This window comes from Plasmodium malariae (assembly GCF_900090045.1).
Source record: "Plasmodium malariae genome assembly, contig: PmUG01_00_23, whole genome shotgun sequence".
Lineage (NCBI taxonomy): Eukaryota > Apicomplexa > Aconoidasida > Haemosporida > Plasmodiidae > Plasmodium > Plasmodium malariae.
The window spans coordinates 1-72,089 of NW_021638295.1; the positions used below are offsets into that span (position 1 = coordinate 1).

General features: G+C 18.6%; 10 protein-coding genes and 3 pseudogenes across 13 annotated transcripts; all 13 read right to left on the bottom strand.

The window, feature by feature from the left end:
• Positions 1 to 6,830: 6,830 nt before the first annotated feature.
• Positions 6,831 to 7,814, bottom strand: PmUG01_00044100 (annotated as a pseudogene). Its single transcript is given in 3 exon segments — positions 6,831 to 7,289; positions 7,304 to 7,438; positions 7,452 to 7,814. Coding segments are annotated over 3 exon segments (957 nt in total).
• A 2,298-nt stretch (positions 7,815 to 10,112) lies between these two features.
• On the bottom strand, positions 10,113 to 10,993 carry PmUG01_00044200 (fam-m protein; the record flags this gene model as incomplete). Its single annotated transcript, XM_029003533.1, has 2 exons — positions 10,113 to 10,769; positions 10,892 to 10,993. 2 exons carry the CDS (start codon positions 10,991 to 10,993, stop codon positions 10,113 to 10,115), a joined length of 759 nt encoding a protein of 252 aa, XP_028858986.1.
• Positions 10,994 to 13,671: 2,678 nt separating this feature from the next.
• On the bottom strand, positions 13,672 to 14,649 carry PmUG01_00044300 (fam-l protein; the record flags this gene model as incomplete). The annotated part of the gene is made up of 2 exons (XM_029003544.1): positions 13,672 to 14,436; positions 14,563 to 14,649. The coding sequence occupies 2 exons, from the start codon at positions 14,647 to 14,649 to the stop codon at positions 13,672 to 13,674; spliced, it is 852 nt and encodes a 283-aa protein (XP_028858987.1).
• A 10,396-nt stretch (positions 14,650 to 25,045) lies between these two features.
• PmUG01_00044400 (fam-l protein) lies at positions 25,046 to 26,033 on the bottom strand (the record flags this gene model as incomplete). Its single annotated transcript, XM_029003555.1, has 2 exons — positions 25,046 to 25,822; positions 25,947 to 26,033. The coding sequence occupies 2 exons, from the start codon at positions 26,031 to 26,033 to the stop codon at positions 25,046 to 25,048; spliced, it is 864 nt and encodes a 287-aa protein (XP_028858988.1).
• A 2,552-nt stretch (positions 26,034 to 28,585) lies between these two features.
• Positions 28,586 to 29,467, bottom strand: PmUG01_00044500 (fam-m protein; the record flags this gene model as incomplete). The annotated part of the gene is made up of 2 exons (XM_029003566.1): positions 28,586 to 29,248; positions 29,381 to 29,467. The coding sequence occupies 2 exons, from the start codon at positions 29,465 to 29,467 to the stop codon at positions 28,586 to 28,588; spliced, it is 750 nt and encodes a 249-aa protein (XP_028858989.1).
• Positions 29,468 to 32,518: 3,051 nt separating this feature from the next.
• PmUG01_00044600 lies at positions 32,519 to 33,340 on the bottom strand (annotated as a pseudogene). The gene is made up of 2 exons: positions 33,280 to 33,340; positions 32,519 to 33,166 (listed from the first exon to the last, which is right to left on the bottom strand). Coding segments are annotated over exons 1-2 (709 nt in total).
• Positions 33,341 to 36,767: 3,427 nt separating this feature from the next.
• PmUG01_00044700 (PIR protein) lies at positions 36,768 to 38,024 on the bottom strand (the record flags this gene model as incomplete). The annotated part of the gene is made up of 3 exons (XM_029003578.1): positions 36,768 to 36,911; positions 37,035 to 37,817; positions 38,013 to 38,024. 3 exons carry the CDS (start codon positions 38,022 to 38,024, stop codon positions 36,768 to 36,770), a joined length of 939 nt encoding a protein of 312 aa, XP_028858990.1.
• A 5,242-nt stretch (positions 38,025 to 43,266) lies between these two features.
• PmUG01_00044800 (Plasmodium exported protein, unknown function) lies at positions 43,267 to 44,115 on the bottom strand (the record flags this gene model as incomplete). The annotated part of the gene is made up of 2 exons (XM_029003589.1): positions 43,267 to 43,908; positions 44,029 to 44,115. 2 exons carry the CDS (start codon positions 44,113 to 44,115, stop codon positions 43,267 to 43,269), a joined length of 729 nt encoding a protein of 242 aa, XP_028858991.1.
• Positions 44,116 to 47,677: 3,562 nt separating this feature from the next.
• PmUG01_00044900 (PIR protein) lies at positions 47,678 to 49,548 on the bottom strand (the record flags this gene model as incomplete). The annotated part of the gene is made up of 3 exons (XM_029003600.1): positions 47,678 to 47,839; positions 47,965 to 49,380; positions 49,525 to 49,548. The coding sequence occupies 3 exons, from the start codon at positions 49,546 to 49,548 to the stop codon at positions 47,678 to 47,680; spliced, it is 1,602 nt and encodes a 533-aa protein (XP_028858992.1).
• Positions 49,549 to 54,735: 5,187 nt separating this feature from the next.
• Positions 54,736 to 55,687, bottom strand: PmUG01_00045000 (fam-l protein; the record flags this gene model as incomplete). The annotated part of the gene is made up of 2 exons (XM_029003611.1): positions 54,736 to 55,470; positions 55,601 to 55,687. 2 exons carry the CDS (start codon positions 55,685 to 55,687, stop codon positions 54,736 to 54,738), a joined length of 822 nt encoding a protein of 273 aa, XP_028858993.1.
• A 1,990-nt stretch (positions 55,688 to 57,677) lies between these two features.
• PmUG01_00045100 (Plasmodium exported protein, unknown function) lies at positions 57,678 to 58,631 on the bottom strand (the record flags this gene model as incomplete). The annotated part of the gene is made up of 2 exons (XM_029003622.1): positions 57,678 to 58,421; positions 58,545 to 58,631. 2 exons carry the CDS (start codon positions 58,629 to 58,631, stop codon positions 57,678 to 57,680), a joined length of 831 nt encoding a protein of 276 aa, XP_028858994.1.
• Positions 58,632 to 61,960: 3,329 nt separating this feature from the next.
• Positions 61,961 to 63,194, bottom strand: PmUG01_00045200 (PIR protein; the record flags this gene model as incomplete). Its single annotated transcript, XM_029003633.1, has 3 exons — positions 61,961 to 62,125; positions 62,262 to 63,038; positions 63,177 to 63,194. The coding sequence occupies 3 exons, from the start codon at positions 63,192 to 63,194 to the stop codon at positions 61,961 to 61,963; spliced, it is 960 nt and encodes a 319-aa protein (XP_028858995.1).
• Positions 63,195 to 68,339: 5,145 nt separating this feature from the next.
• PmUG01_00045300 lies at positions 68,340 to 68,900 on the bottom strand (annotated as a pseudogene). Its single transcript is given in 4 exon segments — positions 68,340 to 68,549; positions 68,564 to 68,617; positions 68,632 to 68,724; positions 68,739 to 68,900. Coding segments are annotated over 4 exon segments (519 nt in total).
• Between the last annotated feature and the right edge of the window lie 3,189 nt (positions 68,901 to 72,089).

Here is a 72,089-nt window from a genome sequence, read left to right on the forward strand (position 1 = left end):
AACTAACTATAGATCATTAAAAGTCCATTACAATGAAAAAAAAATGTTTTTATTATTTAAATATATATTAAGTGTACTTACTCATAAGTAATTTCCACATAACTACCTTCACATATTTATATAGCATGAAGCAGTAAAAAATATAAGGCAAATTTTCTACTATTTTATTTCAACGTATCAGTGAATTAAGCGCATATCTATATAAAAGGACAAATATAAATGCTTTAACTAAAATAAAAGAATTAATTTTTCATTTGTACTAGAATTAATGAATTTTATATTACATATAAAAGTAACTAAAAAAGTTATTGTTTATTCATAAGGTAGTAACATAAGGGTATTATTATTTGCAGTGCTATTTTATTCTTCAAAAAAGTATTAATTAGTATAAATAAAATAAAAATATAAATTATAAAAAATAAAAGATACTTTTAATAGTAATTTAGTAAATACTTTTAATAAAGTTATATATCAAAAACGCAAAATCAAAAGAATTTATTTTAATACAAATTATTTCAATAAACCCTCAACATATATATATATATATAGTAGTATATAACAGAACAATTCTAAATTTTAGTTATGAATGCTTTTAAGAAAAAATAATAAAACAAGTACATTTTTCTTTTTTATAAAAAATATTATTTGACAATCAGAACAAAAACAATATATATGTGAAGAGAACAGGTACATAAACATATATGACTAATATAGTTAATGATTTTTTTTGTCAGTTTCCTAATAATAGCTTAGTTATTTGTACATGCTAAACTTTTAAATACTATTTTATAATAGAAAAAACATAAATAATTGTATAGCATATTATATTATTCACATGATGAAAAAAAAAAGAAAAACTAAAAAAGACATTTTTTTTTATAACACAAAATATAAATGTTACATATGCCGCACACCTACAACATGTATAACTTCTATTTAAGAATAATTTGAAAAATACATTCCAGGAATTATTTTATGTACATAATATTTATATTTTAAAATGTACTATAGAATTTAACTCTCTCATATATTTCCATTACATTTTTTAGTATGCAATACTTCATATAAGTTAATATAATTCATTACGTGTAATATGAATAAAAAAAAATAATTTTAATTTAAGAATTGAATAATTTATATCTTATATATTTTTTTCTTTTGATTGTTAAAAAAAATATATATTTGCAAGATTTATAAAAATTATGATATTAAAAAAAAGAAAAAAATCTAAAAGTATATGAAATGGTAAAAATACTTTTAATAATTATTCAACTAAAAATAAAATTACAGCAAAAACATAATATCTTTAGGAAATACAGTATGATTATATATAACGTAACAAGCAAAAAAAAATTAGAAAATTCATTAATGTATTATTTTTCTTATTAACGTTTCTATTTAGGATATAACTGTTTATATTTGTTATTGATTTATAAGTAAATAATACCAAAATCATGTTTTAATTTACAGCTTATATACAACTTAATCAAATGATTATATATATTATTAATATACCAAAAAAAAAAATAGAAATATTTATATTACAAATTTCTATTAAACAGAGTGAATAAAAATGAATAAGAAAATATAAATATATTAACACTTTAATAAAGAATTGATACTAATACATGTAAAAAAATACTTATCTAAAAAAATAATTAATTAAAAAAAATTTATATAGCCTTTAAAATTTTTAAAGTGTTATATGATGCATATTACCTTACAGCTTACTAAAAAATAAGATAATCACTTTTTATATTATTTTTTCATGTGTATATATATTATATAATTATATATATATATATATATAAACGCATTTAAAATATTCTTGTTCTGGATACTTAAATTATTCTTTCATTTGGATATACTTAATTCTTCTAAAAATTATAAATTCTTTCTTATATAAAAAAGAAAAATATAGCATCTTAATTAACATTTCTATCTGTTTTGAATATTATATAATGAATTACATAAATTTATAACTTCATTTTTGTAGTTATTTCCTAAATATTCATGTAACTAATACAGTTGATAATTTTTAAGACTATTGTTTTTTCCTAAAATCTTTTATGCATGTTTGAACTATTAATAATATTCACGTCAATTTAAATTAAATAGTTATTCATATTTATCAAAATGAATAAACATTCAATATATAATTGTCATTTCTTTTGAAATATATTAATTCCTAAGTGAACTTATACGACATGGAGGATAATTAATAAATAAATATTTTTATTTCCTATATGTATATTTATTAATTCATACATATTTATATTAATACGTTAATATTGTTTAAATTATTGTAGATAATGTGTCAGTTTTAATAGTCATTATCAATATATAGTGTTTGATATAATAGATTAGATTTATTTTAATTTATCTTGTTATTAATATTATAATAATGAGACATATGGCATTTTATTTAATATTTTGTTTAAAAATTAATTTATGTGAGCTATACATATTTTCAGTTAAATTATAATTTTCAAATAATTTCATTAGGTAATATACTTGCCATAACATACATAATATAACTATTATATCTTATCAACAATACTAATTCACTATGATTTATATTGAAGCAAGTCCACACAAACATATATGTATTAAAATTATCAATAAATAAAAACCATTATGAGTTTCATTTATATGTGTTTTATATTACTCTATAATTTTACAAATATTTATTTTTTCTAATAAATTTATTTTTTTCAAAACATATTTAATACTTTCTTACTACAAATTTGTTTCCATGCATATATCTAATGTAATTCTTACCAAAATAAAAAAATTAATGTAAAATTTATTCCTTTTTCTCTCTTCCATATGATTTCATTCATTACATTCAAATTTACATACGTAATTTACTTGTGCATATTTTTTACTATTACATGTGTAAACTTCGTTAGATACTTGTTTATCTATAGTGAAAATTATTAACATATACATCAGCATGTAATTACAGTTCATGTATATGTACACTTATTTACTTATATTATGTTTTCTAACTTACTACGAAGAACTAATAACGTTCGGTTTTTCTTATACCTTTACCCCTTATGTTTTTGTAATTTCTATATTATTATTTTTTGTTTTTTCCATGCTTACGGTGAACCCGTTAATTAATCTCCTTATAAATATTTAATAGAGGTAATCAAATGAACGTTAACAGTTTTGACGCAATAAAAAATGGCTACAGTTAAACTAATTTCCTTTTCAAATTATTAATTTGTACATATCTCTTTCAAATGACTTATAATTTATATATATATTTTTTTTTTCCTTTTTCTTTATTAACATCCATAAGAGAAATTAGTATTTCAACGAACTTTATATATTGTTGTATTTTATTTGCCATTATTTGAATTTTATCATCCGTTACATTCTCTCTTATGTACATTAACTTATTCTATATTTTTCACAACTACAACGGATTAACATACCTTGGTAATGTTAGTAATTTCATTTAAATAAATTTTCCAATATTCAAAGTTTGCATACATATGCATGTGCGCATGTTTTCCCTTTATGCTTTTCAATATAAATGATTTAACACATACAAAGAAAGAGAATATAACAAAATATATATATGCGTGAGAGTCGTACACATAGATAAGCATATAATCGTGAATAATGCTATCCTATTAATGAACATAGTTATTAACTCATTTGTGTCCTCAAATTGTTTAAGTTATTGACATAACATTGTATTCCTGAGATAAATTACTTATTCTTTTTATTTTACTTTAAACGGATTAAATGAGCATTCGTGTCTGTATAAATGCACACTTCCTATGGGTTTCATCATTCATGTCTTGAATGATGGGTGCAATAACATAAAAAAAAATTTTCATATATATGTATGAAGCTAAGCCATGATAAGTCAATGTTGAAATAATCTCATAAGATGAAATGGAAAAACCAGTCTGTAAAGATATATTGTATATCTTTTATTTGTTACTATTATTTTTATGTTCACTCCGTTTAGTTAGTAAAACATGATTACATCATCCCTGTTACTAATATAGTCAAATAATTCTACGTGTTTTCTCAAGTTTAAAAATAAAGATACGTTTTTTGAAATATAAGAAGGTACATTTATTGAAATGTGTAAATGGATATATTACATTAAGTATACATATGTACACGCTCCTACAATTATTTACATATATACATACATGCATGTATGCACATATAAATGCACACGTATAGCAGCATGATTGACACATATAAATATGTTGATATCAGTTGTTTTTAACTCTTATATCTCCATTTCCCAAGAAACTACATAGTTAAAGGCTTATTTTTTTACTTCTTCATTCATACAAAGGAAAGAAAAAATAAATTAGAGAAATATTCTAAACAGATAAATAATTATATTTTTTTGTCTCTTTTACATAAAACAATTACATATATATCCATCTTCCTATTCAGAAAAATTTCTTTTTAATTGCTATAAGATCCTAAAACAGAAAAAAAAAACTATCTTAAAATTTCCAGTTATATAGATACATTTTGTATCAATATTAATCACTTTTTATGTTATTTAATTTTTTTTTATTTTCTCGAAGTCACTTTTGCATGACCTTGTTGGATAATATATTACTTCTTCTGCATTCTCTCCTTTTTCAGCGCAACTCACTTTCTGGATAAATAAGTCATCTGCATACAGATACATGTAACAAATAAAAAGAAAGCCTTTTGTTTATGTCCATAATATTGGTAATTGTAACATGTACACAACTTTAATTCATGAAATTCTTATATTTTTTATTTATTGAAATGTGTGCATTTACACTCTATAAATACTTATAGGTACAATAAAAATTGATATCAAAAGTACATAAAATAAATTATTTTTTATAATTTTAATTATAAATATTATAAGAATTATTGTATTAATTCAGTATTATGTGTTAAAATCATTTATTTTGCTACAACTCTAAATTTCAAATACTACTTTTACTTATTCTTAAAAACTAGTATACGATGTATTTCTATTGGAATTTAATATTATCTTAATTTTCGATTTTAATATTTCAAATATTAATTACAAAAATAGAAAACTAAAAAATAGAGATAAAAAAGAGAATAAACGAAATCAAATAAGAGGGACATGTAAATACGTGAACTAAGGATCTTTCATGGAATATACATACCCACCTAATGTATTTTCGTTACATATATATATATTAATAATTAAAAACAATTAAAAAAAAGGTTAAAACAAATTATATATATTAAAGTTCAATATTATCATAGAAAAATTAAAATCTGAATATTCAGAAAATTCCAAAAAAGTATTTTCATTTTTTTTTGGATTAAGTATTTAACTTTTTTACGGTTTTAATGTTATACATTCTCAAAATATTTAATTAACACTCTCTTAAGTGGCTTCTACTAAAGAAGAATTTTGTTGTCATGTATTTTACTTTAGGAATACAGTAACTATACAAATAAATGAAAAGCTAATAAGCATTAAAAAAAAAAGAATAAATACATGAAAATAAGATTTTTTAATTCTATACAAATTTTATTATCATTATTACTTTTTTATTCATGTAGATATTTTTATAAATATGGATTTTATGCCTTATACAAAAGAGCATTTTCGTAATAATTTTCTCTTTTTTTTTTTAACGATTATAACGTTCTTATTTACATTTGATTATATTTTGTAATTCTATATAATATATGCATTTTTCTTATTAATATTATTGAATAATTTCCTACAAATGAAAAATATAGGACTACATAATTTTAATATAATTTTTTTCAATAATATGACATGATTAATTATTTATAAATTCTTATAAAAAGAAAAAAAAAAGAAATTATATATATAATTCATTCATATATTATTACATTTAATTCATTAGTTCAATTTTTTAGTAATACAATAAATGAAATAAATTTGCAGTATGTTTATTTATAAATTGTTTCTATAGTATATATATATATATATATATACAATTCTGTTACTGCAAAATTAATTAAATACCTCAAATAAACGCAATAATAAAATAATTAATATTATAAACTCTTCATTAAGTTGTAAATATATAAAGAATATATAAGTTTTTAAACTAAAACAAATAATAAAAATTTAAAAAAAATATATTTTAAATATATTTTTATATCTTCAAAGATATATCATCCAAAGTAAAATAAATATACATTAAAAAACTTTTTACAACAATTACGTTCTACAAAATACTTTTCATACACCTATTTTGTAAACGAAATATTAGCTCTTTCCAAGGTTTAAGAAGTATATATATATATACATATAAGAGAAACGACATATATTCACTTTTATTATATACAAAACAAAATAAATTAATTGCTAATACAAAGGTAATTATAATTTTTCTTAATAACATTAAAAAATTACACTTTTAGAATATAACAAAATAAAAAACATAAAACGAGGACTTTTAAATAAAATAGAAATTAAAATATTTCAGCAAAATTATATAAATTCGGTTATTATATATTAAAAGTAACCCATATATGTAGAATATATAATCATTTTTAATGACAATCTATATAAATTCATACTTGTATATAAGAAACCATGAAAATTAATCATTCACATACATTACCTTATAATCGAATTGAAGGATGTTATATATTCAAATTTAAAAAAAAATAAAATCTTTTGTTATATATTTGTAAAAAAAAAAAAGTCGACTTATGTGTATATGCATTTATAAAATATAAGTAATTATATGGAAGTTTAATAAACACTTGAGTAAAGGTATTAGAGTTAGTAAATCATATTAAAGACTTCATTATAGAAAGTAACATTTTTCTTATTATTAATTTTATCTTTTCCTGAATTTAATTTTTTCATATTTTTTAACTTTTTTATGGTAATAAACAACTATAAATATATGAGTGAAATTTAATAATAAGAAAGTTATTAAATATATTAGATAAAACCAAAAAATTGATACTTAGAATTTAACAGTATCATACTAATCAAAATTCTTTCTGTTCTTACAAATTTTTTTAATGGATTTGAATAAAAGATATAATGAGGCTTCATTCAAAATTTTATTTAAACATTACAACCACTGAATCAAAGGGTTTCTCAATAAATCATTATACTTATCAATAAGCTACCAATTACAAGAAAAATCTAATATTATTTAGACTAATAATAAAAAGAACAAAAATATAAGTAAAGCAAAACGCAACCTATATTTTTTACGTATTATTTTATTATAAATCTTTTCAGTAAATATCATGTTTTTTTTAAGAAACTCTATATAATCAAGCTCTTTTAATATTTTTTTTTTATTCGGGAATATTTTTTTGTTTCAAGCATACAAGATTTATTTTTACTATATTCCTTATAGCCTCCTACGCTCATTGTTGAACTGCTATTTTATCGTTATTTTTTTTCTGTAGACTTTTTTTCATTATTAGATATATCTTTTTTTTTTGTGCGATACATAATTTGGTATATCTTCTCTTAAACATCCAAAACTTGAATCCTTATCCTGTTTATATTTTGCTAGTATCCTATATGTTCTTGCATCTAATTATTTATTAGGATTCTAGTTTTCATCCAGAAAGTTCTTAAATATAGACTAAAAAAAATATAGTAAATATTTGTTAATTAAAGAATAAAATATTTATTCTAACAAAGTTTATTAATAAAAACAAAACACTAAAATTGATAATAATCCAAATATTCTCAAATAATGTTATTATACTACATCATTCTTAAAATAGAATGTCCAGGTTAAAAGTATAAAAGAAGAAATTTTAATAAATAAAAGAATCTTAATTTTTCGTTCAATGATATATTTTTTTAATTCTGAAATATATTCTATAAAGACTAAATTAACAGTTATATAATACACATTAATATTAAAGCTCAATATAATTATTTTTATTATTTTTTTTTTTTTTTGTAGAGTATCAATAAAATCTACATAGTTATAATGCTTTTTACAACAGACAACAAGAAAAGTAACTTTTAATATATATTATAAAAATTTTATGTTAATTTTATTTTTAAAAATTTATTTTCATTTTAATAATATAATTTGCTTTGTTTCATAAATATTCAAAATATAAAATTTAATGTGGTAAAGTAGTAAAATAATTTTTTTTATTAATCCTTTTTAAAAATTAATAAAATAAGTTTTCTTAACATCTGTAAATATTTAGTGTTCCTAGAATAGAAAATATATAAGCTACAGAATGTATAGACTATAGAAAGTATGGAATATATATAATACCCTTTTCCATATATAAAGAAAATAATATCAAATTTCAACTATATTTTGCTGTTAATAATTCTAATAATATAAATATTATATTTTGTAAAATTATATAATTTCTAATAAAATGATAATTGTTAAATTAATATAATAATAGTAATGATAAAATTAAAAGGCAAATATTTGTACAAAATTTCATTGTATATCAATTAGAACACTCGCATTATATAAAGGAATACAGTATATTTAGCAATTCAAATTTATTGAATACTACAAAATCTATAAAACAATCTATATTTTTTAGTAATGTTAGTTTTAATTTTTTATTTTTGTATGACCATTTTTGAAATGTATAATATTTAATTAAAATTAATTCACATAAATATTTGTAGCTAAAAGTTTTTTAAATTCTACAAAACTTTTTTTGTAAATAAATATACTAATTTAGAAAAATTATAAAAAAAAAATAGTAACAATAAATAAATTATACGGAAATTTTTTCCTTAAAGGCATTATAAGAATAAACTTGGTGCATTAATTTCTCTCTCAAATTTTTTATTAATAAGAACTCTTATATTTTTTACTTATAAATTTATTATTTTATAAATAATTATGTTTTATAATGTCCTTTTAAATTAACCACTATATAAGCGTAATAATAGAACGATTAAGTTATGCATACTATTATATATAAAAAAATATAATAATACACAAAATTAATAATGGAATACATACACTTAAAACTAAAATTAAAATTACAATAATTAATACTGAATACTCCATGCATATAGAAGAAAAATTAACTCTATACCTAAATCTTTGTTTAGGAATTACATAATAAAAAGTTTTTTCTTTTTACTATTATTTAAAAAATAGCACTATAAACTTGAAAATATAATTAATGTTTAACAAAAACATTAAACATTATTGTAAATGTTCAAAATAATATTATCAATTAATATATTTATAGAAAACCATAAAAAATAGCAAAAATATGTAGTTCATTTATTTATACATTTTCAATATATTATATATATAATTTATTTTTCTAATATAGAAATAACACCGAAGTTAAAAACACCATTAAAATAGAACATGTATTTAACTCTTTGTTTAATTGTAAAAATATATAATCTATTACTTAGCAATTATATATAATAAAGATATATTTTTTGTTACATAATTATAACTTCAATTTTATATAATCCAAATGAAAGTAAAAATATATTAAAAGAGATTTTACAGTAATTATATCTAATAATATAATTCTTTTAAAACATATTATACAGAACAAATAAATGTTTTTCTCTTGGTAAAAAAAATATATATATACATATAAATGCAACAAAATATGTTAACCTTTTTTCATTAAATACAAAAGAAGATACATTTATTTCTAATTTAAGTCTAATAATACATTTTTCTGAAAGTGGGAAAATACACATTTTTGACAAGAACAAATGAAATAATAAAAAATAACATTCCATATAATTCATATATTAATTTTCAAACTACTTGAATGAAACTTTATGAATTATTATTTAATATATATTAATTTTAACGTACAAAAATATTTTTTTTTTAAGTCTATGTAAATTCATAAGTATATATATTAGGCCACAATAGTTAGTCTAAGTAAGGTACACTTTAATATACATATATAAAAATAATATAACATTCAAATTTAAGAAAAAACTAGGAACATATTTTTTTATTGTTGTGTATCAAAAATATCACGTATATGTGAGTGATTTTATAAAACATAAGCAATTGTAACTATTCTTACTAAATGCTTCCTTAAATGTATTACAGATATTTTAAGAATAATATTAAAGACATGCTTAAAAAAAAAAAATATTCTTCATTATTTATTTATTCATTCATCAACTTAATTTTATTATATATTTCTTTATTTTTTAAGATTTTAGGAATTGCTATTATAATTAAAATAGAAAATATAATAATATCTATGCCATATAAAATTGTACAAGTATAGGGATCTAAGCTTTCTGGTATTGTAATAATCGAAGATAAAGCGTTTCTAATATATTCCCCAGCATTTTTTACCACACCATATATATCTCCTATAATGTATCCTACTCCCAACATAAGAAAAATAAGAAATAGTGCAACTCCGTATCTGTAACTTCTAAATTTTATTTTTTTCAAATTTATATAGCAAATCCTTCTTTTTTTATCTAAAAAATTATCATAATCTTTTTTATTTATCCATTTTTTTTCAAAATGGAAATGTTTTCCATCAAATATTGCTTTATTGTAATCTATAACTTCTGTATAGTATTGACTTTTATTTAATAAACTTATATTTGAAAGTTTGCTTTTTCCTTTTTCAACTTTTTCATTCCTATATATATCCTTTTTTTTATTCACTTCATTATTTTGAAAATTTTCTTTCAAGTATAAATCATTTGAATTATCTGGTTTATATTTTGCTAGCGATCGATAATTTCTTTTATCTAATCCTCCATCAACATGACAATTTTTTTCCATAGATTTACGAAATATAAACTAAAAAAAAAAATAAGTGTTTATTATTTAAAAAAATAAATATTATAATGCTAAAAAATAGTATTAATAAAAGATACTATAAATTTAATTAAAGTAAATATAACTAAATTATATAATAATACTGTATCACTATTAAAAAGGCATATCCATGTTAAAAGGAGAAACACAGCAATATTAATAAAAAATTGTAAATTATTTGTTTTTTCAAATATGAAAGTCATCATATTTTAAAATATTAAATAAATAAAAAATTAATAATTATATAAGATACTTCTAATGACCAAGGATACACTATTAAAAAATTTTTTTTTTCTATTTCTTCTCAACTACTTAATAAAATATAACTATAACGAATATTACCACATTTACAATATAAATTAACAATAAAAATAAATTAAATAATTTTTATTATAATTATATTTAAAATTACAGTACTCTTTACTTAAAATTAAATAATTTGATTTTATTCATAAATACTCAAAATGTATCAATTATATATTTAATTCAATGACATAAAATAACATTTTTACTATTTTTTTCAAAAAAAAAAAAAAAAATAGATGAATTCATAATATTTTGAAATATTTAGTTTATATAGAATATAGAACCTATAGAATATAGATAATACATTGTTCTATACACTAGCAAAATATGTAGAAATTATAAGAATATTATTTTTCTAATGACACTAATTGTATAAAGATTATATTTTAGAATAACATTTATTATTCTTAAAAAATACTGAATATTATAAAAATATAATAATAATATATAAAATTAATAATATTTTTCGTTATGTTAATCATAATATATTTTTGTGGTAATCCATAGGTATATCCAGTAATCTCTAGTCTATAATAAATATTAAATATCTAACATATATCCTCCTTTTACGTTTATTAACTAACATATATTTTAAAGGAAAATTATTCCTATTTTATATTTGTACCATAAATTTTAAGAATTAAAATATTTTATTATTTTTTATTTATGCTATAATTTCTAAATTAAAGATATTTATATACATTTAAATGCATTTTTTTCTTTTTATTTTTAATTTATTATACATATTTAGAAGAAATATAATTACAGACGCAAAAAAAAAAAAAAAAAAAAAAATATATTATCACTACAGAATTATTTCATATATCTTTGCATACATATACTATTTAAATGGATTAATATATTTTAATAAATTATATTAATAATTCATATTAAAAAAAAAAAATAATACATGTATATATAGTTTTGCAAAATTTTTTATTATCAATATAATCAATTTCACCACACAGTATGGTCATATATACTAGTGTAATTTTCTACTGGTACCGAGTTTTCTTATACACAAACATAACATTCATGGGTTATTTCATTGACTAAGAAATATCTCTAATGTTTTGTGCAAAGGATAAAATTAATAAAATATATCAACGTTAAAATATTCATTTGAATTTTTATAAAATCAAATTTAATAAGTGAAAATTACTATCAAATTTTTGCATGGGGAATCATATATATTATATTTAATTAAACAATGTAAAAAAAAAAAAAAAAAGAATAACCCTTTAAATATATATTTATAATAGTAATATATCAAATAAATATGTTATTACCTATTTATAAATCATTCATAAGAAAATAATTCCTTCTTTCATTTTTATTTTTGATGAAAAAATACCCAATACTAATTTGAAGAAATTAGAAATTGTCAATATTATCTATAATTTTAGACATTCTTATATTAATATTAACACATTACTAAAAATATTTATAGACATAAAAAAAACAGGAATTATTTGTAAAAAAATACATGAACATTGTTATATGTATGTAAAAAAAAAATATATTTTTCCATTATCCCTTATAATAACTTATGTTTTTACAGACTTATAGATATATTTAAAACTTTCTCTATTATAAAAAGTAAAAAGAAAAGTTTTTATACTTATTATCTGTTGACATATAATTATATTTAATTCATTAATTTATTCTTATAGTAGTGTAAAAAGTAAAATATATATTTTATATTTATTTATAAAATTTCATCATAATGTACATTTAAATAATTTTTTCTATGTCGAATTAACATCAGAATTAAGTATAATAATAAAATAATATATTAATTTTCCTCTTTATTTAATTTCTATTATTTAGAATTCTTAACTTATTAAATTGTTATGTATTGTCCATAATTATATATGATATTAGTTTATTATATTTTTATAATACCACATTTATATAATAAAAGTAATACTAAAAAAAGCCACTTATAAATATTTTTAAAATAAATATACCTTATTATTTACTTCTCATAATTCATATCTTATACAATAATTATTAAGCTCTTTTTTATGTAACAAAATTATATATTTATATATATATATAAATGCAAAGAAATATATTCACTTAAATACAAAAAAGACACATTTAATTATAATGTAAAAACAATAAAATATCTTTCTAATTACGCCCGTAAATAATGATTTTATAATCAAATAAGAGAAAAAGTACAGAGTACCACTTCTTATAGTTGGTATTTAAAGTAATAAAGGACTTCCTTAAAGTTATATGTATTGTCCAATTATATTAATTATAATTCATAAACTTTTTTTTTCATAAAAATCAATTCATATAGAAAAATATATAAAATCATTACTTTTAATTATAATGTAACAATACAGTAATATTCATATATAAAAACACGAAAACATTCAAATTCATAAAAAGTCTTATAGCATATTTTTAGGACTTCTTGTATAATAAAAGGCGTATGTAAGTAAAAGTGTTTACAAAATTTAAGTAATTACGAAATAGCTAGTACGTAGGTTACTAAAAATATTACTAATGATGCTTTATATTAAATATTACATTACTGAAAGAAACATATTCCACATTAAATATTTTACCTTTTCCTAAATTTAATTTCATTATACTTCTTAACTTTCTTATGATAATAAACAATACCTAATGTAATTGTGAAACCTAAGATAAAAAAAGGTATACAATATATTAGATAGTAAAAAAAATTCTCTACGTAAATGTACCCCCTCTGTAATGGATTTGTATTAAATGTAATAAGATTTGACTTAAATAACACTCCTAAAGGTGAATTCCTTAAAGAATCATGTAAAGGTTTATACCAATTATTCCATCCTAAAGACAAATTCAGTATCTTCATCAAGCCCCTAATAAACCAGCAGCCCGCAAATGCATCTAATAAGAATCCTATTAATAACAACAAAAACAGGATTAAAGGTGAAGCCAGTCGTATTGCCAATTTTTTACGTGTTAATTTTTTGTACAACTTATCGCCAATTGTTCTGTTATTTTTAAGAAAATCCATATAATCTAGTTCTTTGAATATTTTATTTTCCAAACGGGAATATTTTTTTGTTTCAAATATACATGATTTATTTTTCGTATCTTTTTTGTTACGTATGAATGTATTTAATAAATTCCTATTTGATGACTTCATTTCCCCTTTAGGTTCTTTCTCACCAACACACATATCTTTTTTTTTGTTCACAATATTATTTGGTATATTTTCCTTTAATCCTGCAATATTTGAAAAATTATCCACTTCGCACTTTGCTAATAATCGAAAAGTTTTTCTATTTAATTTTCTATTATAATTATAGCTCGCATCCGAAGATTTATTAAACATGCTCTAAAAAAACAAAGAAAATATATATTATTTAAGATATATATAATTGATTGATAAAAAAATGTATAATTAAAAATAAAGCAAACAGAAATTGAATAATGCAAATAATCTTAAATATTATTATCATACCATATCGTTGTTCATTTGCCATATCCAAGTTAAAACGATAAAGGTAGCAATATTAATAAATAAGAGAGACTTTATTTTTTGTTTCATCATATACATATTTAATATTGTAATGTATTCCTTTAAAAAAAAATTAATATTTACATAATATACTTCTAATTATAAAAAAAATATATCTAGATTCTTACTTTTTGATTATTTTATTATTCCAAATTTATAAAAATATAATACAATAAAAACATCGCTAATACATTTTACAATATAGACAGAAAAATAAATTTAAAAATTTATTATACAATTTTTACTTTTAATATAAAAAACTAAATTAATTAATATAATTTGTTTTCATTCAAACATATTCAAAATATATAATTTTTTATTTAGTATTTAAATGATTAAATTTTATTATTAATTCTTTAAAAAAGAAAATATTTTTTATTATAATATTTTTAAATAGTGAATTTATATACAGTAGAGAATATAGAGAATACATATATAATTCATAGTTCTATATAATAGTAAAATAATTACATATTTCAATAATGCTTTAATGATAATAATTATAATTTTATAAAATATATATTCCAATTTTTGGCATTTTTATAAAAATATATTTATTATTTTAGTAATATGATAATAAATTAAAAAAGCATTAACTTGCAAAATCTTTAGTTTTATATTAATTTTATTCCACAATTTTGTTACTACTTTAACACATTCATTTTTTTATATACTATAATGTATTTGAAAAAATTTAAATCATAAGGCACTACGTAATCTGTCAAGAAATTATATTTTAAATGTAAATAAAGATTATTTATATATATTTGTATCATAATATTTGAAAACTGTAGTTTTTAATTAAGATTAATACATACCACTCTAACTAATAGTAATTTTTTTAATTAATCTACACAATATATATATTTTTTTTCAAATTAATATATTATGTTAGGAGAATTATTAATATAGTAAGAAAAAAAAAAAAGAAACTAATTAAAAATTACATTAAAATTTTAATTATCAGTTGGTCAGTATTTTTTTGTGCATCCTTCTAAGTATTAATCTAAATTTACGTAATTTCAACTTACTTTTTGCAATGAAAACGACTTGTTTATCCACTTCATTTTTTATACAAATACATGTTCAAATGTATATAACGCGTAGTAAATAAATCAAATATTAATGTTAACTGGGGGGTTCAATTTGAAATTACAAAATAGTAGTTTTAAAATATATAGAATTCAATCATTTATATAACGTTTAACTAAAAAAATATTAAAAAAATAAATAATATATTATTAATTTTTCCATACAAAATATATGTTAATGCTTTACATAAGATATATCAGAGCTTGTAGCATTGATAAAAATACAACAATACTTGTATTAATTAACTTATATATATATATAATAGATTTACTTTAACTAGGATTAATACAAAAAATATGATTAGAAATTTCAAAAACAATTCTACTCATTCATGTAACCTATTTATATATTGTCACATATTTAACATTCCATTATCTCTCTGATAAGTTCATGTTCAATGATGAAATACAACGTATTACAAATATATATATTATTATGTGTATATGAGCATTTTTTTGAACAAAAATATATTAAACCTTAAAATTTATGTACCTTTTATTTAATTACTAATCAAATTTCATTGAGAATATATTATTCAATTTTAGTAGTAGCTATTCTTTAATACAAAACCAAAATAGTAATTGTTGTACTAAATACTCTAATACCACATTAATACTAGTTCAAAAATATACTCAAGTCATATAGTTTAAAACAGAAATATAAATATCTTTTTGTTATTAAGATTTTTATTATTACAGAAATTTATGTAATTCTTAAAAAACACAATTAACTGCAACGACTATATAAATTAAAAAATAAAATGATAAATTTTTTTTTAGCTCTTCATTTAATTATAAAACTTTATTAGTGCTAAAATAAATAAGGCGCTCTTAAAAAAAAATAAATTAGTATATGCTGAAATGTGCCATAATTAAACTAGAATAAATACACAACATTTTTATAAAAATATTCTTTTGTGAATTAATTTTCAAATGTATATTTCTAATAATTCATTTAACAAAATCTTTTATTAGATTTATATTTAAGTAAAAAATACATAAGAATCAAAAAAAAAAAATAGTGTGAACATACATTTTCATTAAACGAACTACAAAATTTTATATAAAAACTATATATAATATATTCTTATATATAATTCTTCAAATAATTACACAAAAACGTGAAAAAAATAAAGGACAGAAAAAGTATAATCGTTCAAAATATAAATTACCTCCCTATTTCAAGCTACATATTAACTGTAACTTTGTGTAATAAATTTAATGAATACAAATTTATTTTTATTAAAATTTAGATTAAATATATATACACTTAATTTTTTCATTTAAAGCACATATATTATTGTGAGTATTGACCTCTATAATTTTCTGAGCTTTAAGAAACACACAATATATATATGTTGAGTCAGAGTAATAAATTACTTCAACGTAATACATTATAATATGAAAACAAATATAGAAGCATGCTATTGTTATAAATATTTATTATATATATTTTTACTATTACTAATAGATACACATTCCTCTATTACAATGTTTGTCAAATAAAAAATATATATATCTAACTAGAGACCGCTTTGAGAGTTTAATTTCATTCAGATTAATGCACACTTTTATTAGTAGCATGTAAAACATATATTTTCATTCTGTATATTCACAAAAAATAGGTTTGAACTAAATTATTTGTTAATTTAATTGCGTATTTTAAGAATATAACTAAGACATATATAACCCTAGAAATACTTAACATAACTAACGAATACGAAAATAAAAGCGCATATTACATATATATGTAAGAAGAAAGGTGATGAAAATATAATTATCAAAGGTTTTCCTGATACAAAAAATTTTAAAGCGATTCTCATATATGCTAACTGCATCAAATGTTTTTACTTCATAGGACAGATTTAATTTGTGTATTATAGATATTCGAATAAATCCTCTATATATTAGTTTTTCAAACAAATTATCATTCTCTCAAATAATTTAATAAATGATGGACATAAATTTTTTGAATAATGTTTTGGCTGAGTTACTTGAATTAGACTTTGTTTTAGATTCAACTTACCTATAATATTCTGATTCATTATTGTTGTCTTTATTATCTTAATTATCGTATTCATGTCTAAATAAAATAATTTCTAATGCTGCATTTTTTGTATTAGAATGATTTTCCTATAATAAACCACTTACCTTAAGTCAAATATTCTACCTTCACGAGGGATATTATATAAATATTTACCATATATATAATCAAAATAAAAGAAAATATTTTTATTATCCATAATGTGATAAAATTATTTTAGCACTACGAAAACTATATTATTAGTATACATATATATAACATGATGTACAAAAAATATAAATCAAATACTCTGTTATTTCATCTTTAAACCACATTATTTAAATAATAATATATTCAAATGAAAAGTATAATTATAGGTGCTTTAATTAATATAAAATATCTACTGTTTTCATGCAACTTGTTATCGTTCATTGTTATAATAACTTTAACATGCTAAACAAAGCCATGTATAATTTCATTGTGGTCTTAGAAAAATAAAATTATTGGCATTCTCATTTTAATTTATTATATTTTTTAAAAAGGTAGTAAAAAACATAAAATAAAAATATTACTTAAAAAAAAAAATAAAAGGTAATGTTAAAATTATTTTAGGAAATATTTTCAATAAACGTATTTATAAAAAAGGCAATAACAAATAAGATAATTATTAAAAAAGCTAATTTTATTAATAAATGCGTAAAACATATATATATTTTAACGGTTGATCAGAATAATTCTAAATATTTGTTGTCAATACATTCAAAAGAAAAATAAAATAAAATGGATTCTTATGTGCACATATATTTTATTTTATTAGAATAGAAAAAACATATACTTTGAGAATGGATAAATTAGTATATATTAGTAATATAATTATTAATTTGTTTTCTATACTTCCTATTAATACGCTTAGTTTATTTTACACGTAATAGATCTCAAACATTATTATATAACTGAAAAAGCATAAATAGTTATATATCATATAATGGCATTCACAGGATTGAAAAAAAAGAAAAATAAAATAAAATAAAATAAACATGTTTATTATAGCACAAATTATAATATAAGTTATATCATATACCTACTACATGTTGAACATTTGCACAGTAATTAAAAAATACCATTCTAAGATTTAATTCACGTACATATTTTTGACCTTTCAAAAGTTTTATCCTATTTAACACTTTTATATATTTTAATAATATAATTATATATGTAATACTAAAATTTTTACATAATTTATAAAAATGTAATTTTTTATTATGAATAAAATAAATTTATTACATTTAAGAATTAAGAAATTTATATTTTTTTTTACTTTATTTTTTCTTTCGAAAAATTATTTAAATTTATAAGTTCTATAGAATTAATAATTTTAAAAAAACGAATAAAAAAGTAAATGTAAAAAAAAAATCATCTTTGTTAAGTATGGTAATTGAAAACAAAACAAATTTAAATAAAAAAATATTTTAAATAAAATGATTTGTAACATAAAATGATATAAATGAGAAATACTAAAAAAAAAATATACAAAATAACATATATTACCATTTAAGAAAATGCTTAATTCATTATATTTCTTTTTGAGAGTATTATGGAAGGATAACATTATATGTATTTTCTATTAATTTACAAATAAATATTATCGCAAAACATATATTAAATTACATCCTTTATGTAATTAAAAAACATATTTTAAATCTTGAAATTTTTAATATGATACATAATACATATTATCCTACAGTTTTTCACAAAAATAAGATAAATATTTTTTTATTTCATGTTTTCATATACATGTAGTATATATATATATATATATTAATTTAAATATATTTAATATGATTCTTCTTGTGATATCATTAACCAATTATTTCATGTGGATGCACCTTACTCTCTTATCATTTACAAATGTGCTGTCATATAAAAATTTATAACGGTTCTTCTTAACAAATAATTCTATATAATAATAAGAATTCATAATATTAAATATTACATAAATATGTATGCTTCTATATATTTTCTATTTTCTAAATTTTTGTGTAATTAATCAAGCTCACAATATTTAGGGCATTAGTTTTTTCCTATATTACCCTGTGAATGTTCCATTTATTAAAAATATTAACACAAACATGTATATCTTATAATAATCCCTAAAATGAGGACAATTACAAGAATTATTTATATGTCTTTACCCTGTGTATAAGTATATCTACACAAACTTTTCCTAATTAATTTATGTTTGTAAAACATATATAACAGTTTCATATTACAAATACGTTTAGGTACATTTATCCAATATAATTATTATAAAAAAATATATGAATTACAAAAAATATAGTATAAGTTTTTTATTTTATGTTCCATATGAATTAATAATTTAAGTGCAAATTTACGTATGCACGTTGTTTGTACATATATTTCATTATTACATGGATATACTTCTTTGCATTCTTTTTTATGCTTTGTTAATATTCTAAACATGTATATGTATTTATAAGTCCATTTTACATGTATATATGTGTGTATTCATACACACGGTCCCAAAACACAACAACGAACTAATAACTTTTGCTTTTTTCCTCTATAACTTTTCTCGTTACACATTAGCATTGAGTTCGTATATTGTCTTTCTTGATGCATACAATGAATATACTCATTAAAACCCTATACAGAAATATTTGAGAAAGTTAACAAAAATCGCGTTTGCAATTTTAATGTTATATTACATGGGATTCTATTAAAAGAATTTACCGAACACCTAATTAATATAAATTATTCCCTGTTTAATTGCCTTATATATTTGTGAATATTCCTTTTCTTTATTAACATCCTTAAAATAAATATCGTTTTCAATGAAGTTCATGCGTTGGTGATATTCTCTCTTGTCATATGTCAAAGTTCTTTTATTTGTAACAATATATCCTATGTGCATAAACGTTCACATAAATATATCTACAATCTGGGGCACATAATGTAGTCATGTGTGTAATTACATGTAAATAATTATATTAACGAGAAATATATTGTATACATATATATATGCATCAGTACTCATTTACGAATTCTCATAGTTAATATGCTAACGCGCACAAAGAATAATAGTTGAGAAAAAAATATATATATATGTGTGCGTTATTTGCATATATAATCATTCCCTTATGAATAATGGTATTCTAATAACTTACACAGACATTCACGCAATTGTATTTTCTAAGCATTCCAGATATTTATCTACACGAAATGGTCCCTTACATTAAACATACTATTCGATTTAGTTTATTATAAATTATCTATGTGCACATTAGCCTCATTATAAAATTGTTCTTCTATGGAGACAATAACGTAAAAAAAAATTTACACGTATATACATGAAATTTATGCACAATGTTAATTTGCTGTGATAATATCATAAGTTAAAAAAATGATGCACTTCATATAAAATGCATTTTATTTCGTTTATTTATTCTAATTTTATCATATTCACTCTGTTTAGGAATGAAATTTTCCATAAAAACCTTTAAAAAAATGATTAAATAATTCAAAGTATTTTAATATGTATAAAAATAAATATGCATTTTATGAAATTTAATAAGGTATATATGTGGAAACCGGTGTATGAACAGATAATCTTATCGTCATCATGCATATATATACACATATAAATAAGCACATACATGTACATGATGCAACAAAATATATTAAGCATAAAAATTTTTCAAACAAAATAGATCTTATTTTTTATAATTAAAATCACAATGTAGCACATAATTACAAACTTACATTCGTAATTTTTCGTCTTTGAACACTATGAAAAAAAAAAAAAAAAAATAAAGTAAAAAAATGTTGTAAACAGTTATTCCTCATTTTATTATTATTATTTTTTTTAGTTCATATATTTCTTACATTAACAATTTATATTAATATCCATCTTCCACTTTTAGAAGAATATCCTTCTGATTGCACATTCATCAAAAAAACAAAAGTAAAGAAAAAAGAAAAAACAGGATTTTAAAATATACATTGCACTTATATATTTGTTTTCATTCCTAGTTATAAATTAAGTTACAATTTTTATTTTTTTACGTTTCCTGCTTTCACTTGTGCTGGTTTTAATTCTATATGTTTTCTTAGCTATCGTTCTTTTACATCTCCATTTTACCTTTTTCAAATTAACTTTCTTTTACGAAGATTATATCCCTTTATAGAGAAAAATGTAACAAAAAAAATGAAGTTCGCTTTTCATAATGAGCATATTACTATCCTTACAATGCACATATTGTTAGTACTCTACATCCGTCATTAACTAATTTTCTAAAAATCTTTCATTAACTCATTTTTACTAATCATTGACGCAACCTACAGTATACCAATAGCGGAAAAAGACATAACATATGAAATTATACTTATATTACAACAATTATTATAAAAACTCACCAATATTTTCACACTCCAGTGATATTTCTGTGTCAAAATGAGTATTGTCCTTTTTCTTTTTTTTTTAAATTGTTATAAAAGTTTATGTATATAAAATTTAATACTTTGGTTTTTTTTGAATTATAATTTTTCGAATGAAAAATTCGAAAAAAAATAAAAATAAAATAAAAAAGTATAAAGGTGAAGTAAAGATGGATGTATAAATGATAGCTAAAAGTGAGAAATAAAAATGCGAAGAACGTCTTAGAAATACATGCATATAAGTAATATATATTAATTATTCATATATACACCTAAATATTTATAAAAAATTAAGAAAAAAATTTAAAAAAAAAAAGAAAAGAATATATAAATATAAATGTAGGAAGAAGAAATACCAACACTATACAATAGGTATAGAATCCACTTAATAAAATAATGAAATAAACAAAACAAAGTTAAAACAAGAATTGAGAAAAAATAACGAAAAACCAAGAACACATCCAGTGTGGTTAATAAATTTTCATTTTATAATTGATGAAAGTTATAAAGTTAATACTTTTTTATTTTCCAATTTATAGCAATAACTCCCCTCAAACATACAATATATGTAATAAAATTATCTAATAATAACAACATTATAACAATTGGAAAAAATATATCGTTATATTATGATATTGTATAATAGTTAATTATTTTATTAAATTCAAAATTAATATAATTTTTATATATTAATAATTATTTTAAATTATTTATTACCATATTTTATACATATATCTGCATGTTATACCATTGAAAACAAAATAACACCCCCACATTATATTATTTACACGATAGGAATTAATCATATATTACTTTATCAACTATACACATATTATTTGCATATTTATATGTTATATCATTAAACTAGCTTCCCCTAGTAATTTAAAACTAGAACGTTTTAATTAATTCTTTCTTTATTTGTTATTTTTATTAATATATTTTTCACTTTTTTCTAGATTTAATTTTTTTATTTTTGTTTTTTAAACTTAATAATATTTTTTAAAATATGTAATATAATACTGCATAAATTGAGAAACGTATAAAATGAATATATATTTACTATATTTATATTAATATATTTTATCCAAAACGAGTGCACTAAATATATTTTCAATATCTTATTTCTGCATTCTGAAGATATAAAAATAATTGTATTTTAAGGTTCCATATAACTTGAAAATAAAGTATGCATTATAATTATAATCAAATATAATATTATATTAATTGATTAATTATTATACATGTAATAATATATCATTTATAATTCAAAAAAATTTATATATTAACTACTGCACAAATCATAAATAAGATAAAATAAAAATGGCTTTGTATATAATCTCTTAATATTATTAGATCTTGCATAAATTTAATAAAATATATCCGTTAATAAAAACAAAAATAATTTAAATATCAACTTATTTATCTCTTGATTATAATTTTATGTTCACTTTTAATTAACGAATATAAATTAATTATAAAACTAAATTTTATTTTTAATGATAAGGTTATACTTTTATTAAATATAAATATATTATATGAATTTTTTTAAAAGATCTAATATATTTTTCAAACACATTAATAATATTACATAGTTAAAATAGAAAATGATATAAATATATCTTTACAACTATATATTTTATCTTACTGGAAATATTAGTAAAATTAATGTAACTAGGGTTCTAATATAACATATAGGAAATAAGAACAACGTAATAATTTATATGTTATAAAAATTAATTCCTAGTCTTTGATGCATATATATAGATATATATAATCATTAAATAATTTCTAGTTGAACAGGTACCATATTAAATAGAATTAGTTCTTTTGAAATTTTTTTTAATTTAATATATATTGTTATTCAAAAAATAAATATTATTGTAATAAAATTATTTTACATATATATATATTTATATATATATATGAAAATATTTTAATAAAAAACAATAATAATTAATATTAAAAAAAAATATATGAGTATAAATATATTTTGTTCAATTTTTTAGTAGCAATCCTTTAATTTTTATTAAATAGATGATATTTACATATATATTAGTTCCCTATTTTCCACTTCTTTAGTTTATTCATTAAAAGAAAAAAATGTACATGTTTTATTTAATAAACTAAACATTACATTTTAATGTTTATCTGATTATAATAACTAAAACATACACTAAAATTATATTGTAATATTCATTTTAATATATAAATAATCAAATGTAATAAATGAAATTTAATCAAAAAATTTACCAACAAAAATGTTGTATGCGACACTATACGCATTAAATGTATTTAATTTAAACTTGTATAAAAAAAAGATTAATTTTCTAAATTAACTTAATTAAAAGTTATTTAACGGAAAAATAAATGTCATTTATATATTAACTATCTAAAATAAAAGAATACTTCTTTTTTAATTTTATTTCATTTGATAAATGAGCCTTATAAATATAACTGATTTATTAATTATCAATATAAACATGTATGTTTACATATTCTTAATATATTATTAACACATAATATGTATATATATATTAATAATAATATATATATTTATTTAATGAAAAATAATTTAAAAAAAAAAATTTATATAAAAGGCAACAATATTTAGTTAAGTTCAAAGAATACTTTGCAGTGAAAAATAAAAAACTTAAAGCATCTAAATTAACAAAAAAACTAAGAATACATATTTTCATAATTTTTAAATAAAGAGGCTGCTTACATGTAGATGTATTAAAATAAAATAAGCAATTGTTTTATTATGGTATATTTTTATTAAGTACATATTTAGGATTATTACATATATTACTTCTTATTAAAGACGTCCTTAAAAATAAAACATTTCCTTATAATTGTTTTATCTTTTTGTGAACTTAATTTTTTCATACTTTTTAACTTTCTTATGGTAATATACAATCCCTGATATGACCGTGATACCCAATATAATGAAAGGTATGACATATATAAAAAGACCTAAAAAACTACTGACATAAATATATCCATTACTCTTATCTGTACGTCCTTTATAAATTAATACATCTTTAAGTTCTTTCATAGACTGAAAAAACTGTTTTATAGGGGAATTACGCAACAAATTATCTAAATGCATGTACCATTTACCTATAGGAAGCAGATTCAGCACCTCAAACCATCCTTTTATAAGGCCCATGTTACAAGTTATATCTAATATGAGGGACATTGTTAATAATAAGAGCAATATTAAAGGTGTAGCAATTCGTAATCCATATTTTCTGATCATTATTTTTTTGTAAATCTTATTACTAATCGTCTTGCTGTTTTTAAGAAAATTTTCATAATCAAGTTCTTTAAATATTTTTTTTTCAAAGTAGGAATATTTCTTTGTTTCAAATATATTATATTTATAATTCATAGTTCGTTTATGACCTCCCATATACTTTGATGGGTTTTTACATAGCAGCTTCTTTTTTCTTAGGGTACCCATTTCATTATTAGATATATATTTTCTTTCCTTGATTTGTTTATTTGGTATCTCTTGTTCTAATCCTGATATACATGAATTCATTTCTCTATATTTTGCTAGAAATCGATAATATCTTCTATCTAATTTGCTAGCACGGTCATATTTATCACCCAAAAATTCGTTAAGCGTGCTCTAAAGAAAAAAATAGTGAATATTTTTATTTAAAAAATAAATACTTTAATTCGAAAAAATGGAAATCATAAAAATAAAACACCAAAAATATTAACAATTCAAACATTAGCAAATAAAATTATACTAGATAAATGTTAAAATGGAATGTCCAGTTTAATAGTACAAACGCAGCAATTTTAAAAAATATGAATGACATAACGTTTTTTTCCATGATAGAGCTTTTTAATATTTAAGTATATTCAGTATTGAATATATTAAAAATAACAGAATATTCGCCTAATGATAAAAGATAATATATAATTAATTTAATTTTTTTCATATAATTTATTACATTTACCTAAAAAATAAAACGAATATTACTATAATATTTTATACAAAAGTGACAAAGTAAAACAACCCTAAAATTATATTTTAAAATTTTTTTTCTTAATATTATAAATTAAAAGGAGTTTTCATTATAATTATATAATTTTAATTAATTAACATATATATATATATATAATATATAGACATAATATTTCTTTTAATATATTAGAAAATTAAATTTTTTTTTTATTAATCGTATTAAATATAAAATAAAAAAACACTGTTTCATAATATATCTAAGTATTTAGTTAATATAAAATAAATAGAATATATATTATAGAGAATATAGAGAATGTAAATAATAGATTTTTATGTGTATTATAATAATAAAAACTAATCTTATTTATAATCACCCATTAAAAACACTAATCCTATAAACATTTATTTTATAAGAACTGGTTATAGATGATAATAGAGTATGAATTATTATGATAATATAATAATAGCAATAATAAATACAGAAAAAAATATTTTGTATAACTTTTTCTTCTATATTACAGCATATGTGTTAAATATAGCGTAAACATACGCATTACTTTATGGCATATAATATATTTTAAAAATTATATATATAACAGAATAACTAAACTATGAAAATAAATATATTTTAAAGATTAGTGTGGATTGGTTTGTTTTTTTTTATAATATGATTTTTCACACATACAATATCTAATAGTATAACGTTGATATTATTATTTTTAAATGAAAATTTTATAAATTTAAAGAGGTTATATTTTTATTTTTAAAGTTATATATATATTTATAAGATATATAATAAAAAATAAAGTATATAAAATGAAGTTATAGATTAATTCTTATATTAAAAATAGTAAAATCAAAATAACATTAGTTCAAAAAAAACGTTGTTTAATTCAAGTATAAAAATTTATATTCTTTTTGGAAATCAATATACTTCACTATAGATATTTAAATTTTATAATAGATAATTAAAATAATAACATTGTTAGTATACGTATAAAATAATAAATATCTTTTTAATAAAATTTATAGTAACAGAACACTTAAAATAATAATCATCCCCTATATATAATTTCATCTAAAATTATACCAATAAACGATAACTATTTCTTATATATAACCCCTAATCTAATATGCATTTATGAATTATCCCAAAAAAAAATAATATTATTTATTCTTTTTGCTTTTAATATACTTAAGTACTAAACATTTTAAACATGGGAGAACTAGTACTGACAAATTCAAACTACATTCATTTTTAAATATGTGCTTAATAAATTTATGAAAATGCATACATAAAAATAATAAATATATAAATAAATACTCACTATTGATTAATCTGTAGTAGAAAATACATAACTATTTTAATAACTCTTAATGTTAATTTATATTTTTACATATATATAACACATTTTTAGAAATTTATAATTATGCGTATAAAGAAAAAAATATCATCTGTATATATTATAAATTAATTTATATTTAAATTTAATTCATTAATTTAATCGATGAGTGATATAAAAAAATAAAATATAATATATTTATTTATTCTCAATATAATTTATATTTATTTTTTTTTCAAAATAAAATTAACGCTATAATTAGGAACCTAAACGAAATAATAAAATTTAACTCTTTCTATAGATGTAAACATTTAGAACTCTATATTTAGTAAACAATTATAAATTACCTGTATTTAACAGAAATATTTTTTCAATACATATTTATAGTTTCATATTTATATAATGCAAAAAAGCAAAAATTATATTAAAGATATTTTTATAGTTGTCATTTTCAATTAAATATTTTACAAAAGACATAAGTTATAAAATAAATGATAAATTTTTTCTTAGATTAAGTAAATAAACAAATAAATATATGTCAATATAATTAAATATATCCAATTCTTTTCATAAAATTCAAAACACTGCATATACATTCTTACCTTAAAAATAATAATACATTTTCTTAAAAAACAGAAAAGGAAATAATTTTGGACTTGTACAAGATAATAGATAGAAAGAGATACATATAAAATATAGTATAAATTAACTCAATAATTCAATAAAGATATGTATATTGTGATTTTACTTACTCATTTTAAATCACAAACATATATACATTATATAAATCAATATGAATACACAAATATATATATTAAGAAAAATATTTTTAATAAAGATTAATTAATACATTAAAATTCTAATTCTAAAACGTTCAATTATTCGAATTCAGAAATAAATGAAAAACATAATTTTGTACTGTAGAGCATCAAATATATCAGTTATATACTTGTGTGTTTATAAAATTATAGCAAACATAAATATGTTTACAAATAATATGTCACTAAAAATATCATAGATATTACATCCTATTAATAATATTCTTACGAACAATTCACACAAAATATTCTTCATTTCACTCAGTCATATATCTAATTTTCTTATATTTTTCATTATTTCTTAAGATCTTAGGTATAGTTATTACAATGATGACAACTAATAAAATGACAGGTATGCAAAATAATATTAAAGAAATATATGGTTCTAGCATTGTTTTAACATCAGCACTAATTTTTTCTAATAAACTTGCAATCGAAGTCACTGCAGGACTCAACACTTTTAATCCTTGTAATATAGGATATCCTATTCCCAACAAAAAAAAAAGAATAAATAAAAATACACACAATGCGTAACTTCTAAATTTTATATTTTTTAGAACTATATCACTAATTCTTCTGTTTTTTTCAAGAAAAGCATCATGATCTTTTTTTCTGATCCATTTCTTTTCAAAATGAAAATATTTTCCATCAAAAATCCCATTATTATAATCCATAACTTCTGTGTAGTATTGCGCCCTATTTAATGGATATCTGTTAGATTGATTTTTTTTTTTTGTGAACTCATTTTCATTATTATATAAAGCTGTTTTTTCCCCCTTTCCATTATTTGCTATAACCTTATTTAACCCTACAATATTTGAATACTTATTCTGCTTATATTTTGCTAATAATCTGTAATTTCTTATATCTAATTTTCTATCAAATTTTAAACTGTCATCTAAAGATATCTTAAACAGGCTCTAAAAAAAAAATGTGAATGTTGTAATTTTAATAGAATAAATAATACTATTGTAAAAACAAAAACTATGTAATTATAAATAAAACAATTAAAATATGAATATAGAAAATATATTTAAATAATATTATCATACTGTATCGCTATAAAAATGACATATCCAAATTAAGAAGAAAAGCATAGAAAATTTAATAAAATAAAATAACTCAATTTTTTGTTCCATGATAAAAAATTCGTATTATTCTAAGGTATTCAGTAAGAAAAAAACTACTAATAATATATAATTATTTTAATGATAAAGAGTGCTATATTTATTTAAAAATTTTTATTTATTTTATAAAAACATAAAAAAGTATATATAACTCTAATGTATTTTATATCCTACTCAAAAAAGAAGAACATTAAAAATGCATTACATAATTTTTATCTTAATTCTGTTAAAAAAAAGTATCAATAAAATATAATAATTTGAATTTCTACATAAATATAATAAAAATACAACTTAATATACCATAATAAATTAGCTCTTTTTTTATTATTATTTTTCATAAGAACCAAAAAAAAATAAATGATTTTTTAATAATACTAAATATCAAATTTATGTAGAATACGACATGTATTGAGTATAGAATATATATCATATAGGTAATATATTGTTCCATATATTATTATAATATTAAATGTTTTCAATTATTTTTTCCTATTAATAATACTTATTTATAAACATACTTTTGAAAATTTAATTATTATTGTTTAATGATGTAATCTAATACATTATATTAATAACACGTGATCAAAGATATATCCTGTACAACTTTACTTTTTATATTATTTATAACACTTCTATTTTTCTATGGTTTATCATATAAAAAAAAAAGCATATATAAAATATTACCTAATATATGAATAACTATATATTTTATAAAAAAATAAATAATAATCCCTCATTTTTGTAATATTTATTTTTGAAACTTATAATTTTTAATTATGCATAAATATATTTTTATTTCTAAATTAAAAAGTTTTAAATTTACTGATTTCTTTTTTTTCTTTTTTTTTTTTATTGTACTATATATTGTTTATAATAAATATAAAATAAAAATAAATAATATATATAAGGAGTGATTCTTCCATAATTTATATTTAAATCAGAGTAATATTGACTACACAATGCAATTATTTAATCGTATTAAGAGTAAAAATGCTTATATATATTTTTCTTAATATTAATTGTTTATAGATGTTTAAGTAATTTTTATACATTACAATTGAATAGAAAAAAAAAAAACGAATGTAATAAAAAATGTATATACCCTTTCGTATATTCGTAAATTACGTAATATACAAATTAACAATCCCCTACATATGTTGATATTAGAAATTAAAATTATATTATCATGTTTTTAGCATATCTTGCTAATAATCTGAAACCTAACACGAAACGATACATACATATGTATATTATATGCAAAAAAAATAATATAGTTTAATAATGTATTATAACTTTTAATATAAGCAAAAAAAGAAAAATTAAAAAAACTTAAAATTTTTTATTAAGTAGTTAGTCATTTTTTTTATGTACATGTTTTCAAATACTAATATCAAGATATCTAACTTGAACAATATTTTTGAAAAATATGATACAATTAGTCATGAAATAAAAAATGCACATTCAAAATTACTTATAATCCTATTAATAAATAAAACATTAATATTAATTGTGCAGTTTAATTTAAATTTAGGAAAATAAATTTAAAAAAAAATAGTGTTATATTCACGACAAAGTTCATAAACCTATTGAATCAAAAACCGTATATTTAATATTTTTATACAAAATATAGCTTAATATTCTAATTATGGTACATTACAGACTATAGCATTAATATAAGCATAATAAAAATTTTATGAAATTATATGTACAACATGCTTATTCCCCTACTGCTATATTATTAATAAGAGCATTTAAAATATGAAAAAAATCTTAGTCCATATAGTCTTTATATTTTTTTCGTGTATTTATTATTATATTATTTCTAAGTTAAAATAATGTACAAGGAAAAAATGCATAGTACCAAATATGTATAAGTGCTTGTTTATATAAAATGATATAAAAAAAAATATATATCCTAAGAATTTATTTACATATTATTTAATTCGTAAATGAATATAACGGTAAAGTTTTTAATTATCCTTGTTATGATGATATCAAATGAGATTAGAAAAAATGAGTAAATGTAATAAATAAGTTCTTATATTAGATGAATATTATCTCAAAATTATATTTCATAATACTGTCAAAAACAAATATTCATAATATCTCTATATTATTAAATTTGTCTTATCACAGAAATATAAGTTATTTTCATACAACATCAATAACTGCAACAATTACGTAGGTTAAACGTGAAAAGATAATATGGCTTTAATCCGTTGATTTATTTATAAAGATTTATGAATATTAAAATTGATGATGTTCTATTAACAATTCATACTTATGAATACAGTGATGTTAATATATACAATTAATTTCATACTCAAACTAATTGAAAAATATACTAAAAATAATATTATATAGAATTGATTATTAAGCATATATTTTTCAAAATATTTTTATTTAAAAATAATTCTTATTAACCTTGAATTTAAATAAAAAATGATATGAAAAAAATATAAAATACATAAATTTAGTTACATTAAATATAGAATAACATGATATACAGAAAGTAAAGGTAACATGTAGTAAACAGTTGTATATACTTAAATCTATAAAGAAAACAAGAATTAGAAAACATTTAAGATTGATAAAAGTACGAATTATGTCATTTATTAATTAAAATAGTAATTGTAATATTCTATATAAGACATTAAATAATTATGTATTTATTATATTAAAAATATAAGTAAACACTTACAGATATAATTTTTTCATATATATCACATTTTTCTTATGAATATTCGAAAATATTTAACCTCTCATTTTTAGAAACAGGAGATATATATATATTCTAAAATATAGTATTAAAAACACCACAAAAAATACATTTTAACAGTAATGATAATATAAAAGTATTCCAAATACTGTACATATTAAGCGTATAATTTAAAACTACTTTGCTTCAGTATATACAAGTATATTATATATCTAGCATAATAAAAATTAAAAGTATAAATTAAGGGATTCTATATTTTGAAGCAGATAATATAATTAAGAATAAAGAAAATATTTATCAGATACATGAAAAAACAAATTTGTGCATGAAGTTCATTAGTTATAGTTAGACTTTATATTCATTTCTTCTACTTCTTTGGCATTTTTGAAGTATTTTTTTGGTATATAAATAATAATTGCAAAACTTATTAAAATAACTAATATCATTGGAACTATACCTCTTATATTTAAAATAATATATAGCAGAATAAAAAAAACGTTTGATGTACGAGTATTGGAATCTCCGTAATAATATGATAAAGAAGTTAATCAAAGAATTATAAAAAAAAACTATTCCTGATAGAGCAAATGTTAATGTGGTACTAATATATAGTGAAGGTTTTAAATTGTTTTGCTTAGTAAAATCAGTGAATTTCCTGTATTTATATGTATGACTAAATCTTTTTTATATTTTTTTTTCAAAGAAATTAAGTATCGCCGCAAAAAGATTGTGTATAACGGACGAGCTTTTCTAACATAAATTTTTGGATCCAATTCTTGAATTAATTTTATTAATAGATTCACATTTTTCATCATGGTCTTATTTACTATTATTTTCTTCATTTTCTGATATATTAGATCTATTTCCAGATAACGTATATTTTAATATTACATTTTTTGTTTCCTTCTCACTTCTTGATAATAATCTATCAGTTCTTGAATTTAATGAACTTTTTTCACTGTTTTTATTAGCAAACGATTTATCAAGGTTGTACTGCAAGGAAAAGGAAATATCTTTTTTCATTTATAATATGATATATATATACACAAATACAAAAAATACTTATTTAATTATATATATTTATATTTATAATATGAAATTTCACAATCTATGAAGCATGTCTTCTGGGTATTTATCATTATGCAGCATTGTAGAAATAAGAACATATCCAAGCAAAAATGATGAACATAAGAGTTTTAATTAAAATAAAATATTATATTTTTTTATTCATATTGGAATTATTTAATGTTATATCATTAATTAAGTAAAAATTTTATTTAATACTAAGAAGATATTAATACAATGGTGATGTTATAAACATTATTAATTTTTTATTTTAAAAAATTGTTATAATTCATTAATAAAATTCCAAAATAAATAATACTGGAGAAAAGATAATTTTAAGAATGTTTTAGTAAATATTTCCAATCATGATTTATTTATAGAGAAAGCAATATTTATTAAAATAATTTCAGGTAGATCTTAATTTGTTAAGTAAACGCTTTCTCTTCATATATATCAATTATCCAACAAAATAATTTAAAATTATTCTTATTAATAGTATACAAAAATCAAAATAAAATAGATTCCTTAGTGTTTAAAAATATTATTTTATATTTAAATTAAAAAATGTAATATGTCGCCTGAATAGGTACATTAACATAAATAAAAATATAGCACTTAATTTCTTCCTGTTCTCTATCAATAAACATAGTTCTGCGCACATATTATACATTTTAGGTCTTATATTATAATTAAAGCCACAAACTGTTACATTCAAAATAGTAGTACTGATAGAAAGTAAAAAAAAAGAATACAAATTATTTTTCTTGCACAAATAAATAGATAATATGTGATATATACATTCACTATTATTTTAAGATGTTCATTTTGGGATTGAATTTGTACATGAAATTATGATATATTAAAAATTTATAGCAAATATACAGCTTCATAGTTCTGTATCAAATTATCATAAAAAAATAGTATAATTTTATTTATATTAAAAATATACAAATTTCATACATTATTACTAATAAAAAAGATTATTATGTTTAGGAAATTCTATTATTTAATTTTCTTCTTTTTTCTAAAAATAAATTTATTTTATAAGTTATCTGGATATAATAACATTAACAAAAAAAAATGTAAATGTATGTTTAATGAAATAAAATTTTTAGTGTTAGTAAAATTTAAAAAAAAAAAACCAACAAAAGATAATTAAAAAATGAATAATTTACAACTTAAAATAACATATTCATCAAATAAGAAATGTTAATGTATAACATATTATATAATAAAACATAGGAAATTCTTTTATGTATATATATTTTTGTTGAATATGCTGTAGAGTGCAGAACAACGCATTTACTTTTTACTTACGTATAAATAAGTACTTCTTTAAATTATATATAAAGTTATAATTTTTATGCAACTAATGTAAGTGAAATAAATTTGGTATTTCACAATATATATCATTTGAAGTAAATATATATATATATATATATACTTATCAATGCTTTTATACATTTCCCTTTGGTTTATTCATTGGATGAATGCAATTATAAAAATATTATATATTTATATTATTTTAATAATATAATAACAAAGCAATATTAATTTTCCTAGGAATATAAGTCTTATAAAAATAATTAACTAAAACAAAAAATAAAATTCTAGTTATATTTACATATATATTTAATATATACTGTTATTTCTTTATTTTATTTTATTTTTTTTTTTTTGTAACATTTTTATATTATTTTTATTACAAATATTTATGATTAACTGAATTTATTTTATTTATAGTTATTCATATAATTAATTTTTTGAATAATATTTTTTATTTAGTATTCTATTTATTTTTTAATATTATACATTACTAATAAACTAATTGCACATAATATATTTTCTATGAATATGAATATTTTATACTTTATAATTTTTATATCCTGTTGTAAATCATTTATACTACTGTCGTATTGTTATTTCTCATATTTGGATTAATGGGTTCATTCTTTTGCATAAGTAATTCTATTTTAACATACGAACTACGATATATATTAATATTTAAAATTTTATGTTTTTTAATTTTTTTATAGATAAGTTTAATAGTACATTTTTTAGATATTTCTAAAATATTTTTTTAATATATATCTATATTTTGACTATATATTATATAATTTCATAAATAATATATATACATATATATTATAAAGCTAAAGGAACAACATAATATTATTATTCTTTTTTATTTAATATGAATTAACCATAGTATAGCGTATCTTTTATATATAATATAAAAAAAATTATAATAAATTAGAAATAATTAAAAGAATTATTTTCTTCTGTAACATAATATTTAGAATAAAGTTTTTTATCAATAAATATGCTCAAATTTTTTTTTTAAATGATATCCTATAAAACTTTTTAATGATAAATATTTTTTTTGTTATTGTATAAGAACAGTTTTCAAAATAAATATATAATGAATATAATTTAAATATGAAACGTATCTATAATAGTACATATAATGAAATTCAGTTAAACTCTATTTACCATTTTTCTTACTTGACATTTTATTATGAGCTAATGATGTCCTCACATTGTATGCTTATATAAAGCACTGATTTATGCATTGTAATACATCTTTAGAATTTACTTCTGAAATTCAACTTTATATTTATATGGACGAATTTAAAAAATATATATTTATATATGTTATTGTTTATTATTCACTCTCTTATTGGTACATAATACCTGTTTTTCAGCATGCACATTTTTAAAGATATAATAATAATTAATTACATTGTAATGTTCCAATGAATCATTTATTCATGTTATTCCTTTTACTACATTATATTATAACTTCCTATATTTTACTGCATATAGAAAATATTTAACTTTAATGAACTCAATAAACGATAGTCTTTTATTTCTCGCTGAACTTTATCTTGTATTTCACATACAAATAAGGGAATCAAGAAGTATTCAAATTACTATTTTAACTTTCACTATATTTGTACTTAAAATTATCTATAAATGTTAATTAATAATGTTGCTTAAAGATAATATATCAATTGGATATGTTGTTTTATATTAAATTACGATATTATATTCAATACTATTATTTTCAATAGTTCTATTTAAACGATCTAATTTCTGTAAGAATTTTTTTTTTATTTTATATAATATCTTCTCCGTTTTACTTCATTATATATGTTCACTTTTACTTTTTATAATATAGAGTTATTTCTATATCGTTTCTTATTATTTATAAATGAATAAGTTTTCTTAAATTATCTTGTGCTATGAATTTACTTCTTTAGTTGTATCATCTTTAGCTTTCACGGGAATACCTATATTCCAATATTCTTATAATTTTATTAGCTTTTTCAAGAATAATAATTTTATATTAATACTTTGTATTCATATATCTTTTATTATTACCACGTAATAATCTCCTATACGTATTAATTAATTTGCATACCTGATTACACAATAAATATAAAACCTCATAAAGCTTAACATGCAACAGTATGTTCCATGTATTAATCCAACTGATTTTAAGTTATTATTTTTTGATTATGTATTTCACAAAGGATCATAATGTATATGATGTCCATATTTGTTATAATTTTCATTCAAATATTTATCTATATATTCTTCACCTTCATAATCCTCATTTATTTTTTTTTTCAATAAATGAGCTTTTAGCCATGATTTAAATGGAGTAAACTAATTAGAAATTAAAAATATAAAATATATAATATTTTTTCGTAATAAAAATTAACATTTAATGAAATAAATTATGACAATTAATATATCATGTTTTTATTTTTACATTCAATTTGTATTTACTTTATAAAATGTAAAAAATAAGAAAACAATTCCCAAAAGTGGAAAAATAACTGCCACAATAATATCTTCAAATGGAACAGAGATTTTTTGTTCTAAGTTTTTGGACGGTTCTTCTTCAGTCTGTGCCATATATTGATCTTTCCTGTTATTGGAACCATCTAAATGTTTTACTTCACACGATAAAGGGGGATTTTCCTTTATATGTACTCCTTTAATTTTTTCAAGAACTTTACAGTATATCATATTTTTTATACCACCAGTGCTACAATTATTTTTCATATTAATATATATTTCATAATTTTTACTAATATAACTTTTCAAATTTTTATTGCATATATAGTTATTATCATAAAGGTAATTCTCAATTGTATTATAATTTGTAGCATAATCGTACACACTTTTCATTTTATCAAAATCTTCCTTTACATATGGAAAATCAAATAAATTACATTCTTTAACTTTATCATTAAAATTTTCTTTTAGATTAAGAATAATCTTATTAATATCGTCATTAACGCTTTGTTTTCTATTTCGTAATTTAAATAAACGATCATACATCCAAAACTTCACGATTGTACAGGAGTCCTCTTGGAATTGACCAGAGAGTGACAAATTATTGAATATTTTGATGATTCCTGTAAGATTCTCACAAAATTCGAAAACATCATAGTAATCACTTAAATCTTCAGCTAATTGATTACAAATTTTATCAGATTCATATGACTTTTTCTTATCTAAAATACTATAATTAAGAGTAGAAGGAAGAGGAACTCCTACATCATCCTAACAATTGATAAAAATACAAATAATATATATATATATATTTATAATGATTAAATTCCTAATTTTCATAAGACAAAATTTTCTGTTTCGACAAACTATACTATAATAAATTAAAGATATGTAAAGGAATATATTTTAATAAATATATACTGTATCCGCCATTATCAAGTTTTATCCCATTTGATAAATATATACTATGGGGCCCATAGTGATATTTAAGTACGAATAAGATTTTATGTATAAAAAATTATAATACAAGTTATATGCACTTTATTTTATTTTAAATCTTGTAAATAATAAAATATTTCTTAAAATAATATACTTCTCAAATTTAAAATATGTTCAAATCCAAAAAAATACAATTATGAGATTATATAATGATAATCCTTAATAATAACAAAAAAAAAATAATAATATAAAATAATTAATAAAAAATATATGTTTATAAAAAATAGTGAAAAATAATTTTGTAAAAATTTCATTCATATATGTATTTTTCCTTTCTTGCTATATTTTACTTTTTTAATGTAAGTAGTCTTTTCTGTATACTTATTCAAAATACATAATCCCCTTAGAAATATATATTTGTATATTAATTAATAATTTTAATTATATATTACATATACATAAGCAAATTCTTTAACATTATAAAAATATTTTCTACATTAATTAGGCAACTAATTCTTAGGTAAGTATGTATTTTCATTATATTAATTATGGTTATCTATAAATTATAATGCAAATATATGCAGATGAATGTAAAATTAAATTATAATTTCTTATAAAATAACAAATTTTTTTAAATAAATATCTTACATGTATACTGAAATAATGTAATTAAAATTATTTTTATAATAAAAACTAACAAAAATAATAACATACGGTTATCCATCCATCATTAAAGTTATTTTTAACGAAACATGCATCTAAAATTCACAATATTTTTTCAATATCTTTTTATTTTATCCGTTAATTATATTTCCTGATTACTAATATTAGATTACTATTATCATATAACTTTTGAATCATACATATGCCTATACTGACAAATATATTATTGCATATATTGGTATTTAATTGTATGTTTTTTTGTTATGCACAAGTATGTCAATAAATAATAGAACTATAATAGAAGTTATGATATCTAATATTGATACTTAGATAAATCACCATATAAAGAATCTAATTTATATATTTATTATTTATACATTTTATACATTTTTTTTTTAATACTATGTTTTTCTTTATGTACTTTATAAAGATTAATAATAAAAATTTTCAATAAGAAATATAAATAAACGGTATTTTTCATTGTTAGCATATTTTTAAATAGCTTTTATATTATGATAAAAACATAATATTAATTAAACATTGTAAATAGTATTCCATTACACATATAATTTTTAAATTCCATTATTTATTTTCAGTATTTTTATATATATCATTGACAATAAACTTTCTTGACTGTTCTTCAACAAAGAAAGAAGGCCATTCATTAAAGATAATGAAATTTAAAAGTAATTACCTTAAAATATAAATTTAATACTTATGTCATTATTTATCTTTTTAAAATATATAATTTTTTATTGATATTTTTTTTTATCAATTTATTATTTTTTTATTTATAATAAAAAAAAACTTACTTTCTTACAAGGCTATTAATGTTAAATATATTTACAAGTTACATAAATTTAAGTAATATTAGTGACTATATATGTTTATATAAGTATATATTTATTCTGTCATTCATATATAAAATAACTCGTTCTATTGTATTTATCAACATTTTCTTGCACTGATTAATACACCCCTCACTTGAATTGTTTAGGATGCGTATACTTTTTTGGAAAAACATTTTATATTATAATATATTATTATTTCATTACACCAATTTATTTTTAAATAAGTTTTTAATAATATACCTTTCCTTTAATATTATATAATATTTCCTTTAATATGTTAAAGATGAATTTATTATATGAAAATTAAAATAATATATAGGACGAACTCATATATGCCCAAAAATCATAAATTACACAGCAGAACGTATCCTCCCCTTATAAAGAAGAGTATATAGATATATACAAATTAGATTTAAAAGGAAATGAATAAGAATTATTACATAGTAATTTACTAACATATTTTAATTATATATTTGCTCTTATATTAAATAGAATTTGTTTTTATTTTTAACAATATTTTTATAAATTATTCTATATATAATTAAAAGGCATTAATCCTTTCTTATGTTCATATTATTCAGAAAAAAATAAGTTTTGACTATATTAAATGAAAAAATTAGCCCCTTATATTTAAACAATATTGATTTTACATATATTACTTCCATATTCGTTAAAAAAACATAAATAAATATTAAAAAATAATTATACTATATATATTAAAAATAAAATAGAGATATATTTAATATCTTTTATTGAGTTTATAATTATTTATGAATTATTACTAATTCTTCACTAAGGCCCAATAGTTATATAACAAAAGAATATATGTAAAGCTAATATATGTAAAGCTAATATATGTAAAGCTAATATATGTAAAGCTAATATATGAAAAAATATTATGTTATTGTATGTAATGTATTCAAATACTACAAAATTAATATATGTTTTAATAAAAAGATGCCTTCCTTGTGCAATATATAATAACATTATTCAACGAATTATATACTCTTTCAAAATTGATAAATTACGAAAAAAAACAAAAAATAAATAATATAGTATAGTATAATTATTATACGTAAAAACATATATATATTACAAATGATATTTTTGAAAGAGAGATTTGTGCTTTATCCTATGAAAATATTGTATGAAAATTTTTTATAATTAGTAATGTTAATAAATTAATATAAATATTAAATGTCATCCAGGAAGTACTTATTATATTAAAATATTTAAGTTATAATATGCTTAATTCAGTAATCTTATTTACTAAATTTTCTTACCACTTTTTTTTTACAGTATTCATTATATTAAACATTTCGGTTTAAATATCGTAGCTTACGTGAACATATAATTTTCAACATTTATTCTCATATATACATTAAGAATACAAATAAATCATCCTTTACTATGTGCATAATCATCTATTTTATTTTGATTATGATTATATTAGTGATGTACATATACAACATACTCCATTTTTTTTTTTTTTATATAGGCATTTTCAGTATTTACTCTATTATATAACAAGTATTATGTAAATATGTACAATATAGGAAATTCAATATTATTTTTTTTTGCTTTTTATATATTTTTTTTATTATCCTCATATATATTTTTCATTAAAATATTAAATTATGAAATTGATGTTTCATTCACTACGTTATATTGCTAATATTCTATAAATGATTTATTTAATTTACTGATTTATAGCTTTCATATCAAATTTGTCTGTTTCATATATATTTCTTATTTATAGTAGTATATTCGTTACTTCTAAAATTCAAGTTAAATCACGCAAACCGTTAAAATTGAATTACTATTACTCCTTATAAATTTATTGAACGCACCACAAAAAGCACATTCTACATAATGTTGATTATTCTTCTCTTTTATATTTTCTATCATAACGGATGCATAAATTTTACCATATGTAGATCTAAATTACCTCAAATTTTTTTCTTCAGTTTATTTAATGATATAATAGACAAATGGAATAAAATAATACGTTGAAAAAAATTAAAAAACGTACCTTCATATTTGCAATATTTATATCATTCTAAATTCTTTTAAAATTTATGTTACGATTTTTTACACACTGTTAATAATTTAAATGAAATTTTTATTAATATTGCACAAAATAAATAATACTAAAGCTATTGATAATATTATATCAGTTCTAGTTAAAATGAGAATTGCACTTTATTTTCTTGTGTTTCATTATAATCAATTTTCTATTTATTTAGAATATAAAATAGTTGTTATATGATTTCTATAATCCTTTTTAAAATCTTCATACTTCTCAAATATAAGTTATTATTCGTTTTATAATAATGTAAGTGAATAATACATAATATAATATACTTATCATAGTTAATACATTTTTTACCACTACAAGGTATTCTATCAAACAAAAAATGTAAAAATATTCCTATGGAATCATTACTTTTTATTTATTTCACAGTTCATAATTGTTAATATATTATATATTCTTTTTAGATATATATGTATTATAATCATTTTGCGTATTTACCAATTTTTAGAACAATGCTAATATATCTTATTTAAATATTTTTATAGATTCGTCCTGCAACCTATTCTCTATTTTATAGGTATTACATCTCTCACATGTATTATAAAAGTGAAAGATTTTGTCTAAAAAATTTAAATATTTCATATCAATGATAAAATGATAAGAAAAAAAACTATCCGCCATTGCACCTAAATAAACGTAACTTTCGTAATTATAAGTATCTATTGTTCGTACAAATAAATTTTTGTTTTTAAGAAATAAAATTGCAACCTAATAGTAAAAATTAGAATAAAATTTATAGTAACCAGATAAAGAAATAAAATTTTTATTAATACTTTTTTTTTTTCCAAGAACTATGAAATATTCAAATAATACAGTTTTTAGTTATTATTGTTCAAATTATAAATATAGAATTATTGTCCCTGTTAATGAAACATCGTACGTTTATAAAATAAAATTTAAGCGGAACAATAAAACTATATATGTTTTTATCTTTTCATTAAATCCTATGTGTTTAAAATACCGAATTTAGTACAATATTATAAATATTTCATATTCAAAAAGGTTATTATTTTTATATATATTTACAACATTACATTTATTATAAAAAAAAAGAAAACATATATAAGGAAATTTTTTTACAATAACTTCATTTTATAACATATTTTTCATAAAACGTATAAAATGAATATTAAGTATTTTTTAAGTATATAAATATATACACATGGATATAAAAAAAATACATTCCATATCTTTCATCATATTGTAAATAATACACATTCATTTTTAATATTAAACGAATAAGTTATTATTTTATTTTTACATAAAAAAATATATTATGCCTATACAAAAATATAAAAATAAAACAAATTGTTAAGGTAGCAAATACGATGTGTAACAGTATATAAATAAAATCATATAAATTTCGTCTTTTTATACATTAATTTTAAGGTTCATATATATATTTTTCTAAAAATTTTTGATTAATATAGAAGTATACATATAAACCATAATATTGCTTTAACCTGATGAATTCTTTAAAACACGATGAGAAAAGAAATAAATCTCTTAAATTAACCAATAAAAATAAAAGTGTACATTTATACTGTTGAGGATCAAACTTACAATACAAATGCATGTGGATTTGCCATATTTATGTAATTATATGTATGTTTGTTATTTGGGAATAATATTTAAAAATTTATTGAAACTTATTGTTATAAAAGACTACTTTTTAGTGAGAAGGATATGCCGTATTATGCAATTCACTCTTTATATGTCTTATCTTGCCATATTTTAAAATTTGTCTGTGGATATAAATCATTATTAGAATAACTATAAACACGCATATAGACGATAATAAACATAATCCACCTTGCCACTCTAATGTAGAAATTTTTTCTAAGTCATTATATTTATACAGTAATAAAACAGCTCCTACTATTAAAACTAGTAAATGGTAGATAGTTATAGCACAGATAAAAGATTTGTTTACTTTTATATCATTTTTTAAAAACAAAAAATCAGCATTTGTAAAATGCCTAACTTTATTTTTATAGTATATTTTATCTAACAACCTTTTCTCAAAATGTAAATTTCTTCTACTGTATACCGAAGATTTATTTATCTTAGTATGCCCATATTCTACTGTATTATTTAATGAACATTGATTTGTTCTTTTATTTTTTCCTTTTTCTACTTTTCCATTATTTGAAGCACACATATTTGAGTATTCATCGACAGCTGGCATATCTTTTTTCATCCATGCAATAATTGGACCCTTTTCTTGCTTATAGTTTGCTAGTAATCGACAAGTTATTGTATTTAATGTTTCATCAATATTTTTTCTCCCAGCCAAATATTTATTGAAGGCACTCTAAAAAACAAATATTTATTATTCAAAAGAATATCTAATTTTACGGTGAAACAAGTATTAATAAAAATAAAACTAAAAAAATGTGAATAATAAAAATATCTCTAAATAAAATCATAATACCATATCATGATGAAAATGAAATATACAACTCAATAGGATAAACAAACAAATCCTAATATAATATGGTAACTTAATCGTTTGTTCCATTATACAGATCTTTAAAATTTAAATATAATTAATACCTAAAAAATTAACATTCATATTATATGCTCCTAATGATTAAGGACTTTTTATTTATTTATTATAATTTTTTATATTTTTATATGAACTTAATAAAATGAATATATTCATAATTTTTTTTATAACATTTACGTAGAAAAATTAGATTATATATGAATTATGTTATTTATATTTAAAGAATACATACAAAAAAACTAACCTTAATAAAAATAATACAATTTTAATTTATTCATAAATATATAATTAACTATATTAGAGTAATCGAATAATTTTATTTTTAAGCCATTTCAAAAAAAAAAAAAAAATATGATTTCTCAACATTTCTATATATAGTATTTATGGAGTATATAGAACATAGATAATATAGATATTCTGTTGTACTTTATATTAAGAAAACTATAAATAATTTTAACGATTATTTATTATCAATAATTATTAAATTATTAACATTAAATTATGGGAAAAGTTCTTGTGATGATAAAATATTATAACCACATAATAATATGAATGATGCAGAAAAAATATAACTTCTAAAACTTTTTCTGTCATATGATTTACAGCATTGCATTAATTAAAACATAATAATTGAACTGTTCCATAGCCTATATTATATTTAAAAAAATCAAATATATAGCACACTAACTTGTTTAAGAAAAAATATACATTTATATTGTAAATTGAGAATGTACTTTTACTCTTGTAACACAACTGTTGAATGTTATAATTTTTAATTATCATAATTTATGCATTTATTACTAGATGAATATTTTTAAACCCAATTTTTTTTTTTTTTTTTTTTAAATATATATATATATTGAAGCAATATTAATATAATAAGAAAAAAAATTTGTCATATATCATTAATATGTTGTTTTAAACTTTAATTTCCCTATCTAATAAAAATTATAATTTTATTTTTTTATGTATATAACGTAGTTTATATTCTTCTATATGATAGTAAATTGATATATATAAAATAAATTAACTATTTTTTATACTTATCTGTCTAATTAAACATTACTTTTAAATTCTTATAATTATTCGAAATTAAATAATTAAACAAATAATTATTTTAATAACTGATAAATTCATATTTTAAAAGAAAAAATATATTAAAATTCTTACAATTTAAATATAATTACTATAATGCCTATTATGGAATAAGTAAAATTAAGGAGTTATAGAGTTATTACAAATACTTCTGAAATAAATCAGTTATATACAATTATATGGAAATTATAAAATATCAATCCATAGATAATTTTTATAATTAACATTCACTATCTGATAAATAGATATAGTACTTTTGCGTTTTTTTCATATTTATATTAATATTTTTGTAAAATATTAAAAATATTAACTGTTATTTCTATATACAATATTGTAATACTAAATCATATTACAAAGTTAGCTGTAATATTTTAGTAGTCTTATATGTACGAATTTTTACTTAAGTGCTAAAATTAGAAACATACATTTTTTTATTAATTATAAAATTTGTAAACAATCTTCAATATAAAAGAAAAAAATACAAAAGAAAAATCCTGATGAATACTTGTAATACTTTATATATATAATTTTTTAAAACAAATATAATTCACTTATAACTGTCAATTGCAATAATGTATTGTTTTTTCTTCTTTTTAATAAATTCATTTTTCGTACATTGAGAATTAGTTTTTAATTAGTATACAAAATTTATTTAATGAATGAATAATAATATAACAAGTGAACTATTGCATAAAATAAATTATTAATATATTTTTTTTTCATTATAACTAAATATTGTTTTCCATTTATAAGTTTATTGCACATAATATGTTTGCTTCCCTTTTGAAAACATAAAATATACTTTATATATTACAAAAATATAATCTGGTGAATAAAAATATTTACTAAGAAAATTATTATGAACTATAATAAAATAAACTAATTTAAAATTATTAATAACTCCTGTAAACTTGTAATGTAATTTTGAATAATTTAATAAACAAATTTTATAAAAAACATATTATATAAAATATATTAAATTATTAAATCAAAATTTACAAAAAACCAAAACAAAAATATATTAAAAAAGTATGTAATAAATCAAAGTAATGGTATTTAATAATTTCTTTTAAGACACTAAAAATTATATACGCAACATATATGTTAAATAAAATTACATAATTTATTTAAGTTAAACAAAACTATTAAAATTTTCTATATATATCAATGACAAGAAAAATTTTATTTTCCCCCAAATTTTGACACTTAATTGACTGTTTATTATATTTTTAAAATTTTTTTATTAAATTTTTTTATGAGCGCTTTTTTTTCATTTTATAGATTATTTTTCTTTAATTATAAAATAAAACTTTTTTTTAATATTGGAAGATTTAATAATATATGTTTTTTCATATAATAATTTCTGATAGAACTTCATTTAAAAATTTATCTATAATTATTTTACCTAACAACAGTAATATATAATTTTTTAAGGACACTCTTTAATTTCTCTATATAATTCTTACTTTATCCTGTTTCCTTTTTTTTTTTTGATACCAATATTTGTAATAAGGAACTTATTTTAATTCATTTTGTCATGTATATTTATTATATATTTCCCTTATTAATAACATATATTAATGAAAGCATAAATTAATATCTTTAGTATTCAACATTAATTAAGGATATATATAATAAAAATCTCATATGGTACAGAGTTCATATTATTCATTAACTTCATCTATTTATATATATAAAAGCAGTGTTCTTCAGGTGAAATATTATTTTACCAAAAAATTAAGATAAAATAAGAAAATATAATTCTTATTAGAAATACAAAACATTTGCACATATATGATAACATAGTCTTTAAACTTAATTTTCTATTTATCGTTTCTTATAAAAATGAATTTACATAAGAATTACTATTTGATGCTTTACATGAATATTACATTTTGAGAAGTTCATAAAGCTCCTATTTTATTTGTTAATTTACTTGTTCTGAACTTATTCATTATATATATGAATTCAAATTTATTTTTATATCAAATATAACTATAACATATTACTTATATTCAACTCTTTAACCAAGTATAAAATAAATTTAATAAACTATTTTTGAGTATAATTAAAACAAACAAAAATATTTTACCAATAGGCATCTGCAACTCATACTTTAATGGATACTTAAATAAGTACAGAAAATCAGAATTAAATATATTTTTTTACATGTAGAAAGGATATTAGTATTTGCAAAAATTATAGTTATTCGATAAAAAAAAATTTAATAAAAAAAAAGGTATTATAAAAAAATTTTAATAATAATATTATTAAAGTGTATATAAAAAAATACATACAAATAAATATAAAACGTTAAAAACTAAAAGTAATATATTTTAACTATACTATTTTCTTTATTACATTTTTTTAAATATGGCTATTTAATAGAAATGTATATTTAACTCAATTTTGTTCTCATTTTAATATCTTTGAACTAAATTATTTGATACTCTTTATAACACTAATGAAATGAAGTTCATTATTCTATATTTACTACACTAAATCTCCTTCTACCAGAATTCCTATAAGTACGTTTTATGAATCTCCTCGATAGTCTTTTTGTGTTTAGTTCAGCGAAATTAGTATTATGTCTTTTTTTCCTTTTTCTATTTTTATCTACACAAGAGCCAAAGGGAGTGAACTAATATCCAAATAAAAAAAATAAAACACATATAATATTATTATTTTACAATTAAAACATTTTAAAATAAATTAAATTGATGACTTATAAAATATTTATAATATAAAATGAAATTTGGAATTTACTCTAAAATAAAGGAAAAAAACTAAAATTAATCCCATTACCAAAGAAATCGCAGTGCCAACACGGAAAAAAATGTTCTGTAATATATTATATGCTTTATCATTTCCATAATGCTCTTGACCAATTGAGCTTCTAGCATCAGCAACCATTATTTGATCAGGCTTTAAAACTTGTAGACGTCCGGAATAACTTTGTATTGAGTACTTGCCCTTTTCTCTTCTAATATCTATATTTAACGGCTGTGTTGCCCATGTTTTACCTTTCTTTAATCGGTATATCCCAGATTTCTCATCTTTTATAAGAATACCTTGTTTAACTAATTCTTCCACGTACATGCAAAGTCCTGATGTATCTTTCTCTGGGTTCTCAGCAGGACAATGTAACTTTCCATCTTTGTCTAATTTCCATCTAATATCCATATATGAGGCATTTTTTGGAAGAGATGGATAATTGATTGCTTCTGAACTAAGACCAACTATATTCCTAATTTTTTCATGTGCTTTTTTGACCTCTGAATCTATGCTTATTTCTGAATTTTGACCTTCTGAAGGAGATTTATCACTATTCCTTTGTTGTCCACTGCTTTCAATTGAAATCATGTTTTTACGAATAAAGGAAGATGCTCGGACAAAGCGACATGGTAATTCTTTGCTTTCATTCGTAATAGGACAATTCGTAAAAAGAATTTGATCCAAAAAATCTTGATCGAAATCGCTAGATTCTAATTTTTCTTTGGAAGTTTTAGTTTCTTTAAAATCTTCTAGTCCATTACAACTATTATCATTGGGGGATTCTAAAGCAGAAACAAGATTATTTGGATCAACTTCATCACCACAGTTCAAAAAATAGTCTGGACACGTTGATATTTTTTTCTCACAACATTCACTCTTTTTTTTTTTATATAAGTCATGAATAGAACTAAGATACTTTTTATAATTATTAATGTCAACAGAAGTACAAATATCTCTACTTTTAATAATATCGTAATTTGTAAAATATTCATACAAGTATTTCTCTTCCTTTTTTTTATTCATTTCGCTTAAATTTTTATTGACAAATTTATAACTACAGTTATATATCCGATAAGTTTCAGTAAGAGTAGATTGTAATTCAATAAATTTAGTAATGATATCTGTAATATAACTATCATTCACATCGTTTTTAAACATTTCTCTTATTTCTTTATATATCCAGTATATATAATGTCTACAGTAGTCCTTATAGTTTCCTGATTTAACTTTTTCTGGTAAATTTTCTAAATTTCTTACAACTTTATTACAAAGATTAATACATTTATTTTTGTATTCTTTTTTTACTGAATTGAATATATTACAATTAATTCCGTATGATTCTCCGATGACCTTAGAGCCATATTCTTCATATATTTTATATGAGGGTAACCTTTTTAAAATTTCATCCTGAAAATATAATTAATAAAATGACTTATTAAAATAAATGTAAATATCTTATAAAGAGTAAATACCTTCATGTTGTTATATCAAATAAACTGTATTAAAATAAATCATATCATATTATTCGTAATATGAAAAATAAAATTATACATAAACTTCTTCATCCATTTCCATAATTGCCCTTCAACTTGACAAAGTATGTAGTAGATTTAATGATTTAAACTATACATATATAAATATTAATGTATAAATAATGACAAATTATTTACAAATGGAATTATTTCTGCTTTTTTATGTTGGTATTTACATATATATACACATTTCTCAATCAGAAGAATAACCTAATTTATTTAACAAAATAAATTATAATTATATAGATTTTATTACGTAAATAATTTTAACTGAAACGTAAATAACTTTGGCGTTCATTAAGTATAATAAGAAACTGTAAAAAATAAGAAATATAATATAGTGCAACTTTATAATATATACATACATATATGTAATTATTCATTATTAGCATGTGTTTTTATAATCGATAATAATATATGTAATATAAAAAGTTAAAATTTTTATTTTTAATGCTTTATATTTTTTCAAGTATTTTTTAACTATTATATATTTTTTATATTGCAAATAATGGCCACATAACCGAATTACGAAATATACTTTTTGTTGAAGCAATTATTCCATTAAAACTATATTTCAATAATATTGTGGGTATTACAATAATCATACATGCATTATAATCATTAACCAAACACTTATTACTATAATTAAAAATATATAAATAAAAGAAGAATATAACAAAAAAGTGCCAATGAAAAATATATAATAAATGATTTTTCATATGATAATAATATTTCTTATATTATATTTATTATAACTGTTATATGATATTTTTTTAAGTAGCATTTTTTAGTTGACTACAGATTGTTCCATTCCTTTAATAGCTATTTTAAAATATAAGTCAAGTTTTTATTTTTAATTCTATATTCCAGTTCCCAAAGTTTACATTCTGTAATTCGACTATATATATATATATATATTAATAAAACGAGAGTTATTTTTAGTAAAGCATTTTAAGATAAACTCAGTAATACTCAATGTAATGGAAAACAATATAAAAACATTTTTTTATTTGTGCTGTACAATGAAAATTTTATTTCAAGTTTAACTAAAAATTTCTTAAAATAATCTGAATATTATGTTCTAAATTTGCAACATATTTATAATATCTATTTAATTTTTCATAGTTACTAAAACTATATCTATACGTAACAGTATTATATGGAAACATTTATATGTGTTCTCCAATATTTCTTATAATTTTCTTCTCACTAATAATAAATAAACTAAAGCATAACTTATTATATCAATAAATTAAGAAAGTAATAAAAAAATATTTTATTATGAATATGCTTTTACTCCTTTGAAATGCAGTAATTTAAACGTTTATTCGTAAAAATTGTTGCAATATCAGCATTAGGAAATTATCTCGTAAAATAAATATATTAAACATGCAAAAAAGGAATATTTACTTCGATTAATATATATATATGGAAAGTATATTTCATTGTGAATTAAGCATAAGCAAAATGAAATATTTTATATTATATATTTGTTTATTTAATTATTATTTATTTTTTTTTCTTCTTACTTCATTGATACATATAATATGCATTATTTTAATTTGGAAATATAACGTTACTTTTTTTTCTTTTTTTTTTTTGGTTATTATTTATTTTCTTCATAATGTATATATGCATAAATTTTTCATTTTTTTATGTATCTTCAATAAGCAAAAATATAGAATAATTAATATATATTTCTGCCAGAAATCAAAAAAAATTATAAAATTAAATAATTTTTTAAAGGTTATTTATTTGTTAATTTTCATTTATTATATTTATTTGTTATGTTTTATATTTTCTTTAAAATGAAGATTTAATAATTTTACTGATTCAGTGTATTTTTAATGTAATTAGTGTAATCATACATAATAATATAACTATGCTTTAATAAATATAACATAATTCTAATAAAATATTTTAGTTATTTTGTTTGTAATATTTTTTCTCAGAGTTAATCTTCAATTTTTTTTCTTTTTATATATTATTTTTGTTTTATCATAAGGGAATGCACATTTTGTACATTTATAAAATTATTCTTTTGATAATTAGTATTCATATTAAATTTAAAATAGCTAATATATGTATAATTGCTTTATAACCTTTATTTGTTTTTATTTGTTATTTTAAATTTGTTATGTTTCAATAAATAATGCTTATCATACTAATATTTACCATAAAAAACTTTCTTTTTAAATTGGAACTAAGGACTTCAGTAAAATTACAAGAATATTTTTGTCTTTTGATATATAATTCTAATAATATTGATTTGCTTTTAAAAATAGAAGAGAATTTTTAGTAATAATAATATATATTTTATATACTAAAGTATAATTTATTTTATTAACAAGACAATACATTTAAAAAATACTCCAATTTAATATATTTGCAAGAAATTTGATACTTCTTTATCATATGTTATAAATTATTGCTGATAATAATTTTTTTTGTAATGTAATATACTAAAAGCAAAAAAAATACATTTTTAATATCTAAAGTTTTTGTTTATGTTTAGTTTATTTACATATGTTGAGATATCCTTGAAAACGAAATTGTTATAATATATTTTTAGATAACAGTTAAAATAATAATTATATTTAGAGGTGTTGAAGTATAATATTATTTATGTAGTATGAAATAGATTAATACTGAAACATAATGTGAAAAAATAAAAAAAAAATATATTTTTTTTTTTCTAAATCTAATGAAATATTTTAAATAATACAGAAATTATATGTTAACAAAATACTAATGTATACTTCATTTTTATGTTTTATTAAAATATATGCAAAATTCTTATCATATAAAACTATTTTTCTCAATTTATTTTTATCGTCATAAAAGTAATTTCTCGTGATTTTTCTTTTATATATTACGGGTACAAACTTTTATAATAACTTAAGTATCTTAAGAGCTACATATCATAGATATAAAAGAATAAATGCATATACAGTTGATGCGGTTTATTGAATTATAAATTTTTATTAGAAATATAAATAAGTAGCACATATTCAATAGAATGTATTATCATAATGCGAAAAATTGTTTCATTTAAAAATTATATTAATGAATGAAGGGTAGTTTATTCAAGGAACTTACTTACGTCATATATCAGCTCCCTCCACATTCTTAAATATGTTATACATTTATATAAACCTCTTCCATGTATATATCTATATGTATAGAATAATTAAATACAATATTTATGGTTAAATTTTTACTAGATAATTCAATAAACGTGTTCATAAAATTATAATCATATGTTTTTGGTTAGTTAAAAAGATAAACGAATAAAATAACATTATTAGTTAAAAATGTAAAAAATTTTATTAAATATATAACATTTTTATATTTGTCCTAATCTTATATAAAAAAATATTTTTTCTATTATATTTTGTTATATATTCGACAATACTGAGTTTCTCATTATATATATAATATATATTTTTACACAATTTAATCGGAATTATAAAGCACGTATATTATAGTTTCTAGTTTCCTGTAAATAAAATAATATATATAGATATATTATATACAAACATAAAACATAAAATTTATTAATTTTTTATTTTTTAGAATATTCTTAATATAACATATTTTACTTTTCAATGCTTTACATGGAATATGTTGCCAACAATAGGAATCTATAAATATATAGTTAAATATTTAATCCACATGCTAGTGTTACATTAAAAATATATATATATTCCATCATGTAAAGTTTAGAATTCAATACTTCATAAATTAAACAAAATTAAAATTAACCTAAGGAAAATATTCCTATATATTTACTAATTAGCTAGTAAATTTAATATATATTATTAGGAAATATAAAAATTTAGTATATTTATATAAATTAATAGTATAATAAAACATTTTAGTAATAGATGAATTCATAATAGTATTTAAATATTTCTTTTAATATGTATTATCTAATATCTATGTTTAGTAGTTAGTAAAGTATGTACTCACACACTCTTATTATATGTTTATTAATTAATACAACCCAAAAGTTTATTAAAAAAAACTTAAATAAAATTATACATAAAAACAAAACAGATAATATATATTATTGTTAAAATCATTCTTATACTGTCTTCATTTTGATAATTGTATCAGATCCCACGAATTAAATTATCTATTATATATAATGTAATTATTAGTGAAATACATAATAGCATATATTATATTATGAAATGCTATATAAACATTCCATTATTTAATCCAAAATATATGATATTAAGAAAGAAATCCAACATAATATATATTAATGTTTTATTTATTTATGGCCATTAATATAATCCTTTAATGATATATAAAATATATAGATTATTTAATTATAATTTTTAATATAATATATATTTAAGTAATGTGTAAATTATTGAAGAAACACTACAATTAGGTACAAAAATAACATAACAGTTGGTTTAAAAATTTCCTTTAATTTTTGCGATTTTAAATCCTCATTTCTCTAAGTATTCATAAGTAATCCATTTATAAAAAAGTACGTCATTTCATTATATATTTATAATTTTACATTCATATATATATAAAATTAATTCTATTAAAAATATATTTACATTTAGTACTTTTTATAATATATTTAGTATAAAACATATTTTATGGTATAAATATTAAGATTCTTTTGTTTGTAAGCAAAAAAATATATTTATGTATCACTGTAATAAAAATTATTAATATACGTACACAGAATAAAAAAAAAGACATATTTATTGTTAAGAATAATTACACATTTTCTTATATTACCTAAAAGAATAATAATTTTAGACTTAATTGATAAAAATAAGAAAAAACTATTAGTCAAATGGAAAAAAAAAACTTCACTAAAATTATGAGAATTATTACATTATAAATAAATTTTAACAAGTATATATATATATATATATATATATATATATATATATATATATATATATATATATTTATATATGTATTATTCATAAAATCTACATTAACAAAAAGAAGTATATATGAAGACAAAATATTTAGGAAAGATGAAGTCATGCTTAAAATAAAAATTTTAAAATTTTTAAATCGTCAAACATTCAAATTGACAAAAGAAATAGCTACACACTTTTTTACTGTTTCGATAAAAACATCAATATCTTTAACCGTATATATAAAACATGAATATTTTTTTTTATGGCTGCAAAGTGTATCACTGAAGATACTACTATTCGTTAAATTTATCATTAGAAAAAAACATTTACTAATCTTTATTTATTTTTTTTTTGAACTTCATATTTTCATATTTTATAACTTTCTTATAGTAGTAAATCATTCCTAATATAAATATGACAACAAATATAAGAAAAGGTACACAGTAAAAAAAAATAGTTCCTGCCCATATTTTATCTGAATTACCCCATCCTTCTATTTCAAACAAGGTACTCAAAATCCCCTCTGTCGATTGTGCATCACCATTTTTATTCAAGTATAACAACCCTAATAAACCCAACAATCCACCATCTATAAATTTTTCTAATGAAAAATCTAATATGGGGAGTATCAATACAAAAATAACTAACAAAAATAAAGCAGTTCGTATTCTACGTTTTTTACGTGCTACTTTCTTATATTCCTTATCTTCTATTTCCTTGATATTTTTAAGGTAATCTTTATAATCAAGTTCTTTAAATATTTGTTTTTCAAAATTAGAATATTTTTTTGTTTTAGGTATATCAGGTTTATTTTTCTCATTATTTTTACTGTATTCCTCAATATATAATGAACTTCTATGTGATGATTTGTGCTTTTCGTATGTTCCTTTTTCATTATTATATATATATTTTTTTTTCTTCACTTCATCATTTGGCAATACTTCTTTAAAATTTACAATACATGAATCTTTATCCTTTTCATATATTGTTAATAATCGATAATTTCTTGTATTTGGCTTTCTACATAGATTGCATATTTCATCCAAATTTATATATAAAGAGCTCTAAAAATAAAGAAAAATTTATATATTTCTTATTTAAATAGAAAATTATTCTCATAGTAAAAAAAATAATTAATTAAAATAAACAATAAAATATAAATAATGCAAATTTTTTGTAATAATACCATCATACCATGTCATTGCAAAAGTGACATATCCAAGGTAAAATTATAAACGTTGAAATTTTAATTAATACGAATATAAATTTTTGTTCCATCATATAGGTTTCTAAAATTGTAATATATTCAGAAAAAATTATATTTATAATAAAGCATTATACATTCAATAATAAATTGTAATACATATATTTTTTCAATTTTTTTTATTATTTCTTCATAAAAAGATAATTATATACATATAGCTAAAATGCATTTTACAATACGGACCAAAAAAAAATACCTTTAAAAATATATTTAAAATTTTTAATATTTACGTTATGAATAAATAAATGACTTTAAATAAAATATTATAATTTTAATTCTTTCATAAATATTCAAGGTGTATAAATTAATTATTTAATATAGTTGAGTAGTTAAATTTTTTTTATAGAAACTCTCAAAGTAAAAAAAAAAAATGATATATTAATATAACTAAATACTCATTTAATTTACAGTATTAAATGTATATAATATAGATCAATGGAAACAATTAATATATTTGGATAGTAATTTCTAACTTTAATAATGTTTTCCTATTATCAATACTAATTTCTAAGATATTGCACTTTGAAAAAACGTATTAATTATTTTGTTGAATATTAATTATTATTATTATACAATATTTGTAATAATTAATGAAGAATTTAATAGCTAGTAAAACCTTTTTTATTTTGTAAAATATAACACATTTTTTAGTGTTCACATATCTATGTGTATAAGGTTATGGTTTAAAATATATTTAGAATGTTCAATTTATAACGTATATTCAATCTATGACAAAATATATATACTTTTGAACTTAATAAAATCTTATTTTTTTTTTTTTGTGTCATATATTTAAGAAATTTAATCCTCTATTAAATTTAAATTTTTCCATTATTTAGAAATAGAAGTTTTTTAAATTAATCCCATTAACTCTTTCACTTTTTATCTACATTAATATATTTGATGTAATAATAATATATTAGAAAAAAAAAAAAAAAATACACTAAAATAATTATATGAATGTTACATATAATTACTTTAATATAAAAATATATCAATTAATATAAATTTACCTACGAATTTAGCATACAGGTTTTTATATGTAAATTAAAAATAAAGAAGTGTAACAATATGATTTGCCATAATATATTATTTAGTAAAGTTTGTAATTAAAATGTCAAATATAATATATTATTTTTTGGTTGTTTATTCACAAGCATGATTTGTCAGAACAATAATTTTGCAGATACAGATTAATCATTAAATAAAAGTAAATAAAATTTTTTTTTTTTAATATTACATATGGCAAAAAAAATGATTCTTTCTTTTAATTCTGCTAAATATGTGTTATAAATCATGCAGTGACAATTATAAAATTATTATGTTCGAAAAATATTACTTTAAGTATCCTAAATTTTACTTTATTTTTTTTTTTTTTCTAAAAAAACATATTGTTTTTTGATTGAATAAATTAAGAAAATAAGAACAAATACAAATATATGAAATTTAAAATGCTATTTTAAAATTAAAAAAAAATATATATATCATTACCATAATATAATCACTTAGTTTCCTTATATAAAAAATCAGTAACATTAATTATTATTTTTAAAATAATAATTCCTTTACTTAAAAATCTAAAAATATAATAATTTTACACTCGGGGATGATAAATAATCATAAAGCAGTAGTATTTATAACTAAATCCTAGATTAACTAATGAATTCAAAATATAATATTATCTATTCTGTTATATATTGATTTTAACTTACAAATATATATTTTTTGCCGAAATTCGCATATAATCAGAAATATATATGTATATATTAAGCCACAATAATTAATTCGAATGAAGAATATATTAAATTGCAAATTAAAAAATTTTCAAAAATTCAAATTCACAAAAAAAATAAAAATATATTATTTTATGTTTACATATAAATATGACTACGTATATGTAATTTCACATTTAAAATATAAGAAATTATGACTATATTTAATATTTTATTAAACATATTATATGTAGTACATAACATTAAATTTTATTTATCGAAATAAACATATATCTTACCATTCATAAAACGCTTCCAAGAACTTAAGTTTTTTATGTTTTATATATTTTTTATGAAAATAAAAAATTCCTAGTATAAGTATAATACTCAATATTAAAATAGGTACACAGTATATAAGAATACTTCGGGCTTTGTATGCTACAGAAGGATTTTGAGAAAAATAAGAGAGCCATGAAATGCCCGACTCACCTGCACTGTCAGGTGTGGGCGTCGAAATACCAGATGATGAACCATTTTCTAATAAACTAAATAATTGCAACAATAAATTTCCAATGGATAAATCTACTATAGGTATCACAGATATCAACAAGAACAATAATAAAAGTAAACAGAGTCGCAATCCGTAATTTTTACGCTTTAATTTTTTGTAATCCTTATCATTAATTAACAACATTTTTTTAAAAAAAGCTTTATCATTAAGTCCATTCATAATTTTTTTTTCATAATGGGTATATGATCTATGCAACATGGTATATTTATTTTTCATAAGTTTTTTAATTAATTTTTTCTTATATAATAAGCTTCTATCTAATTTTTCTTTTTTTTCTTTCTGAAATTTTTCATTATCAACTGTAAATATTTCTTCATTCTTCCTTTTTGTATAATATGGTATATTTAATTCTAAATCTCCAACATTTGCAAAAATACTCTTTTCACATTTTCCTAATAATCGATCAATTCGTTTATATAGTTTTTTATCAGAGCTATGCTTTTCATCCAAAATTTTGTTAAACCTGCTCTAAAAAAAAAAATGTGAATATTTCATATATAATTGGATAAATATTCCCATTCAAAAAAAATAATAAAAATAAACAATGTAAATATGAATAAAACAAATTCACTTAAAAAACGTCTATGGTACCATGTTACTGTAAAAATGACACGTCCAAATTAAAATGATAAACATAAAAATTTTGATAAAACATGCGAACTCAATATTTTGTTTCATGATAAAGACTCTAATATTGTAATATATAAAATAAAGAAAAAATGAACATCACTTTAGGCACTTCTAACAATAAAAAAATACCTCTTTTATTTTTATTAATATTTGTTTTTTTTAAATTAAAATGTATAGAAAATTTTACTAATTAAAAAAAAAATACTTAAAAAAAGATTCTTTAAAACTACATTATTGATATTATTTATAAAAAATTAACGATAAGTAAAATTACAGGATTTCAATTCATTCATATAAATTCACAACGTATACTTTAATTACATAATAGAGCGATTAAACAATTTTTTTCTCATTATTTTTAATTATTAAAAAATATTAAATTTATATAGAATGTACAATGTATAAAATATAGGTATATGCTATTGTTCTAGGTGTTTCTTGAATAATTACTATTTTTAAGTTTCCCTAGGAATTATTATAATTTTATATATAATATATTTCGGTAAATGTTATTATTATTGATAAAAAAATTAGTATTTACAACAATGAAACAAAAGTGTTAAAAAATTAAAAATATATATATTTTGTGAACATTTCCTTGTTTTACTAGTCATAACACATGCTTTTTTTTTTGGTATAATACATGTTAAAAATATCAAATTAATTATATTTTTTGTTTTTAATTTAATTTTTCATAGAAATTCTAATAATTTTTGTAAAACTAAATCAACAATTTATTAACTTCACTAATATTATCATTAATATATGAATCATTTAATTTATTTGTGATATACTTTATTAGTCAAAATTAATGATCTCTTATATATATTATAGCTAAATATTATGTTTATACTAATATATTTGAAATTTCTTACCAGTATTTTGAAACATAAACTAAAATAATTTTATACACACAAATATAGATTTTACGAAAAAGAATATAATTACTTAAAGTATTGTAACATTTAATAGTAACACAAAAATGAAAAAGTACTAAGATATATATTAAAATGTTTTTTTGTAATGTAGTGAACCTTTTTACTTTCATTTATCTATATATATACCTTAATTATTCTAGCTCGAACTATATTTTTTCAAAAACAAATTAAATATTTAAGCTGTTTTATATTCTAAGTTATGCATATTTATATATGCAAATCGCACAATTACCAAAAAAAATATTGGCCTTAATCCTTTATGTTAATTTGAGTTTAAGAATACCAATTTTAAAAAAAATAAATATCACTTAAAAAGATCGTATATAAATTTAAAGTCATTTATTATTTTTATATAATTAAGTCATTTACTCCAAATAAAACTTAATATTTTAATGAAGATATACTGAAGTTTATAGCATTAATAAATGCGTAATTTTATATGGAAGAATTTACAATATAAAATAATACAGTTTAAAAATACAAAATTTTATATACAAAAAATTTACTAAAACTCAGGAAATTTTTTTATATATAAATATTTTTCTTTTAAGTATTAACGACATTGAAATAAGGCGTTTATGATTTATACATAAATACTCCCGAAAAAATATATTAAATAGTAACTCTTGTGCAACTAATATAAATAAAATAAATTTGATGTTTTATTAAATATAACTTTGAGAACAGAAATATTTAAATTTGTAAGTTTTTATTCCTTATACTTTGATTCATTTAGCGTAGTAGGTAGTTATAAAAATATTATACATTAAATGTATTATTTTAATAATATAATGATAATTTATAGCAGTTTTCCTAGGAAAATTACTTTTGTAAAAACTAAATTATAAAAGAAAAAAAGAAATTGTAGATCTAAGCTGTATATATAATGAACATTATTTAGTTATTTTTCTATTTTTATTTCTTTTGTTATTTTTTCTTACTATTTTTATTACATAATTTATATAAAGCTTAATTTATTTTATTTATATATATAAATAAATTTTTGTATATTATACTTTTTTCATTTTTTAACCCTTACACATTACTAATATACTAATTTTACAGTATATATTTTCTTTGATAATATATATTTCAAAGTTGAACAATTTTGAATTTTATTGTAAAATAATTGTAATACTTTTTTTTTCTCTCATCCATAGACAGTTTAATGCGCTCATTGCTTTAATTAAATTATTCTATTATTTTATTATAGCTGTAATATATAATATTTTTTGTAATATTATGCTTTTTCTCTTAATATTTCCTCATTAAATTTAATAATACATTATATAGATACACCGTATATGTTACGTTGTACATTTATACTTTGACTATATATTAAATATTTTTAAGATATAATATAAAATTTCAAAGATAACACAATGTTTATAATCATTTTGGTTTAATATAACTTTTTGTTTATCACACCTTTTATATATCATGTAAAAGAAAAAAAAACTTTATTAATTACAGATAATTGAATTCAGTAGATATTTCTATAATGTTATGTTTATGAATACCATTTTTATCAATGAAAATGCTGAAATCTGATTTTTCTGTGATGTCTTATAAAATTGTTATTATTATCATGATTTTTTTTATTTTTGTATAACGTTTTTCTTTAATGTAAAAATACAAAAAATATTATGTAGATGTAGCTTTTATTTATAGAATTATTCATAATAAAAATTACACAAATCATATTTATTATTTTTACCATGTAAATTTATGTTATGTATATTAAGAGCTAATGAAAAACTTATATTTGCATATTCATATAAAAAGTTATTTCATTAAATTTAACAGAATATGTTATTTCCAAAATTAGCTTATATATTTCCGAATTTATAATATATATAATCATTTATTTTATAGTATATTATTTATTGTACTACTGGTACATTATATATGTCCTGTATTATACACTGCACATTCCTCTTGTCATAATTACAATTGTTTACAATGTAATACTACAAAGAATTAACTATTCCTTTTATGGATTTTGCTACTTTAAGTTCTAAGCTTCAACTATACTACTATATTTAGAAAATATTTAATTTTAATAAACTCCAAAAATCCAAATATTTTAATTCATTTTTAATTGCATTTTAACTAATGATACATAAACTAAAAGAACGAAAAACATGGAAATTTCTAATTTAACACTTTTTTTTTTTATTAATTTTAATTCTCTATATATTTTATTTAATAACTTTTTTTACAATGATGATATATCAATAATGTATTCTTATTTACTGTAAATTATAATATCAGTTGCTATATCATAATTTTCTGTCCACTGATATAGACGTTCTAATTTATGTTTTTTTTTTTCTTTTTTTTTTCTTCTTTTCTAATAGAATAATATATGGACAAATATTCTTATTAAAATTATTATTCTTAATATAAACGTGATATATACTTTTCGTAAAAGACTACTCATGCGGCATGATATGCTACATTTAGTTGTTTTCTACCTAAATTTGATTTTCTTTGTTCATTAGTGTATTCTGTTAATTCCAGTATATCCATTTCATCCAAATTACGTCTAATTGATTTTTTCTTTAATACTTTAGTATGTATCCATAATACAATTGGAGTAAACTATTATTCAGAAGATATATACAAGATGATTATATAATAATTATTTTATCGTTACTTTTTATTTGTTTATCTATTAAACAAATATAAATGGAAGTAAATTAAGATATTTAATTTTATAAATGATATTAATAATTACTTTATATAGTAGGAAGCCAATGAAGAAAATACCGACAAAGGGTAGAACAAAGAACAGAGGAATTTGAGATGAACTAAAGGTAGATCCTTTAATTACATATTCTTGATCAATAAAAGCAGTACCATAGCGGATTGAAACTTGGTCTTCTGGGGACACTTCCTCTATTTTACATGTCAAAGGAGATAACTTTTTTTCAAAACAACTAGAAACATGTGTTTTAAGTTGCATACAATACGCTTGAGAATATTTTTCTGTACAATTATATATTTCATTATAAGCATTATTAGCTTTAACTATATAATCATTAAATTCTTTAGTACACTTATTATGATCTTCAAGAGTACTCTTAATGTTATCGTGATCTTTACAATAATCATACACAATCTTCATTTTTGCAAAATTCTCCTTAGTAACATTTTCAAAAAAGGTACATTTGCACTTATAGCGCTTGTATAGAGCATTTGAAACATTAGCAAGCATTCCAATAACTTCTGAAAATAAATTTTCTTCTATGTTATTTAATAATAATTCATTTCCTAACCAATAGTACAAGTTACGACATTTTTCTGTACATTCAGCACCATCATCAGTAAAAGCTACATAACATAAAGCCCTCGTAAGCTTATCTGCAACATTTTTAATTTTATCATAATTATTTAATTTAGATCTTGCTTCCTCAAATCCATGCTCACCCGTAAACGCGTTGCAGTAATCGAATGATGATTCAAATTTTGTTCTATAATAAATTTTGGATTGTAGTGATTCTATAAAACTTTCCTTAGAGTTAATTAAAAAAGAAAAATTTGTATGCAATTAAAAAATATTTATTTCTGAGAATTATTTTATTAATGTAGACCATAAGAAAAAGGTTATTCCATTAAATACATATAAATCACAATTTAAGAAGTTATTAACCGGCAGTACAGTGGACATTTTAAATTCCCCTTCAACCTAGGAATACTCAAAATAGGAGGAAAAAAAATATTTTAAAAGAATATTTACTTATATATTCTATATAAAAACAAATAATATACTTATAGTTTTTATTAATAATTTTAAAATGTGAAAATCTATTATTTACTAGGAATTTATTATAAATTTTTGTAAAGTATAAATTATAATGATATAATTATTCTTATATAAATGTAACATTTAAATGTGTGATATAACCAGAAAAACCAATAATATTACAGAGCGATAAAAAAAGAATAATAATATTTTTAAATTTTCTCACATATTCAAATGATACAAATTATAATTACAAATCATAAATTTAATGTTTTGTCTAATATAAATATACATAATATATTTCATATGAAATGAATACAATTTTATCATTTAACATATTTGTAAATATATTATTGATTAAATTGTTTTTTCATTATTAATGTACAAAATTTTTACCTAACATAAGCAACTACTATGTACACATATATACAATTGCATTTTCATAATATATCTCTTATATAGTTTCATTACATATAATATTAATGTAAATTATAAAATTAGGAAAAAATAAATTAAATGCAAATTCATGTTATATTATTCAGAAAATTTTAAATATTTAAATATTAATAGAATACTTAATAAAAAAAATTGCAATGTAATAGTATTAAAAATTAATATAAATATATCTAATATGCATTTAACTCAATGTATAAAAACTTATTTCTCTGATCTATACTATTTGCCTTGAATACTTCTCTATATTACGTGATCGGATTATTATGTTTTTTTAATTTTGTAAAGCTTAATTGTTAAATTTTTTTTCACAAATTTTTAAATAAAAATATTAATATAAGTAAGATCATATTATTACATATATTAGAGGTTCTTCATTGATATTTTTATAAAGGTAAAATAAATAATAGTTATTATACTATTATAATTATATTTATCAATTTGAAGAAAATAATATCCTGTTACATATATTTTATTATTTAAAGATGTATTTATTTAGATTACTCGTAACTTTTCATTATTCCATGACATTTAAAAGTATTTATATAAATATATTTAACATTAAATGAGAATAAAATCATTTTTGTATAATTTGTAGCTCTCAAAAGAAATTATGTAATGCAAAAAATTCCTTAAATATGTTAGTAATAAATAATATATTACATTTATTACCTCCTTTCATTATAAAAAGTTTATTACAATTTTTCGACATTATTAAATTTACGGAATTATAAATATATTTATTAAACTTTTCTTTATATTTTGTATCGTACTAGGAAAAAAGGAAAACTGCATTAACTTTGATTATTACAAGTACTGCATTTAATATATATTTTTTTCGAAAACATTAATATATTAATTTTTATTAGTTTTATATTTTGTAATTTTAATTTTTTATGTATATAATTGAATAAGTGAACATTTCTATATTTCATCATTAAAATTATTAGTTATCCACAGTAGTAATATTTTTAAATAAATCATTAGTGTTCCATTTTATTATGGTGTATCTCTATGATGCTTTTCATAACATATCTAATTATATAGCATTCACTTATTCAAACAGTTATATATGTATACAGATTACTCTTAGCTGTGATAATTTTAATTATGATATTTATTATTATTAATCTATATTTATAAAAAGGAGTAAATTACTCTTACATAAATATTTGCATTCTTATGATTTCTAACATTGTAAAAAAATTATTTTCTTTTATAAAATTAATGATTAGCAGCTAACCATATTTTGGGCATAATTACAATAAAAGAAATGAAAAAAATTTTAAACTTAATATCATGTCTGTAAAATATTTCATTCATAAATCTTTTATTTAATAGGAGCTTTATTTTATTAAATGCTCCTTTTTTTATTTTTTTTATTTTGCTTATCATAAATGCCTCATACTCTCTGATTCTTTCATTAGTAAATATAAGCTTATGCTTATATACATATTTTTTTTTATTATTTAAATTTTTCCATTATACATGATATAATTTCTGAATTTACTGAAAAAATATTAAAATTTTTTTATTTAGAATAAAAATATGATTAAAACCTTGTTACATTTATTATCTATAAAAAAATTGTAGCTCATATTATAAAATATGTAATAAAATGTATAGTAAATGAGTTTGCAGTATTTTAATTATACATAATTTTTTGTTATAATACGTAAAAAAAAAAAAAAGAAAAATAATAAAATAATTTAAATAAAGCCAAAATATGTACTCTTAAAATATTTAAAATATTTATTTAATATTAAAAGTATGTAAATTCTTTTTATTAATCTTTTTTCATAAAAAAAAAAAAAACATATTAAGTGGATTATATAATTTACGACAAAATTAAAAATTATTTAATCAGCTATAAATACTTTTAATTTAAGCAAATAAAAGCATAACATGAAAAAAATATATACCAATAAATACTCAGAAACTAACTAGTAATTTTTACAATGTTGAAAAATAATAACTTCAATTTTATACATATTTTTAGAGAAGTTTCCTTTCATAGCGAAATTAAATTAATTATGATATTAAACATTACACAGAAGGAATATGAAGAATACGATGATTCGTTTATTTTATAAAATGTATATTGCTATACATTTATAAAAAAATACTTATTATTTTACTATTATTAACTATTATATATTAATAAAATTAAATTTATAGTTATAAAAAATTTTATTAATTTATATATATTTTTAAAAGTACTATACAAGTGAGCTACACATTTTTGTATAATGATTTTACAATATTATAACTTGTATCTACATCCGATTGAAAAGTATAGTTATTTAATGAAAAGTTTAAAAATTTATAAATACCATAATTTTTTTTCTTTAAAAAGATAAATATACATATATTTAGATAAATAATAATATATCTTAAAATAGTAGTAATATTAATAAAAACAAAGGTAAAAATAAAGTTAGAATAAAACTATTTTAGATAATTCTATAATTTCACAAATATTAATAGGATTAATGTTTTACAAAAGTAATAGATCGTCCAAATTTAAGATATAAATAAGGAGGATAGAAAAACGTTTTTGAATATAAAAGATTTGTTAATTTTTCAATAGAAAAATTTAGAAAAAAGGCATATATTATTTTATATTAATACATAATATAAAAGACATTCTTAAGAAAAGGTATGAAAAAATAGTACCTTTATATAATATAAAAATTTCTTATTACAAGAAAATTATTTTATATTATATTGTATTAACACTTATTAGATAATTATATAGTGGTTAATAATTAAAAATTAATTTAAGCAAATATATATTACTACTAGTAGTAAAAAAAAAAATATGTTGCAATAAAATTCTCCAGATATATATAGTATTTTCCTAGGGTAATATATTTTAATAAAATATAATAATACATATAATTATTAAAAAATTAAATATGTACTATTTATAAGATTACTAATTAAATATGTTTTCATTATCCCCATATAGTTTTATATATGCATGCTTTTTTTATTCCCCTAGGTCCTATGTATTCTTTTACAAGTAAAAATATATGCTCGTGTTATTTCATTTACACCACACTAACTTTTAAAGCGTTTGTATGATATATAAAACATATATTAATTTTATATTATCATTTCCATTTAAATATAAAAGAATGACATTACGTAATAGATATTTAATCATAATATATATTGCAAAAGTGTTACTTGCAAAATAATATACATTAAGTTTATTTAATTGAAGCTTACAAAGAAAAATAGAATAATTTTTTAAATATATCTAGTAAAAAATAAATTAACCAAAAAAAAACGTTTTGTTTTTATGAATTATATATATAAAAATAATAGCTTTTCTTTTCATTTTATTTTATTATAAAATTAAAATTTACAAATATAAACTAATTAGTAATTATCCATAAAAACTACGTATATTTTAACACATTTTTAAAATGATATAAGTCTTTAATAATTATAATTATATATATATGTATAATAAGTATATATAAAAAAATATCCACAAATTTATATGATTTTAGAAAATTTATATTTATTTCCATTAATTCCAATAATTACTTAGCTTTTTACAGATATATTTACATATATAAAATATTACAACTATAAGAAAAAAAAAAGAATTATATATATTAATATTAATATATTACCATATTTAATTCACCAAATTAATATCCTAATTATGTAAAATTAAAATAAATATATAGTTTAATCATATATATAAATAAAATATAATATATATATAATTCATTTTTGTAAGAATCTATTAATACCAAAATTAAGCACTATAATAAAATAATAAATGTGAATTATTCTTCATTTAATAATAAATACATGGCATGCATAAGTTAGTATACAATTATAAAAAATTGATGTTTAATAAGCATATTTATTTATTATATATATGTATGCTTTCTCCTTTATACTATAGAAAATAAACTAAAGGACTCATAAAATGGTTTTTACAATGAATAAAAATTCTATGATATATTCATTTAAAATATATTTGGTATTATAAATATTAATATTAGTTTTAAGTAAAAAATAAAAAATATTTATACATTAATTAAAAAAAATACATTAATTTTGCTTTATTATTTACAGAGAAAAGCAACATTTACATTGAATTTCAAATTAATAATGGTCTTATTTAAACTAAGTCAATAAATAATCATTTTAGAATAGTATCACTTGAAATAAAAGGAACAATTGTTTTGTATTTAATGCATAAATTATGACTCCTTAATAAAATTATATGAACTATTCGTTACATATCAATTTTAAATCATAAATATATATTTTTTATGTCAATCTAATTAAACACCATATTATATATAAAAACATATTTAATTGTGCTAAAAAAATACCTTAAAATACAGATTCAGAAATATTATAACATACAAATTCACACATAAATTAAGAATATTTTTTGTGTGCACTTGTTTATCAAATATCCCAGGTATATGCTGATGTATCCAATAAATTTAAGCAATTATGTATAAATTTGTTATATATATCTTCAAATATATTACAGTTATTACTTAACATGAAGGACTTTTACACAGGGAACCATATTTCTTATTATTACTTTATGTGTTTGCTTTTCGTAATTCACATATTTTTTATAATTTTTATAAATATATAAATATGCCCTATCAAGAATACAATACATAGTGCATCGAAGACTCGTAAATACAATGTTTCAATACTTTTTTCAAAAATTGTTTTAATAATACTAATTAATAGTGAAAATAATACCAAATAGAGAAGTATAAAAGATAAATATATTCGTAATCCGCACTTTTTAAATAATATGTATCCATACGTTTTATCACTGAAGATGTATTTTTTCTAATATAATCTATATAATCAAGATGTTTAAATTATGTTCTTTCAAAACGGGATATTTTTTTTTTTCAAATACTAAATATTTATGTCTGTTATATTGTTTATCTAATTCCTTCTTGTATAATAAACTTTTATTTTATTGTTTGATTCTTCTATTATACTACTTTCATATTTAGTTCTAACATTATTTTAGTTCTCTTTATTATTATGTATCATATTTTTTACCCATGTAATATTTTAAACATTATTCTTTCCATATTGTGCTAACAATTGATAATTATTTATATCTAATTTTTTATTAAAATTGTACTTTCCTACCGTATTATAAAATGTACACTAAAAACAATATATAGATATATTTATCATTTAAATAATAATAACACTTTTTCTACATAATAGAATTAATAAGAATAAACCAAAAAATATGTTAATAATGTAAAAATACTTAAATAATTTTATCACAATACATCATAGCTTTAATGATATGTCCATGTTATGAGGATAAATGTAGTAATTATAATGAAAAAGAAAGATATCATTTTTTGTTACATTATAAAGATCTTTAATATGATAATATATAGGGTCCAAAAAAAATTTAATTATAATATAATATAATTTTAATCACAAAGAACAATGTAATTACATTTGTAAATTTCTACTTATTATTCGTTCATAACATTTTTAGTTATATATATATATATATATATATATATATATATATATATATATATATATTTTAAATAATCGATAAAAGAAAAAAACCTTCAAATATATTATTAATGTTTTACGATAATGTTATATATAAATGCTAAACCTTAACAAATTAAATATATTTTGAATTCATTCTTAAATATTCAAAATATATACATTAATATATTACACTAATTAAATAATGTTTTCTTATATTTTCAAAAACAAAAAAACAAAAAAACATATGATTTCCTAATATTAAATGAAATGTGAAATACATCTAAAAAATGAAATGTATAGAATATAGATTATGCATTATACTACATATTAAAAAAATAATTTCTATTTTTAAAGATGCTTTTGTATTTGTTATCCGAATTTTATAAATACTATGTTTTGGAACTAATATATATAAATGATAAAAAATATTAATTATTGCAAAAATATAGTAGGAATGATAATAAAAAAAACAAGAATATTTTACAAAATTTGTGTCATACTAATTATAAAATTTACAAACTATATGATATTTTATATATTTAAAAAATGATATTTGTAACAACATCATGTAGGAACAAATATATATATTAAAGGTATTAAAGTATATATATATTTTTTTTTTAGCATAAATTTTTAAATGATAAATTTTAAATAATTTTAGTATTTATCATTATTTATAAAAAAACTTCTTTATACTCGTGAAATTAATTTATTTTTACAATTTTTTAATTAAAAATATTCATTTAGAGGAAATATTAGTGTAATAAAAAATATGGAAAATAAATCAAAGATAAGAAGTATTTTTTCGTTAAAATATTAAATATATATGCTATAATGCAAAGGTATCTCAAATGAAATATATTTAAAATATAAGTATAATATAAATGTTACATTATGTACATAATATATAAAAATAAGCAAATTATTTAATAAAAAATGTTTTTAAGTAAAACTTTTCTGATAATTTTAAATGGAATATATTATTTTTTAATTCATTCTTTTGCAAATCAATAATGCCAGAAATATATTCTAAGGATACAAATTATACAATGATTATAAATAAATAATATATTGTTAAACATATCTATAGCAAAAAAAAATATTATTTTTTATTATTTTAAAACTTTATATATAGTAACCATTCCTGTGACAGATAGCAATGTCATATGCAATGAAACATATTTTAATCGTTCTATAAAAAGACTCTAGATTATTGTTTACATTAAAAAGTATTATTCTTCAAACTATACAGTTATAATAATTAAAAAAAAATGAAAAAATAGATAAATTTAAAATAGTATTTTTAAATTTAAAAAAAAAAAAAATTTTTTAATTAACTCTAATATATTTTATTGTTTTAATGTATATATTGTTATCGTCGTATCATATACGGAAACTCTTATTTAGTTACTTTTATGTTATTTCGGAATATGATAAACTCTCATTTTTATGTACAATTAATGTTTTATATAAAGCATTCACTGAGTTATTTTAAAAATTCATAATAATATATATATAACCCATAAATATATTACAGAATTTAATTCTTTGTATAGGAAAATCTTCCAATGTATTTGCCTATAAGTATGATTTATCAGTTTTAACAATTTTCATTTTTCGAGATATTTTGTTGATTTTTTTTTTTTTTAAATAAATAAATATTTGTACAAATTATTTATATTTTATCAATTTGAGAAGCAATATACACGTAATTTAATCTTCTAGTATAGTATTTTATCTTTTCATTATTACATTTATATAGCATAGGTGTATATTATATATTATATATATATCTCAATAAAACGTTCCTGCTTTTTTCATAATGTACTTTTTATTTTTAATGAATAGTTTTAATTATATTAATGCATAATAACAAAGGAATATAATAAAGAATGTTATTAAATTTGCATTTGCATAATATAATTTTCATATTTATACTAATTATATAATATTATGTCTACAAAAAACAAATAATTCATTTACATATTAAATTTTTACCAGAAATTGTATGTTCATCATATGGTTTTCATATATATTTTACCAAAGAAACCAATATTTTGCTTTTCTACAAAGAAAATATGTTTTATTTTTTTATCCCTTTTTATAATATTACATGTAAATTATATGTTTATCTATTTCTGAAATATTCCCATAATTCAGTTTTATATGTAGTTTTCGTGCCTATGCTAAAAAATATAATTTATTATATAGTAATCATATAAGTAGATATGTTACTCTAAATTCAATAACTTTTGAACACAATAAAAAAACTTGAAAATAAATATCACTCTTATAAATATCTTGTTATTAATCGCATAAGGGTACAGTTATTAATGTATGTTAATGAACTACGTGAAAGTATTCACACAAAAAGTTATACAGTTCCAGTAAAATTAATATTTATTTATTTACTGAAACAACTTGAAACAACTGAAACTAAGGTGTATGAGCTTTTCTTTTTATTTTCAATTATTACATTAACATTTATTGCACTGTTTTCTATGTTTCCTTTTGTTTAGTACTATAAATTAATTTACTTAAAAACGTAGATGTTCTACACTATCCCTAAAATATTATGCTACATGTATCACCATTTTAATAGTGTTGCATATACAAATATGAAATTTATTTAATAATAGATTATATCATTTATACTTTACTTCGGTCTTCAATACGAAAAAATAAAATTATTTATATTAACAAAATTCCTGAATACTGATAAATGGCTATAAAAACGATCAAATATGTTTGACCAATAGTATGTATTACATAAAGTATATTCCACAAAATTTTAATTAATAATTCTTCAAAAATATATGTTCTTTTATATAT